This window comes from Canis lupus, chromosome 20, assembly GCF_011100685.1.
Source record: "Canis lupus familiaris isolate Mischka breed German Shepherd chromosome 20, alternate assembly UU_Cfam_GSD_1.0, whole genome shotgun sequence".
NCBI classification, from domain to species: domain Eukaryota; kingdom Metazoa; phylum Chordata; class Mammalia; order Carnivora; family Canidae; genus Canis; species Canis lupus.
This window is the reverse complement of record NC_049241.1, coordinates 22,193,368-22,256,774: the sequence shown is the minus strand read 5'-3', so window position 1 is coordinate 22,256,774 and position 63,407 is coordinate 22,193,368. Positions and strand designations below refer to the sequence as shown.

The following is a 63,407-nucleotide window of genomic DNA, read 5'->3' as shown; positions in this document are numbered from 1 at the left end:
GAAGGAATCTTTCTAGATTGATTTGTGAAATATGCTTGTTTTAGGTGGGATGTGATGTAGTGAATTCAATACTAGAAACTTGAAGATCGTCAATCTCAGGATGATAGTAATGATGTGTTTATTGAACAGTGCCAAACACTATACTCAATGCTTTATGTACACCCTTACTACTGGGCTCAGCTGCTTCAGGTGAGGGAAAGAAGTCACCGACAGTATGCTCAGGCATTGTGTGTCTTAATATATCAGTTTCCCTCCCCAAATACTTTATTCGTGTCACACATGACCCACAAAAACATTATGACAACCCCAAGGTATATAATGTGAAACAAGACAAGACAAAGCCCTTTTTTCCCATATCAACCAACGCGAGAGCCCATATATATTCTTCCACAATTAAAAAGTAATTATATCTGATGCTGTCCATAGTATTTGAACACTGTAAATTTTTACTAAACTGTGTAAAATAACATAATATGAAAATGGTGTCTCTTCTACTCTCAACCATGTGGTAGGAATTGCCAATTACATATTTGAAGGGTTTGTTTCTGGCAGTTACCATTATCCCTTTAGATAATACATTTATGCTACTAGTTCCTGATGAAGCAACTCCAGAGCAATGCTTTTGCCTCCTTGCTAGCTCATTATTACCCAAGAAACTACAGATTTTTGTTAAGTACTTTTTCAGTTCTTCTCTACTGGTTAAGTCTGGTGATTTGAATGATATGTTTTTATTTTTATTTTAAAGATTTTATTTAGTTATTTATTCATGAGACACACACACACACACAGAGAGGCAGAGACACAGGCAGAGGGAGAAGCAGGCTCCATGCAGGGAGCCTGAGGTGGGACTCAATCCGGGGTCTCCAGGATCACACCTTCAGCCGAAGGCTGCACTAAACAGCTGAGCCACCCAGGCTGCCCTGTTTGTATTTTTAATACATAAAACTTAAAACACGACTGTTAACTTTTTTATACTGAAACCCCCCCCCCCCCTGAAAATTGGTGAACTTATATTTATTCCATGTCTGGTGGGCTAAGCTTTCTCCTGGCACTCACCACTCACGGGTCAAAAGTTTGCCCTGTGGGAATAAATTCGCCCAATGTTAGCAATATTACCCCCACTCTGGGGGAAGCCAGAACATTTACCATTTTGGAGAGTGGTGGCAAGAGCCAGAAATAGGAGGAGTAACTGGTTAGCCTCTGTTCCTGTTATGTTAGGGGGGCTGAGGCTCAAGACACCACTGTATGTCTGTGACATTGGTGAGGTTCAGAATCTGAGGTTGTACGTTAGTTGTATTAGCTGTATCTGATACTGTCTCTTTGCCCTCTTTTTATGCATTAATTTCTTGTTTTATGTACATAGTATTTTCTTGAATATAATTAAGGTTATTTATTAAAATGTGTTAATCTCCTCTATTCCCCAAATAATTCTCAAAATATTTCCTGGAAGTGTTGTACTCTTCAGTTTGTCCCTTTCATTGATTAGTCTTCATCAGATGACTAAGATTTAGGCACTTATTTATCTTAATAATTGTAAAATGATTATGACAACAAATACTCCCTGAATGAGTGCTTACTATATGCCAGCTACTATCATTTTATGTTTTAGCATCATTTCCTTTAATTGCTATCTCACATAAGGAAATGGAGTTATTAAGTGGATACTACAGGATTCAACCCCCAGCCTCTGACCCTAGAGATTGAGCTCTTAGCCACCACATTACACATGGTTTGCATTTAGGTTTTATTTGATTTATTTTTTTTTAAATTTATTTATGATAGTCACAGAGAGAGAGATTGAGAGAGAGAGAGAGAGAGAGAGAGAGACATAGGCAGAGGGAGAAGCAGGCTCCATGCACTGGGAGCCCGACGTGGGATTCGATCCCGGGTCTCCAGGATCGTGCCCTGGGCCAAAGGCAGGTGCCAAACCGCTGGGCCACCCAGGGATCCCAGGTTTTATTTGATTTAAAGCATCTGAACCTTAAAGTAGCCCAAAAGTCAAAGAAGACTATTGATCCTATATCCAATCTCCTGTTCTTCTAAGGTAGGAAATCTGTTAGCTGGACTTATGGCTATAGACTTTGACCTGAACAAGGAATAAGCTTCCTCACATTTAAGCAATTTTTATTTGTCTACATGTTACTGCTCTTGTTCCTTGCAGCCTGATATAATCCTAAATAATGCAATACTAAAAGAAAAAAAATAGCAGTTGCCTATCTCTTGTCCAGCCCCCCACTGTGTGCAATATTTTTCACTGTATCTTCCCATATTTGCACCCATATTTCTGAATGATATATTTTTGCTGTGTTTTCTTGATTAATCAATTTTGACAATATTTATTGACTGCCTTTTATGGTTGATGTGAGCTTCACTCTCTTAAATCTTTTCTTCCTCTTCCCTCACAACATAGATCTATTACAACATATTCAGTTAAATTGATATCCTCTAATTACATTGATATGGTTTTCTTTAAAGATTTTATTTATTCATGAGAGGCAGAGGGGGAGAGGCAGAGAGGGAGAGGCAGAGAGGGAAAGGCAGGCTCCATGTAGGAAGCCTGGTGCAGGACTCGATCCCAGGACTCCAGGACTCCAGGACCATGCCCTGGGCTGAAGGCAGGCTTTAAACCGCTGAGCCACCCAGGGGATCCCCCATTGATATGATTAAATGAACATTAATCACTCATGAGGCAACTTGTCAATTTTGCTTACATTTCTTCTTTTACTTTTCCTTTGGTGTAATTTTCTTTTTATAAGTGAGTTTTTTCTGCAGTTGTGAGGTTTTCCTTTAATCCTTCTTATTGGACAGGCTTTAATTTCCATTTTATAGTTGTAGACTTTGAGGCCCTTCCTCTCACTATAGCAATAATAATATATTTTTTTAAGATTTTATTTATTTATTCATGAAAGACAGAGAGAGAGGCAGAGACACAGGCAGAGGACGAAGCAGGTTCCCTGCAGGAGCCCAATGCGGGACTCAATCCCCGGACCCAGGATCACGCCCTGGGCCGAAGGCAGATGCTCAACACCTGAGCCATTCATTCATTCATTAGGCATCCTAATAATATATTATTGCAATAATAATATTATTAGGTGTTACATTATGTTAAGCACCGAGCTTGATGCTCAGGGAGTGCCCTCTCTATAGTGCCTGCTGGTGTCCCCACTTACAGAGCACAATGTTAAGGCAAGATCGAAGTATCTAGCCCATGATCACACACAGCTGATGGGGGTAGAGTCGGGACTTGGACCCAGGTCTTTCTGACCCCAGAGGTTAACCCTCTTAATTAGAGATGGAAAGAGGAGGAGAGGGACATCACCAAAATGCTGAGGATGACCAGACGGAATACGTGCTAGCCTGACAAGAGAGGAAGTACATACCAGATAAACATCAGCCTCGTCTTAACAAAGAACTCCTGACTCAGCCTAGCATGGAAACAACAGCATTTTGTTTTTGTTTTTTACTACTTGTCTATGGAAGAACCTGGACATTTTGCTTTAAAGTAGAAGAAGGGCAATAAGCAGGGGCCAACAGATCCTTCGTTTTCTGAATATGAATGGAGCAAGCTTTCCTATGGTCCCACAGCTAACCGGCAAAGGGACAATGTCACCCCAGGGCCTCAGCTGACGGGACCCAGACTCTGCACACGGAGACCTGTTTCGTGGTTATGCTCTTAAATTCACTGCTTCGACCTTCTGGGGGGCTCGGCGAGGATGTTTTCCAAATCGAAATACACACACACAGTGAAAAGGTGACCCTGCTACTTGTGTGTGCCAGGGCCACCCTGAGAGGTGAGGTGGGATGCTCTGATGCTGGCACTTCCTCGAGAGATATTTGGATGATTTGAGGGAGAACTCAAGAGGATCTTTAAAATTGGAGTCACCTGAGAAAACCTGGGGGGACCAGAGTAGAGATATTGGAAGTAATAAGATCAATAATGAGACGTTAATGAAGTAACGGCTTACTCCTGCCTGTTGAGTCAACGCCTTCCTGGGTGTAAATAAATCGTGAATTACAGGAACAACATTACCTGAGATTTACAGAATATCTCTCAGCTGTTTGAAAAATCTATCTCTCCCTGAGGATCAGAGGAAGATTTTTTTTTAATTATCCTGAATTACTAAGATTACCGTTTACTGGTGAAATATCATTTCCAACTGGACTCTCAAAAGTGCTTAATTATATGTAGTGAATAATTGCTCCAGCTTTAAAAATAAACTGGGATATGGCCTAAGTCTCATGTTTTAAAAACCCTTATGGGAATGTGCTACTAATATAAGTGAAATCAGTGTCTGCACAATTCCCAGAGTAGCAGTGTATCCTTACCCTGGTCTATAAAATTAGTATTATAATGTGTACCTCTTGGGGCTGAGGCGAGGCTGAGTGATAGTAATCAGCAACTGGCTACATGTTAGGCTGTTCCGAGAGCTTTATATACATATACACATATATATTAACTCATTATTCTTGCAACAACCCTATGTGATGGGTACTATTGTTATCTTTAGAGATGGGGACACTGAGGCACAGAGAGGTTAAGTCACACAGCCAGTAAGGGATAGAACTGAGGTTTCAACTCAGACTGTCTGACTGCAGAGCTCACATTCTGAGAAACAAGGAGGTTGGATCAGTACACTGCGTGGTAAAAATCCCATAAGAGGCAAAAAGCAGGGTAGCCCAGGTGGCTCAGCGGTTTAGCGCCGCCTTGAGCCCAGGGCCTGATCCTGGAGACACGGGATCAAGTCCCATGTCGGGCTCCCTGCATGGAGCCTGCTTCTCCCTCTGCCTGTGTCTCTGCCTCTCTCTCTCTCTCTGTGTCTCTCATGAATAAATAAATAAAATCTTAAAAAAAAAAGAGGCAAAAAGCAGTTAGAGTGGGAGAGAAGAGTCAGGCTGCAGGCAGGTGATGATGTTAGGTGCTTGGAGTCCTTAAAAAGTGGAAAGTGAGAAGGAACAGTATTCTCAACATTAGGAAAGGACTAGAGATCTGTGTGTCCTACCAACACCTCGAGGACCCATCCCCACTGGCTGGCTTGTGCCCTAGTGGGAAGTATGGGGCTGGCAAGACCTCAGGAAGGAATGGCTTTAAGGGGCACCAGGAAGGCTGCACCCCAAACTTGGCCCTGGAGCTCTGGCCACAGCATTGAATCTTCTGCTCTGCAATCTGGCAGAAAAGCAGAAAGACTCCAACTCTATTTCATTTTTGTCAGTGGGAAGCTCTGTAGTGACCAGGGGGGAACAAACAAACATGGAGGGTGCCTCCTCAAATGTTTCAAGACTCCAAGGACCTTTGAACAACCCAAGGAAAGGAAATGAACTTCATGCAGTCTCACCTGAGGGGGGTTAGCGGTTGAATTTACCTGATTTTTTGAAGGAAGAAATGAACCGTTTCGGTTGGGAGTATGACCAGAACATGACTGACAATCAGATGACAATTTCTGAAGCTAGGGGAGGAGTATATGGGGGTTTACGATGCTGTTTCGTCTACATTTGTTTCAGTTTTAAATTCTCTCCATATAAAGGCTGAAAAGGATAAACGTGTTATTTCTTGCACACCTGAGACTGTGGCTGCACATTCTCACCTGCTACTCTTAGATAAACCCAAACAAAAAGGACTCTGTAATCTGAGAGTCTTGTGTGTCTGATTCTGACAGATACAGACATCCACAACTCTGAATTACAAGGGCACCACATTGTAGGGCTTGACGTGACTTTTGTGGTGTTTGAAGGAGACCTAAGACCAGCACTACTTTACTTCACCATCGCACCACCCCACAATTCATCACCAAATGAATGAAGCAGAAGACCAAAGCACAGGTGTTTTGTTGGTAAAGTCAATTGAAGAAAATAACGTGGCCCGCAGCTACTTCTGGACCTCGTCAGTATTTGATGCAAGTCTAGATCTTGGCACATGGCACCGGAGCAAGAATTCCTATTCATGGAATCCCTGTTGCACATGCCGCCTTGGACACAAGAAGAAGGATGAACATCTGAACCTGATTCTGGAAGCAAGTCTTGGGCTCAACTGTTATATTCTATCCAGTTCATAAAACATCCATATCATCTGAAGTCCAGGCAGACCCAGACCAGAAGGAAAAAGAAGGTCAAGCAACATGTTTCTCTCTTCCTTCTTCCAACAATTATTGCTTTCTGTCTGCTGGCGACCCTTCCCAAGACTTAATGAGACTTAATTCATTGAATCTTTGTAACGACTGACGAGGACAGGTACAGTTATCCCTATCTCTCTATTCCTGCAGCAGAGGGAAGTAAGCACAGTGAGATAATATATTTTACTAGCAGGTGGTGAACTTGAACTTTAAGGCCAGGCTGGCTTCAGGGCCCTCACACTTAACTATTCCCCAAGCTGCTTCAGGAATGGTACCTGTTTTTCGGGAAGGAGGGAAGAAGGGTGAGGGAGGAAGGACTGGACAGGTTACTTCAATAATGTTGCTAATAAACATGGGGGGGCAGGGTTAAAGTAATCATTACTGATTAATTGTGGGCCAAGAAAGATTTAGTTACTTTTTAGCCTCCTTCTCAATTTCCTCATTTGTAAAGCGAAGAGGTTGGATTCTCACAAGAATATGCAGCTGCTCTATCCCCTCCTGCCATGGAACAACACCGATGCTCCATTCACAGTCACGGTATATGGGATCTGAAATGTGTATAGTTCTGGTGACTCTTTTAAGAAAAAGTATACAAGATCACAAATACAAAATTTTGGTGTGAAACATGGAATGAGAAAGGAGGAGCTGGGGACTCAAATTAGAATCTTTCTTTTGGGGTACTGTGGACTTCTCTGGATGTTCTTTCTGTCATAATTTGTTTTGTTCTCCTGCAGGCAGACTAGGCTTTGGGGACCAATTCCCATTTGGTCAGTTAGCATCTAACTTGCACTTACTTATTAGGTAAGGTGGGTCCCTCGCCTCCCGCCCCCCCTCCACACAGCCTCCACCTGTTATGGATCAGAGTTCAAGACAAATTCTGTGGTTTAAGGAATTGCTTTTGTTGGAGAAAGGGGAAATTTACATAAGCCAAGATCAACAAGAGAAGGCATGAGCCTGCCTTGGTCTTGTTATTACACAAAAGTCCACACCAGATCAGGGTATTCTGCTGTATTTCCTCCTGTGGGAAATCATCAGCTTCTTGCTTCCAGGTGGTCTGGATTTGAGAATCAACTATTCCGAATTTTTCTGACAATGATAGCTGCCTAGCATCTGGAGACTCTGGAGCCTATGGGATGTTGCAATTTCTCTCATAGGGGAAAGGGAATCCTTGGTGCCATGGGAAGCTGAGCATGACCTTTCTTGTAGAAGAAAGGTGCACCTCTGACCTGATCCCAGCCAGCCTGCTGTCCACTTCACCTGGAGTAGATACACAGGATCTCCCACAGAAATTTTTGCTCATTGAACCACATGTCTAGACTCACGTCAATTGTTGCTTTAAAATGGTTCACTATATAATGTACTATTTATTGAGCACTTGCTGTATTACTGAGTACTTACTAACTCCTATGGAATAGGTTCTATTATTACAACCATTTTGTAGAGTGAGGAACAGAGGCCTAGAAAAATAGTATAATCCACTATTGTCACACCTGGCCCATGGAATATATGCAAATCTCTGATCTCACAGTATCCTAAAACCTTTCTTCTATAAGGCCTCCTGGCATCCAGAGAGGGAAAACCAGGATTTAGGAAATCAAAATTTTAATTCTGGGATTATCTGGACAGGCTTCAGTGAGCACTCGAGGGCAGGTCACTTGCAGCCTTAAAGGTAGCCCTCTCCATGGGATAAGAACGAGGCCCCCACTCCAGCATTGGGGAATGGGCTAAAGGACAATTCTCTAAATGGTAGCACTATAATAACGTTAGTAAAACAGCATCTGTCTCTTCTTGGTTTTGGATATTTGGTGTTTGCTGGGTGCCCAATGAATTTTAGAAGAATGAATGAAATGAGAATTCCTTTTGGCTTGAGAAGTAGAATTTTGGCACAAGTTGGAAAGCAAGAGGCATAAAGAAACAAAGTAAACTCAGTAATATCCTATTTCAGTTCACACATCTTTGATAATAAGTCATTGAAGAGAACGCACACATACACACACCCAGACATTACACCATACATACCACACATTGCAAATAATTCTTGAAGCTAAGTGTGACTAGATTACCTGGCAAAGCTCTCAATGAGACTCATGGGCTTCCTTTCAAATTGCCACTGACATCATACCATCACATTAATTTTTTAAATTGATCTGTCCCGGGTGTATTGTGGAGGTAAAACTGAAGGACTATATTTCTCCCTTTCTCACCTTTCTAGTGTAACTCTCAGGTACGAATATAGATTGAAGTGTTGCTGTTGTTAAAATGACACAGTTTTTCACATAGGCTAAGATTAGTTTCAGAAGAGAAATTCACAAGCCGTGGTCCAGCTTAGGAGCCCGTCGTTGTTGACTTCCCAAACCGGCAAGAAATCAGTCTGGTCCCCTGACTTCATTGAACACCTACTATGTGCCATAGATGAGTCAAACAGATGTTGTAAAAATGTTCTTGCAATGTGGTTGAAGAAGCAGGGCATAGATATAGACAATTTTCCTAATGGTGTAGTTAGGACATAAGAATTAGCATTCATAATTAATATTAAAACTAAGAGAGGCTTAAGTAGTAAGCCAGTGCAGTTAACTACATACTAAGATGTCTTGGGACTAACAGTCTTAGGGTTGATTGAGTGGTTTAACCATCACAGGGCTCTGCATAGCTGTCTCTGAGATAGTCGTATTTCCCTCATGGGCATAAAATGGCTGCCACACATTTAGGTAAGACATTCTCATATGGCTATGCCTGAAGGCAAGGGGGTATCTAGTAAGAGAAATCTCAGTGCACACTTCTCTCTCTCTCTCTCTCTTTTTTTACTTTTCTCTTTTTTCATATAAAACTATTTTTGCCCAAAAATTTCCAACAAGGGCAGCCCCAGTGGCTTAGCAGTTTAGCATTGCCTTCAGCCCAGGGTGTGATCCTGGAGACCCAGGATCAAGTCCCATGTCAGGCTCCCTGCATGGAGCCTACTTCTCCCTCTGCCTGTGTCTCTGGCAATCTCTCTCTCTCTCTCTATCTCTCATGAATAAATAAATAAATAAATAAATAAAATCTTTTAAAAAAATTTCCAACAAGCATACTCATATTGCATTGACCAGATCTGGGCCACAAGGACAAGCCTACCTGCAAGAAAGTCTAGAAACAGAAGTATCTGGGATTCTCAGGTTCTATAACAGGAAGCAACAAAGAAGTAAGAGATGACAATTGGTCATTGAAAATCCAATCCAAAGTCAGAAATAATGATAAGCTGCCAACAATGTGGCATAGACTGAGCTTTCCAATAGAATGTTCTTCAGTGATGGAAATGCTCTGTATCTGTGCTATCCAATATGGGAGTCACTAGTCTTTGTGGCACCTGACCATTAGAAATGGAGCTAGTGTGACTGAGAAACTGAATTTCAGTTTTATTTAAATTTAAATAGCCATGTAAGGCTAGTCACTACTATATTGAACAATGGAGAATTATAAACAATATCTTCTTAGAGGTCAGAGGCAAAACAGAGATCTCACTTTGAACCAAAATAATGTGGTAGCCTTAATGGAAGACGAAGAACTCAAAATGGATTCAGAAGACATTTGGGGTTTGGAAGTTTTCTAAGAGGGTAGACTTGTCCTATGGCAGGGATACAGAAAATAAGAAGGCATTCTTAGGAGATGCTAAGCAGATCAGTTTGATGGAAGTTGTTTTGTTTTGTTTTGTTTTGTTTTGTTTTGTTTTAGTGAAGGAGTGGGAAAAACTGAAAAACAGGTTCAAGTCAGATGGCAGAAAATTTTTGGATGCCAGCTTTGACTGTGTGTAATAGGCAAGTTATGTTGTTGAGAGAAGAGTAAAATATGAAGTGGTTTCATAAGCCATTAAACCTGTTATAGTACAAAAGATTAACCTGGTGATGGTAGGAAGGATGGACAGAAGATAGGAGATTCAGTTATGACAGTGCTGCCTAAATTTTTTATATGAAAAATGATGTTTGTATTGCTCACTGTGGCAAATGGATAAGGCTGCTCCTGGTCAGGAGTGACCAGCCCCAAGACTCCAGCTGCCCAAGCCATTCACCCCCAAATACTCAAATGACAAACATCATGTCCTCATACCTGTACTCTTTTTATAGCATGGTAGTGAGCACCAGCACACAGCTGGCATCCTCTAAGTTAGTAGCCTGTTTTGAATTAAATAGGTAGTGATGTATATGAAAAAGAAAGAAAAGAATGTGAAACAATTTACAGAATAAATTGAAAAGAATTGGGAACTAATTACATGTGGCTAGGATAGATTTTGCAGTCAACAGTAACTCCTAAATTTTAAGAATGATACCAGAAATAGGGGATCCCTGGGTGGCTCAGCGGTTTAGCCCCTGCCTTTGGCCCAGGGCGCCATCCTGGAGTCCCGGGATCGAGTCCCGTGTTGGGCTCCTGGCATGGAGCCTGCTTCTCCCTCTGCCTGTGTCTCTGCCTCTCTCTCTCTCTCTCTCTCTCTCTTTCTGTGTGTGTGTGTGTGTGTCTATCATGAATAAATGAATAAATCTTTAAAAAAAAGAATGATACCAGAAATAAAAACAACTTGAGAGATTATGAGATTGTTTTGAAGGCATATGGTGATTTTAGTTTAAGATATGGAGGCAAAAACTAGACCCCTATGGTGAACATCTCATTGGTAGCTCCCTAGTGATCCATGGCTCCAGTAGTCATGCTCGTCCTAGCTGCCTCCGATATTGACTCTGTGTTTGGCCATGTGACTTGTTTGGCCAATGGGACATTAACATGATACAGACAGAGACTTGACCTCTTGGAACCAGTCACCATGACATAAGGAAGCTCAGGCTAGACCACTGAATGATGACAGGTCATGGGGAGAGAGATGCGGAGCTATGTGAGTACGTCTCACATATTCCAGCCCTAGTCAAACTCCTAGTTGAGTGCCAGCATGGCAGTTGACTTTCAGCAGAAGAACCACTCAGCAGAGCTCAGCCATTTCAAAAATTGATGAGAAATAATAAATCATTGTTTTAAGCCACTATGCTTTGGTTGATTTGTTAGTTAGGCACCAATAAATAATGAAAATAATATTCAAATGAAAGTGTTCAGTGGGCCCTTGGTGATATGGGCATAGATCTCAGGCAAGAGATCTGAGCCTTAGATGTAACTTTGGAATGTATTCATGTTTCTGTTGTAGCTCTTACATTGTAATTAAATTGATTGCTTGTCTTCCCCACTAGACTGTGAACACTTTGAAGATAGGGACTAGGTCTTTTGTAATTTCTAGTACACTATTGTCTGTTTCAAGGAGCCATAAAACAATAGAGCAAGGTATTGTGAAAAGGGAATCAGATAGACCAGGCCTGAACTCCAAGCCTCCCAATTTCTAGCTATGTGACCTTTAGTAAGCTACCAGTCCTTACTGTGAAATGTGAGTAATGTCAACTGCCTCTCAAAGCCATTGAGAAGAGCCAGAGCCAGATGCAGTAGACACTCAATGAACAAAATGGAATCAATTGAGGGGACACTCAATGAACACAAATGGAATCAATTGAGGGGAAGTGCAGAAAAAGAAGAGCTGTGAGACTAGGGAATAACAAGGAGGCAGGTGAAGGAAAAAGTGATTCAGAGAGAGCTAGAGCAAGAGCAGGGGTATGAGAGAAAGATCCAGACCAATTGGAATGTAAGGAAAAGAACTGAGATTGGGTGGATTTTACTGACTATAAAAGGACAGAGATTTTTCTAAGATTTCATTTATTTATAGAGAGTGTGGGGGTGATCAGGGGTAGAAGGGGAAGGAGAGAAAGAGAGAAAGAGTGAGAGAGAATCCCAAGCAGAGTCACTGAAAGAGGCACGGGGCTCTATCTCACACCCCTGAGTTCATGACCTGAGCTGATATCAAGAGTTGGATGCTGAACCAACTGAAACATCCAGGTGCCCCTGGGGCAGAGATTTTTAATAAGAAAGTTTAAACTTTGGTTGGGCTTTCAGTATCCAGTAGAATTACCAGAGGGTAGGAATTTGTGGAGAATAAAGAAATGGTACAAGAAAGAGGAGTATTATTCGCACGACACCTTTTGAAAGATTCAATCTCAGGAATCGAAGTCTCTGAAGTCATTTCTCTCAATGTAGAGACTGGAAAGATTCGTGTCTTTGAAACACACACTAAAACCAATAGCTGCAAAACAGAACCATCAGTTATGCAAATATCCCTCATTACATTGATCTAGATGTGGAAAGAAATAAGGGCAGACACTTTGGGTTTTTGGTTTTGGTTTTGGTTTTGATTTTAGTATAGTTGACACACAATGTTACACTAGCTTCAGGTGTACAACATAGTGATTCCACAAGTTTATACATTATGCTTTGGTCACCACAAGTGTAGCTGCCATCTGTCACCATACAACATGACCACAATATCACTGACTATATTCCCCATGCTGTGCCTTGTATTCTTATTTTTTTAAGATTTTATTTATTTACTCATGAGAGACACAAAGAGAGAAAGAGACAGAGACACAGGCAGAGGGAAAAGCAGGCTCCACACAGGGAGCCCGATGCCCTTGTATTCCTATTACTTCATTCCATAACTGGAAGCCTGTATTCCCCACTCCCCTTCCTCCATTCTGCCCATGACCCCACCTCTTCCCTCCAGCAGCTGTCAGTTTGCTCTCCTTATTTATAGGTCTGATTCTAACTTTTTGTTTGTTTATTCATTTGGTTTTTTGTGTGTTTTTGGTTTTTTGGTGTTTTTTTTTTTTTTTTTTTTAGAATCCACTTATGAGTGGAATCATATGCCATTTGTCTTTCTCAGCCTGACTTATTTCACTTAGTATAATACCATCTAGATTGTTCCATGTTGTCTCAAATGGTACAATCTGTTATGGCTGTGTAATATTCCAATGCGCATACATATATGTGCATTATGTGCATGATTTTATATGTGTGTGTGTGTGTATATCACATCTTCCTTATTCATTTGTCTATCAATGGACACTTAGGCTGCCTCCATATCTTAGCTGTTATAAATAATGCTGCAATAAATGTAGGGGGGCATATATGTTTTCAAATTAGTGTTTTCATTTTCTTCACGTACTTACTAGTGGAATTATTGGATTTTTTTTTAATTTTTTTTTAATTTTTATTTATTTATGATAGTCATCAGAGAGAGAGAGAGAGGCAGAGACACAGGCAGAGGGAGAAGCAGGCTCCATGCACCGGGAGCCCGACGTGGGATTCGATCCTGGGTCTCCAGGATCGTGCCCCTGGGCCAAAGGCAAGCGCCAAACCGCTGTGCCACCCAGGGATCCCGAATTATTGGATTATATGATATTTCTGTTTTTAATTTTTTGAGGAACCTCCATATTGTTTTCCACAGTGGCTGTGCCGATTTACATTCCCACCAAGTGTCCCAGGGTTCCTTTTTCTCCACATTTTTGTCAAAACTTTTATTTCTTCTCTTTTTTTATTTTAGCCATTCTAACTAGTGTAAGATGGTTTTGGGTTTGCATTCCCTGATTATTAGGGATTTTGAGCATCTTTTCATGTGTCTACTGGCCATCTATATGCCTTCTTTAGAAAAAATGTCTGTGCAAGTCCTCTGCCCATTTTCTAATTGGGTTGTTTGCTTTTTTGGGGTGTTGAGTTGTATACATTCTTTATGTATTTTGAATATTAATCAAAATAAGGGCAGCCCAGGGTGGCTCAGTGGTTTAGCACCGCCTTCAGCCCAGGGCGTGATCATGGAGACCCAGGATCGAGTCCCACCTCAGGCTCCCTGCATGGAGCCTGCTTCTCCCTCTGCGTGTGTCTCTACCTATGTCTCTGCCTCTCTCTTTGTCTGTTGCTCTCATGAATAAATAAATAAAATCTTTAAAAGAACAAACAAAAAAATAAGAGAAAACTTCTAATGAAATCAGATTTTGTGGGTAAGATCTCTGGAGTTTACATTTTGAGTTTTGCTGCCCACCATCCTTCCTTTATCAGATAACAGCAACCTGATTTTGCTCTGGGAACCATCTTTCTTCCAATCTTCTTTTTTTTTTTTTTTTTTTAAGATTTTATTTATTTATTCATGACAGAGAGAGAGAGAGGCAGAGACACAGGCAGAGGGAGAAGCAGGCTCCAAGCAGGGAGCCCAACGTGGGACTCAATCCCAGGTATCCAGGATCAGGCCCCGGGCTGAAGGCAGCACTAAACCGCTGGGCCACCAGGGCTGCCCTCTTTCTTCTAATCTTAGTTCATATCTTTAGATGGGGCGGATTTCTCCTCTCTTCCACCTTCTGCTCCAGAAGTAGATCTATGACAAAGATCTAGTTAATAGAATATCATATCCATGCAACTACGGTGATGGGTTAGGGATGAATATTTATCCTAAATCAAGCCAATCCAGTCCAATCAGAGCTAGTTCTCATGTTTTGCTTGAGCACCTGAAAGAGATATGCCCCTTTTCTTTTGAACAGAAGCTTGGGATAATATAAACCTGGAGCTGCTAGCCATCAACACTGGAAGGAGCTGTTGTCTGAGAATATAGTCAACAAGGTGGAAAGCAGTATGGGAGAATGGAGAGAGATCTCTTCCTAATGACATTGACTAAATCTCTGGATGCAGCTATACCTGAGCTTTTTGGCTGTATAAACTAACAAATATCCTTTATTGTTGAAGCCAGTATGAATTGGTATTTTCATTAGTTGCAGTTGAAAAAATTCTGACTAACAAAACTCTAACAAAATGTAAATGTATTCGTGTATGGAGAAGGAAGAGTATCAGATGTATGTCTTTCAACATAATCTTCAAACAGTCTGTTGTATTGGACCCACTAACCACTCAGTTTTAAAGATGAGAACTCTGAAGCTAAGAGAGATGAACCAGTTTGTCCAATATCATAGAGGAGAAAAAAATGTCATTTAAATTAGATGATAGGGAAGCAGCTGACAAGTTACTGCTGTGAACTTGCCAAACCCAGCCCACCACTCATTTTTATATGTCACATGAGTTAGGAATGGTTTTTTATATTTTAAATGATAGAAAAGAAATGAAAAGATGAATTTCATGACAAGTGAAAATTATATGAAGTTACCATTTTGGAAGATAGTTTGGCGGTTTCTTACAACACTAAACATACTCTTATGATACAATCTAGCAATAGCACTCCTTGGTATTTGCCCAAAGGAGTTGAAACCATATGTCCACACAAAAAAACCTGCACATAGATGTTTATGGTAGCTTTATTCATAATTGCCAAAATTTGGAAGTACCTAAGATGTCCTTTATAGTAGGTGGATGGATAAACTGGGGTATAGCTAGACAATAGAATATTATTCAGTGCTAAGAAGAAATGAGATTTCAAACCATAACAAGATATGGAGTAACCTTAAATGCATATTACTAAACAAAAGACTTCAATCCAAAAAGGCGACATATCGTATGATTCTAATTCTATGACATTCTGGAAAAGGAAAGATTATCAAGACATAACACGATTAATGAATGTCATTTTATTTATTGTTTTTTTTACTATTTTTATAGTTTCTCTGTTCCTTTCCTCTTATCTGATCTCCTCATTTGTGGTTTGGTGACTTTCTTCAGTGGTATGCTTATATTCCTTTATCTTTATCTTTTGTGTATTTACTACAAGTTTTTGCTTTGTGGTTACCATGAGGCCTACATATAACAACCTATTATCTATAACAGTCTATTTGAAGTTGCCAGCAACTTACATTTGATCTCATTTTAAAACTTAACATTTGAAGCTTTTAATATTTAACTTTTTTTCACTTAACAATATTTGAGATTATAGCACATTTGAACATATACAACTACTTCATAAGCTTTATTTTCTGCATAGTATTATTCCTTCACTATATTCCTTCGTACTATTATTTGTACTGATGAATGGTCAGCTTACTTACTAAATGTAACATGATCTGTATGTATGTATGTGCGTCACACACCCTTGGATGGAAGTGTTTGCTCATGTATGCAAATGTAGCTGAGAGATGGATTTTATAGATCTTTAAATTCATTTCTTTTGATCGTGATGGAAAATTGAATTAAGCATTTTCTTTAGCATTTTCCCCCAGGTTTATTTGTCTGGATTTGGAATGGCAACAAGGCAGAGGAAAAAAAATACCTGAAAATTAAAAAAAAATATATATATATACATACATCTAATAAGAAGAGTTCAACCTTTTTAATATCAAGAAAAAAATTACTACTATGGGGAGCCATTATGCTTGTGGTTTTATTTAACTGACCTGATTTAAACCTCTGTGAAGTAGATATCCTTTTCCTTTTGTATAGGAAGAAACTGGGTGTCTGAGTGATGACTAAAGTCCTCACATTCCCACATATTATAAATAGTGGGATTGGATTTTAAATTTCGTCTTCTGTTTTAAAAATCCCAAGTTGATTTCACAATACATGGTATTGAACCTTAAAAGAGAATCTAGAGAGATGTTATCAATATAATTTCAGGTTTTGATTTTTAAAACCCTCCAGTGAAGATTAGGACTAGCAGTCCACAGAATTCTCTTCTTACCAGTACACCATTGAAGTAGAGGGAGGAAGGACAAAACCCCCTTTATTCCTACACATGAACACAGAGATGGAAGATTTATTATGTAAGAGGGCTATGGACAGAAACAATAAAAAATAGTCATCCTGAATTCAATATCTGCTTATTATCTAGGTCTTTCTAAATTTCTCTCCTTGACAGGAGCAATTAGCTACATCTCATGAAGAGATTTATAATCTGACAAGCCTGAAACCCTGGTAATTAGGAAACTCTTCATTATCACTCATCTTTTGAAGAGTGCAGAGTGGCAGGCAATTGTCAGCTTTAAAGTGGTCAAGCTTTAAATTGGCCGAGGATTCCTGAAGCCTCTCCCTCATGTCAGGAGGAAAAGAGAAAAAAGCTGCTGAATTTGGGACCTCTGTCTCTTGAACCCATTGAAATAGGGGATTCAAGCCAAATAAGGGAGTCATCTTCTGAGTTGGGGCTAAAAATCTACTCTGACCTTTGACATCCATGGGTTTTTAATTGGTTGTCTCCATATAACGTATATAAGTCTAGATTTCCCAGTTTACATCTTAATACCTGAGGTAGGTTCTTATAACTATTCCCCTTTTACAGATGAGAAAGCTAAATCACAGAAAATCAAATAGTTAATCCAAGGACACATTGTTTAGAAGTGACCCAGCTGGAATTTGAATCCAATACTGATTGGCTTCAGTCATTCGTTGTAAACATTAAGCTTCTAGTACACAAAAAACATATCATGTAATTCCACATCTTCTAAATGGAGCAATTTTCTATAAGCAGGAGACAGATACTTGAAGTTACTTTGAGGCTAAATGTCCTTGGTTAGGGGAAAGCATTGATTATACCCATGTGATGGAAGACCCTCTTCTGGAGAAAATGTAGTTTGAGGAATTATACATGCAGGAGGATGTATAAGACTACTTTATTCAATGTAAATCTTTGTCTCTGCAGAGTGTGATTCCTATGATGTCTATACATTATTGTTTGGTTTTAGAGGGGGATGGGTGTACATGCCTCTGTGTACATGTGTATGTGCGTGTTTTATCATTCAAACAATTGCCTGATGGAGAAAGAGAGCCAAGAACATAAAATAACAGGAGAGATGTGTAGACTTGATTGTCAAAATGAACCAGAGGAATCCCTGGTCTAAACTGCTGATGTCTGACAGGACTTCTATGGAAGACTTTCTGAGATCACCCTTGGGGAAAAACATGACCCTGTCAAAGGCCTTAGAGCTACAGAGATAATGGAAATTCCTACCATCAGTCATCATGGAAAGAGACCAATCCTGGGTTAAAAATAAGAACTGTGCTGGAAAGCCTTTAGGGGTAAGATGACCTTTTTCATCTCTTTGGTTTTGGTAGACACAAGCAGAAGAGATGAGATGTACTCAAGGACCCTTAAAGAGAAGATGTGACCCATTTCCCAAAATGTGGGGCAAGGTGAGGATTACTTAAACACTCACCTGATGCATTTGAAATGAATTGGATTCATGAACTCCGAGTGAAGCCAAATTTAACACCCAACTTGAAATGTCTCTGTGTGGTAGTGCGTTTCAATTTCTCTGAGATCTTTGGTAAGGTTTCACTGAACATTATAGCCTGGTGTCAGCTTTCACTTTGAGTTGAGTAGATTCTCTTTGATTACATTTGAAGAGGAACAACAGCAGACTGAATAGAGAGTTTGTAGTTGATGTTTCCTTGTTCATAATTGCAGATAGACCACCTGTATTTTTATATTCTTCCTCCCCAAGTTCTGCAAAATGACATGAAAGACATAAGATTATTAATTCACATAGTAGTTATTGTTGTGCCTCACTCATATCTCTCATACTCACCAGGTCATTAGATAACTGTAGCCAGTGTATTGGAAAAGAAAGCTGAAGAAATCTCTCCGGATATAAGTAGAAAAGATCAAGAGATGGTCAATAGAAGAAAGATAAGGTCTGAAGGTCAATCCTGTAGAAACAGAATATAACTCATGGGGGAGAAAAAAAAAGAGGGTAACAGGGAAGGGAAGAGAGAAAATTATCACAGAGCAAACATAAGAAAATTTCCCCAAACTGAAGGACACAGATCTTTAGACTAAGAGCATGCTGGCAAAAGCTCAGCATGATTATGGAAATAAGATGAATGTTATAGTGAGTCCTGCTGCATGCCCCCCAGATATCCCTACAGAACTGAGTCCTGGGTGCATTGGTGGCTGAGGGTTCTCAGAGGATTCCTCCTTGGGCAATTAACATTAGCTCAAGAGTACTGTCTCACTCAAGGTCAGTCCCTTCTCGGGATGGCTCGCGTCTATGACTGGCCTGCAGGAGAAAAGCACATAAGGGCCCAGCCTACCTGCCTGAGGTGGGACAATTCGGAAGTGCTATTCCAACTCCAGACCTCTCCACAGGCTTAGCTGAAGCCTCTGATCAGATGCATCGCTGTTCAATGTCTTCTTCTGCCTAGTGCTGCTCCCCTGATCCCTCACACATGCTGTTTTCAAGAGCAGTCTTCAATATTTGCACAGTATTTTCTGCCTCTGAACCCAGGCTAAGATCACATCAAGGCATATTGTGGTGGGGCACCTGGTGGGGTTCAGTGGTTAAGTGTCTGCCTTTGGCTCTGGGCATGATCTCTGAGTCCTGGGATCTAGTCCCACATCGGACTCGGCTCAGGGAGCCTGCTTCTCCCTCTGCCTATGTCTCTGCCTCTCTCTGTGTGTCTCTCATGAATAAATAAATAAAATATTTTTTTAAAGGCATATTGTGATAAAATTTCAGAGCTCAAGGTATAAAAGGAAGATCCTAAAAGCTTCAGTGGGGGAGGGGGAGGGACACAAAAGATCAACTGTAAAGGAACTGGGAACAGAATGGCTTTAGATTTCTCAACAGCAACATTGAAATCTATAAAAATGCCTTTTAAATAATGAGGGGATGGGCACATGGATGGCTCCTTTGAGTGACTGATTCTTGGTTTTGGCTCAGGTTCCTAGGACAGAACCTCCCCAAGGGCTCCATGCTTAGCAGGGAGTCTGCTAAAGAGTTTCTCTCCCTCTGCCCCTGCCCCCATTTGTGCATGCTCTCTCTCTTTCAAAGTAAATAAATAAATCTTAAAAAACAAACAAACAATGAGGTGAGAATATTTTCATTCTATGTTTAGATTTACTATTAGACTATAGATTCTATCCTATGAATATATAACTAAGTGAAAGAAGGGCATAAAGACATTCTCATATGAGCAAGTACTCAATAAATCTACATCTTTCTTTGGAAAATACTAGAGTGAAATGATAGAAAAACGGAAGAGCAACAAACTAAGTATAGACAGTCTATCAAAATGAAAGAGTAAACCAAGAAAGCGAAAGACACAAGAGATAGGAAAATATGGGATGTTATCCAGAAGACTGGCAAAGATACAGTCTTAGGAATGCAGACTTGCAGCAAGCTAAGAGAAAAATTGGCCCAGATAGAATCAGGAGAACAGCGGGCTTTAGAAAGGAAGGCTCTAGGAACCAAGAAAATTTATAATAATAATAATATTAACTCTAGCAGAAATATATGTTTGAACCCAATTCTAATGAATTGAATATTTGCATAATAAAAATAATATAAACATTGATTATTTTTTAGTAAAACATGTGACTATGTTGAGTATTGAGAAAAAGGAAAATGGTGGGATATGGTGATGACCTAAGTACTTACGTAAATGTAGTTAAGTCAGTGGATACCTTCTTATGTTGATGAACCAAGAAATAGTAGTATATGCAAAATTTTATAAATATGGAAGTAAATGCTAGAGGATGTAGCTAGGAAAGTGACAGAAGGATTGCTTCTCTAGGGGAGAAGTGAAAGACCGTGCAAGGAATGACTTCTTAAACTATAAACCCTTAAATATTGCCTGTGTTAGACTTTTATTTTAAAGATTCTATTTATTTATTCATAAAGAGAGAGAGAGAGAGAGGCGGAGACACAGGCAGAGAGAGAAGCAGGCTCCATGCAGGGAGCTTGACATGGGACTCGATCCCGGGTCTCCAGGATCACACCCCGGGCTGCAGGCAGTGCTAAACCGCTGTGCCACCGGGGCTGCCCTGTGTTAGACTTTTAAAGGAATGTGTACACATTTGTTTCATAAAAAAGAATGATAGAAAATGCTCTGCTGTGTAGTGATTGTGACAAATGGGAAGGGCAAAGATGAAGGAGATGGCATGCTCAACCAACAAAAACTCATGGAACGTGAGAGCATTTCCTAGGAGTCAGTAGAAAAACTTGACAAAGGGATCCTGGTAAAGGACTGAACTTCCTAAAATCAAATCATCTTGATATACCAGTTTCACATTTAGGTTCTGCTGATAGGTTTGAAATGTAATTACGAGTGCTTGGCAACCATTCTACCATATGTACTGAGACCTACGGTGGATATCACTACTTCAGCACTGCTCTATTTTATACATAGGCATGATCAATTAGCAATGTGCACCATGAACACAGAAGGAAGGAGTGACAGCACATTTCCCAAAGCCCTGCAGCTTCAGAATCCTTCTCAACACAAAACTCCAAGGACCATATCATTGGGACAATGGAATGACTCTGAAGGGCTGTTTCAATTCCAGAACTCCTCATAGGATTGGTATCCCTATAGACAATTTACCATCCTGAGTATAAAAGCCGACCTCCCACATGTTATTTTGGGTCCTTTCAGAAACAGATGCTAATACAGGATTAAATGTATCAGTGGTTACGGGGGAAAAGGCTGTGAGAGAATATGGAGATGCTGGGAACCATCAGACCACATTACAAATCTGTGCCCAATAAAGGAAAAGAAGGAAGTTTGAAGTGCAGTACTATGGAATGTTTGGTAAGACCATAGGGACATCCTCAAGTCAAAATCACCCATTATAAGAGTCCTGTGCCTTCCAGAAATGGGTGTGCCTTAGTATCCTTGCCATGTTCAGTCATTGGCTCTGGGAAGCATGGCCTCAGACCAAGCACAGTGATGTACTTCAGAGCATAGCAACTGGGTTTAGTCAATAATTCTCCCTGCAGTTGGAGGTCTATGGCTCACATTCCCATGTTGCCACATTTCACCTTGGGAAATCAAGAGCACTAAGCAAGTTTCAGACTGGCCTATGGAACTAGGTACCTGAAACACAAGTGTGACCATAGAGTAACAAGGGAACGTTGAGGAATTGGAACTTGAGCAAGGCAAGGCTTTAGGAAGTAGCAGATAGACTGGGTTGTTGATATCTGCCTCCCAAATAGGTTCATAAGGTCCACTGGCCAGATGTGGATAGGAAGAGAAGAATAATCTTGTTAGCCTGAATTTGGGCAATGAGATTGAGGAGAAGAAATCAGAATCAAGAGTTAGGAAGACCCTCATTGGAATCCTCCCATGTGTTTGTCAGGTACTCCAGAGCACTGACCCAACACATTTCTATTCTCTTCAATGACCGAGACAAAGCTATTTTAATCAGTAATTACATTAGAAGCTACAATTAGTCACAGCACTAACAACAAAAACCATTAGTAAGCACCAACTAAGTACTTATTCCTATGAAGTAGGTACTGAAAACACAATTATTGACTTCTGGGTACTTATAGTGTAGCAGCATAAACAAATCCAACCAGTGTGTGCTGCAGACACACACACTGACACACACAGACACACAGACACACAGAACAGGGCTGCTCAAAACAGGCAGCCCTGTTTACTTCAAAGAGAGACATTTGTACAAAGTAGCCCCTAAAAGTTGGTTACTTTGTCTGCTGTGCCATCAAAAAACCCAGAGATTTGTTTCCAATGTTAGATAATATATTTTTAGACTCTAGTTACTGTTTTCCCCAAACTCATGACATAAAAAGCTTCTCTTTGAATTCATTTGTGTCATCATGTCTATAGAACTATACAAGCCTAACCACTTAGGTTATTGAAAACCATCGTTTTTTCCACTTAGGCCAAACATCAGTCATTTAGATATATCTTGTAGTTGATTCCATTAAAAGCTAGTCATTGACACAACTGTCAAAACACAGACTATATTGTGAACAGCCATCTTTGTTTGAGGTACTTACCAAATGCTGAAGATTCCCCATCCTCTAACTCAGTATGTGGTGAGTTGTAACTTTCTTTGCTTCCATCTCTGAGTGTTTGAGTAATAAACAGCACCAAAACAAATCCAGATTTGGTTTATGCATACTGTTTAAGTTTCAATATTCTGTGAAGTATGAATTTGTTACCCATCGAACAGCTAGGGAAGCTATTTAGAGAAGTTATTCGAGGTTGCACCATGAGTCATGAGGTCATATCAGAACAATAACACTTGGCCTAATCTGTACTCTAGTGTCCCATTGAATGTTTTATCTAGCCCAACCTCATATTTCCAGCAGCAGTCTCCACCAAATCTAGACTATAGTGGTCAAAATACTTGGTGGAAGAATCATCTTTGTCATTAAATTTCTTCTTCTTCTTCTTTTTTTTTATTTATGATAGTCACACACAGAGAGAGAGAGAGGCAGAGACACAGGCAGAGGGAGAAGCAGGCTCCATGCACCGGGAGCCCGACGTGGGATTCGATCCCGGGTCTCCAGGATCGCGCCCTGGGCCAAAGGCAGGCGCTAAACTGCTGCGCCACCCAGGGATCCCTGTCACTAAATTTCTAAAGCAAAATCCAGATGGCCCTGCCATTGGTTATTTAATGATACCACATGTTTTGTTTTGTTTTTCAAACTCACTTTCTGAATTGAAAAAGAATAAGAAAAATATTTGAGGACTTTCTAGTTCTTTCTGCTAGCCTGGTAATAATAGTAAGATCATCTACCATTTTATCTATCTGTAGAGAAATACTACCTTTCAAAAAGGTGGTGTGATGACCAACTAAAAAAGACAGAAAGACACTATCTGAAAAAGAAGAGGTCCCAAAATGACAAATACTGAAAGTGTTGATCTCTCAGATGCTAACTGGACTCCCTGAATAATCTAACACTTCAAAAGCTGCACACTGATTATGTGCCTTGACCACGTCCGTCCCATTAGAGTTAATGAACATCTCAGGGACCTGCTGGGCCACATTCCCATTTTAAGTACTGAGCTCAGGACATATACCACATTGGAAACTCAAAGATTTTCCCTTCCCTGAGAGTAGTTTCATCATGTTTTGTTTGGAATGTATTCCTAACTCTATTGTAATAAAAAACAATTGAGTTAATAACATGCTACATTTGTCAAGATTTGTCTGAGAAGTGGTAGTGCTTTGGGTTTTTTGTTTAAAGCCTAAAAATAAGAAGGAACATTTGGCAGAAATCCAGGTCCCAAAGATACTGTATGATTCTAACCATTAAATATAAGGAAGTTTAATATATGTTTCTTTTCTTAATTACTATTTTTGTCAAATGTGTAACTCCTGGAATGTCCCCCATTAGCCTTAACTATATTAATTTTACCATAGCTACAAAAGCAGAAGAAAATCATGCCACAACTCTTATTTTCCCCAAGCAGTTGTTCTTTGGTTCATCTTTAGAGTTAAGAAAAAAATATTTTAAAAATTTAAAAGTATTCATCTGAAGAATGTAATTTTCATGAGGAAATAAAGGAGTCAAATAACAATTTACCTTAGAGACTATCATGAGGAAAAAACAACACATTTCAATTTGCTTTTCAAAAATTCTGTTGACAATTTCCAGGATATATGCACTCTCTCACTCTCACGCACAACCCTCACACTCACACATGCTCTCAGATAAACATATACCCCCTCATACATATATTCATTCATTTGGACTACCTTGCCATGTTATCTAGTAGAGATTCTACTCTAAGTAGTGATTTTCTTTTGGATCTGTTCCCAAAAAAGTGTTTTTTAAACAAGTGTTTTCAGGGGGACTAATTCTGTGGGATTTGAATAGGTGGTCCCAGGTGTGTGTGTGTGTGTGTGTGTGCATGCGTGTGTGTGTGTGTGTGTGTGTGTGTGTGATCAAATGGGCTTAAGAAATTCTGAGGCGGGGCACCTGGGTGGCTCAGTGGTTGAATGTCTGCCTTTGGCTCGGACGTGATCCCGGGGTCCTGAGATCAAGTACTGCATCAGGATCCTCACAGGAAGCCTGCTTCTCTTTCTGCCTATGTCTCTGCCTCTCTCTGTGTCTCTCATGAATAAATAAATAAAATCTTAAAAAGAAAAAAAAGAAATTCGGAGGTAGAGAAAACTAAGCGGGTCTTCTTAGTGTAGAATCTTAGGACAGAATTACTCAGAGCCTTTAGTGAACTAATATGTTGTGTCTCCATTAGAAACATACTGAAAATGGTCTGTGATGTTTGATTGGTAGCAACTTGTCACATGGCTATTGAGCCCTTGCTATGTGGCTTATCTGAGCTGAGATATACTGCAAGTACAAAATACACAATGTAGTAGAGAAGAAAGGGTAATATATCTCATTAATAAATGTTTTCTATTGACCATATCTTGAGATGATGATACTTTAGATATTTTGGATTAAATAATTATTAATATTAATCTCACCTGTTCCTTTTCACCTTTTGTAATGCGACTACCAGAAACCTTAAAATTACATATGTGGCTTGCATTATATTTCCATTGGACCATGCTGGTATGGAGCATTTTCCAAATGTCGTTGACCGTGAGAATTAGTTTTTATATACCATCTTACCGATGTTGTTTGGTAGGCTTTGAATTCTGAGATTATGCTGTTTACCAATCAGGTGGAGGGTGGTCAGCCTTTGCAACAGAAGGGTTGTTTTGCATTCTCTGGGAACACTGGCCAGAATGAGGATAAATGTTGTGTCTAAAGGTATGTTCCTGAGATCCTACTATGTGCCAGGCTCTGCACTAGACACAGAGCACAGGTCAGTGAATCCTACAGACAGGGCCGGAAATATAACAATAGAAACCAGCAAGTAACTGCATTGTGCTTTACACTGCTTACTCAAATGCAGATTCCTGGGCACCACGTCAGACCTACTGAATGAGCTCTCTGGGAATGGAGCATTTCTAACAAGCACTTACAAGGATTGTGGAACACATTAAAACTTGCAAACAACTGTGCTAGCTGGGTCGGTAAACATGAATAAAACATCTTCATCTGTCAGCCTCTTGGTTGCAAGCAACAGACATGGTCACTAGCCATCTTAAGTAAAGAGGGAATCAACTGGAAGGATATCAGGAGCTTGAAAGAAAGCCAGAAAAATGGGCTTCAAAAACAGAAAACAAGGAAATCTCAGAGGCTTAGCAGCAGGAACTGTAGAGCTTAGGTGTGGTCAAGATATCACCAAACTTCCAGCCTCTGACGTTTTCCTCCATCTTTGTATCACACACGTGAGATTCAAGGTGTGGAATTGGCCTCGTGGTCATGTGTATATAAGGGTAAGGGAAAGACTTGGTCTTCTGTTTTTGTTATAGGAAACAGCAGCGAGGGCTAGCTTTTGGGAATAGCCATCCTTCTCTGCCACTCCCAAGATTACAAATAATGGAAAATTCCTCTAAAAGGAAGGCCAAAATACTACCCAGAAAATGTGTGATGAAGTGGGAGAAGTAGAGATTGAATGCTCGACTGCTCCCAAATAACCACTGCCCACCATGAGAACCTACAGTAAAATAATTTCCAAAGTGTAGAATCTAGTGCAGAGGTGCTAGTGGGGAGGGGGAGGATCAATGTATGTTATTTTGAAATTCCTCTGTAGAGAAGATGTGCTTCCTCTCCCCATCCATAAAATAAATATTTTTATTTTATTCTTTAAATTATAATCCAATAGTACCATTATTAATTTTCTTGCTCAGATTGTTTCACTTTGATTTTTCGGAGCTCTCACAGATTAGTTCCTGTGTCCTCTCTCCAATCTAGTCTCTGGACTGGGCTAGGCTTCTTGAAGGCAAGGACTCTGTCTTATTTGACTTTGCAGAATGGAAAATGCCTTATGCATGGATGTCACTGGGCTCGAAGTTGAAGATCCAAATTATTCTTCTGACTCAGCAAATACTGTTTTGTGTGAGGTTACACAAGAAGCAGCTTCTGTCTAGGTCAGTAACCAACAAGTTGTTAAAGAGTTTTACAACTTGCAAGCATGCCCCATTGCGTGATGCCATCTCCACAACCAACGTATAAAGCTGATATTGGAGAACAGAACTTACATTGGCATTGATATTTAAGCAGAGTTTTAGTGTCCTTCTGCAGGGTCAAGTTTCAGCTCCTTAGTGGGTGGAGAGGTCTAGGTCCAGGGGATTCTAAGATATGAGCCAAGATGGCTAGGGCAGAGGATAGTCATCAAACACGTCAAAGGATTCAGTTTAACAGCTGCATAAATATCTATATTTTTTAACACTTGGTAGAGCCATATTAGCACATACCAGTACAAACTGACTATTTTCTCTGTACACAAGCAACAATTTCCCTGCTTATGGGCACTTTTATACCCATTTTATAAACTGAGATCAAGTAATGTGCTAAGGCTGCAGAGCTAGAGATAAGCGTAGATTTCTCAGTAGAGTTCTGTTCGTGACAACATGAATTTTGGAAATTAAGGAAATTAACTTGAATTTTGAAATTAACCAGATTCAGATGCACCTTCTACCTTTTCTCAGAATTCCTCCTCATAACATGAAATGGCATATTATTGCATTCCAGTTCTAAAGCATGGGTGCTCAAATGCCCCCTGACTCTGTGATAAGACTTCTGGCCTATAAGGTGAAGAAAAGACACATTTTCTTGTGTTTTTTGATATACATCAAATTTGAAAATGAGATTTTTCTATTTTCCAACTTGAGACCCCATCCTTCTACAAAAATGCTCTGCTCCAAGGTGCTAGTGTTCATTATCAGCAGTAGCCTGGACATGTAGCTTCCTCCTCCTTAATCCACTTCACTGGACTGCGGTGGTTCTGCACAGCTGGGGTTGATAAGAGGCTCCCGTGCTCGCTGGGCAGTATTTTTAAAGTTCTTACTTCCCTCCTTTATTCTCCAGGACATTCCTGGGTAGAGATGCAGGTTTGCATTTTCTGCCTTCCAACAAGGGAGTCAAATTGAGGCATACACCTGTGTAAGTGTGTGTGTGCGTGTGTATGTGTGTGTGTGTGTGTGTGTGAATTGTGGACTGTGAGCTCCATTTTGCTTTTTGCTGACTCATTCAAAACCTCAGAAGTCCTTATTTTGAACAGGTGCAATTAAAAACAGACCAAAAACCCAAATTCTCCACTGTACTCAGTATCTACTAGAACCTTTGATTCCTGGGTCTTCTAGGAAGAAAGGGGCTACTGAAGATGCAGTCCTCATGGAAGATGCAGCAGCAGCAGCAGGCAACCATGTTTAAAGACAGAATTTGTAATTTCTAAGCCTTAAATTCCTAAGTAGCCTAACTTATGATGTTGTCTTGTAAAGTGAATGAGACAACTGTTTGAAGATTCCCGGCCACAGAGTTAATGCTCAGTTAAAGTCAGCTATCATTGTTGTTATATTCAGTCCTTTTGGGGCCAGGGCTGACTGGACTCTAAGGAAGAGAAATCAGTGAATAGACTAACCAGCACCCTATGCCAGGAATGACACAACTGAATAAGTCTTCAGAAATGTGACTTGATAATACTCAGAGGAAAAGGTTATTACGGATAGAAACTGAAGCTGAAAAGTCAAGATGTGCCCATCCAAGCACCCAAAGATCTTGTTCCAAGGCAGTTCTACAGAGTCTTGATGCAAACATTTTTCACCATCTAATTGGCTGGAAGGCAATATTGTTGTCAGAGATAAAATAACTGTCAACAGAGAAATGAAACCAAACTATGTTCTCATTTTTTTGTTCCCATTTTTATATTACATGAATCTTCGTCCTCTTAAGAGTTTATGACCAGTGTACATGGTGGTTTTAAAATAGTGGTTGATAACTCCATATTATCAACTTGATAGAAAATACAATAACTAACTAGAAGTGTGAAATAAGAGTATAGGGCCAGATTGCATACCATACTATAATACAGAGTAGTAGTTTATCAATTGTAATAACTCAGAAATGCATTACAGCTTTTCTTTGGCATGTTCTGGAGAACTTTTGAATGTCTATGGACAGATATGCATCTTTATGCTAAAGAAGGAACAGCAATGTAGAAGGCTTTCATAATAAAATACAAAGCTCAGTTAAAGTTGCATCCCAGTATTTGGAAAACTGACACTTCTCTTAAAAAGGATATTTGAAGGTCATACTGGGAACCATGATGAACCAGAGGAAAGCTCAATTTCTAGGGTTTTGTAATCTTTGCCCCCTTTTTTTGATGCTTATTGAGCTATTCAGTATACTTGTTTAATCATATAATTTTGTTGCTTTTGAGTTTTGAATGCATGTGTGTTGGTTTGGCGTCCTTATACCATTTAAGATCCAGACAAGAGGGCAGCCCGGGTGGCTCAGTGGTTTAGCACTGCCTTCAGCCCAGGGCCTGATCCTGGAGACCCAGGATCAAGTCCCATGTCAGGCTCCCAGCATGGAGCCTACTTCTCCCTCTGCCTGTGTCTCTGCCTCTCTCTCTCTCTCTCTCATGAATAAATAAATATATATAAAGATCCAGACAAGAAAACTGTAATTACTCTAGGGATCTCAAGCAGAGAGGATTTAATAGAGGGAATTGGTTATATAGCCACTGGGAAGAACTGAGAAGTGAAACCGGTAATGTGAGGTTAGCAATGGCAGGAAGCTTAGTACCTTTGTACCAGGTCTAGGACTGGAGAGAGAAAGGATATAAGTTACCAAACCCAGGATTTGGGGCCATGCTGGAAACTGGAATCCTACTAGGCTGGCAGGTGGCAATCAGGTAGGACTTTCCTACAGAAAGGGAGCTACAAAGGAAATACAGCCATGTCACGAACACCCTGTGAAAGAGTTGAGGAGTATTTCTGCTCTCCTCCTCTTGGCCTTCAATGCCTCCCACTGGCCAAACCACCTGAAAGGCAAGGAGCAACAGAACCCAGGGAATGCAGTTCCCTAGGGAACAGAGCCCAGAGCAAAAGAGGTACTGACCAGCAAGGGTCCAGCCATATAAGCCGCTCAGTGTCATCTATGGCATCTCCAGGGTGCTTCTTTTCCATAGACGGTCCATTCTTGGGGTAGACATGTGTGATTGCCTCCATTTGGGGTGTGATGCTCTCTTAAAGGTAGGAGCTATAAGAAGAGAAGCACTGAAATCCCATAGTCAAATTCAAGAGAATAGGCTTACAAGTAAAAAGGATATTTTTAAACTCATAGAACTCTGCAGCTCATGTCTAATGTGTTCCAGCTACAACCTGATGACTCAGAAGATTTTTTGGGGGTTTTGTTTTAGCAAATCTTGATTATCAATGTGATCAGCCCTCTCCCAGATCTGGAGGGAATGATTAGCAGGATGCTAGCTGTGAACTGAACTAGATAACGTTGCACTTGAAAAGGACACATCTTGCATCCTTAATCTCAAGGATATTTTAAATAGAATTGAAATAGATGTTTGCCCATGACCTCTGGTAGTAATGGGTTCTGAATTTTGGATAATATTTTATGTTATTTGCTTTATTACCTTCCTAATCACTCTGACATATGTGTGTGTGTGTGTTTTGTTTTTGTATTTGTTTAATTCATGAGAGACACAGAGAGAGGCAGAGACATAGAGAGAGGGAGAGACAGGCTCCCTGTGGGGAGCATGATCCTGTGGGGCTTGATCCTGGGACCCCGGGACCACGACCTGAGCCAAAGGCAGTCACTCAACCACTGAGTCACCCAAGTGCCCCGTGAGTGTGTTTTAATTGCACTTGGATTGAATTATCAAAGCAATTGAAAATCCTAGGCAGTTCTTACATTGTAAAAGCTGATTTAGCTCATCTATGCAGTGTCAGAAATTGTATCCACTTGTAAAGTGTTACTGTGTGACACAGGTTTTGTCATTTCCATTGCCTCATGGCAGAGAGGTAGATTTCAACAAGACTGGCCATTAATATCCTGCAACTGCTGGACACCAACTAGTGAAGTGGGCTAGACTTCTTCAACATCTGGAAACCCTAAGAGAACTCCTTCTGAGCTTAGTTATTAACTCACCCTGACACTTGTTCTTTTGTTCATGCTTTGCCTCAAGGAGTTCACCCACAGTGTATTTATTTTAAGAGCAATCCTTGCAAGAACTATCCCCTTACCAAGAAATACATCAGAGACTTCCTGGTTCTTGGGCTGCAGATATCCCTCTATGTCCATGGAGACTGGGATTACACAGCCATGAACTCCATTGTTTGTAACATAATTTCTGGCATTTCACACATTTGTCTTTGTGTAAGACATTTATTTGTAAAAATAGTATCCTTTCTGCCATTTATAGGTGGATTCAATCCAGCCTATGGATGCAGATGGAAGACCCTGAGGAAGTCCTCCAAGTTGACACAATTCCCATTTCACCATTAGTTCCAGTGGGATCCAGTAGGAAACTCATGTCTCATTTTTCATTCCTTTGAGGGTGTCAGGCATGTAGAGCTGGATACTGGTGGGGTGTCTGCCAGGCCCATATTAAGTAACCCCCTTTCTCTGAGAATTACTTCTCTCCATAGACACAGGGGATTGGGCCCCAGATAGCCACACTTATACAACTTGACTTCATTCGCATTAATTGGACCTGAGTGGTCCAATGGGTCAATGGTCATGACCCATTCAGGGCCAGTTTCTCTATCCCTAGAATTTACAATAGAGAGAACGCTATTCAGGGTGGTCTGGTGTCTTGAACCAAAGAGATGTTACATGGGAAGAAGTAAGTAGCCGTTTCACCCAAGGGCATGAATTCAGTTCAAGAGAATTACCTGCAAAGAGAGAAAAGACAAAGAGGTTAAAGTATTGCCTAGTGAATTCATTACCTATTACTGTACCACAAATTGCTTTCAAAATAGCAGCTTAAAACCACCAAAATTTATTAGCTTATACGGTTTCTGAGGATCAGGAATCTGGGATCAGCCTAGCTGGGTATTTGTGGCCCAGAGTTTCTCATGAGTGTTCTGACAAGATGTTGGTTGGGGCTAGAGAATGCACTTCCAGAGTCACTCATCCACTCATGTGGCTGCTGGCAGGAGGGTTCTGTTTCTTGCCAGATGACTTTCTCAATTGTTTTGCTTACATGACAGCTGACTTTCATCACAGCTGAGAGAAAGAGAGAAGGCAACCCACATGGTAGAGGAGCTTAATTCTCCTCTTCTTGAGTGTGTACTGGACTTAGTGACTCTTCCAAAGACAAAATTATGGAAAGGGAAAGGTATTGACCATAAAGTGAAGAAATATGGCAGATATCAGCTTAATCAAGGTTAACATCACCAGTGATAAGTCATGTTGATATTATATACTCCTGATATGATGTAACGAGAAGGTTATCTCATCTTGTGGTATTCTTCTCTCAAATCTGTAATCCTAGACTAGTTCTGAGAAAACAGGAGTCAAATCCAAACTGAAGGGCATTCTACAAAATATGACCAGTACTCTTCAAAAGTTTAAAGCTTATTAAAAAACACAAGACTGAGAAATTGTTACAGACCTTAGGAGATTAAGGATACTTGGTGAATAAATGCCATGAGGTGTCCTGGATTAGAACCTAATACACAAAAAGGACATAAGTAGGAAAATTTGTGAAATTTGAATAAAGTCTATGGTTTAATTAATAGTATCAGTATTAATTTCTTAGTTTTGACAAATGTACCATGGCTATGTTAACATAAGGGGTAAGCTGGGTGAATAAGATTTGGAAACGCTTTGCACTATCCTTGCAACTTTTCTATAAATCTATAAGTATCACCCCTCCAAAAATATTTTAACAACCATGCCCCTTCTATTAAACAAATAAAACCAACAACAATATGCAAAGTGACAAGCCCCAGGTGGGACCATACCTCTTATGAAGGAGATCTAGCTTCAACCTGTATGTGGGTGGGTTGGTGGGATAGTCTGAGAAGACTTTGCAGAGAGAATAAAGTCCAGTGCATGCAGAAGAGAGTGAAACTTATAGCTGTAGCATCATGAAATATTCAAATAATTTATAGGATTGTACAGGCTCAACAAATGGCATGGGGATGGGGGTGGTGCCTGGGGTGAAAGAGAGAGTAGCATGAACAATGCTAGAGAAACAGTTCTGGGCTCTTGGGATGAAACTGACACAGCATTGACTTTCTTTTTCTTTTCTTTTCTTTTTTTAAGCATTGACTTTCTGTAGGAAATTGTATTAGTCTGCTCTGGCTGACATAGTAAAATACCATAGACTGGGTAGCTTAAAACAACAGAAATTTATTTCTTATGGTTCTGAAGCCTGGAACATCCAAGACTGGGAGCCAACATGGTTGTGTTCTGACGAAGACTCTCTTCCTAGCTTCTTTCTAGGTTGCCATCTTACTGAGTTTTTATATGGTAGAGAGAGATGGTGTCTCTTCTTGTGAGGACAGTAATTCAGATCTCCAACTTCATAGACTCATTTAAACCTAATTACCTTCCAAAGACCCCATCTCTAGAGATGTATCCATGGAGTTAGGGCATCAATGTAGGAATTTCCGGAGGGGGAACACAAATAGTCCATAATAGAGATCTTATAAGACAATACTCTATTCTCCATCCCTGGGATAGATAGATTCCATGATACACTTGATATGCTGAGGTTATAAAAATAAATATCCCTAAATCTCAGTGACTTAAATAAATGTTTATTCCTCCCTTATGCTCTCTGTCCAACACAGGTTGTCAGGGACTATGTTCCTATTATCGCCACTCAGGAACCCAGGGCATAAGGAGTCTTTACTATCAGTTATTACTATAGACAAGGGAAGAGAATATGATAAATGACACACCGACTTATTTTTTTGTTTTTATTTAAATCCAAGTGACTTGGGGATCCCTGGGTGGCTCAGTGGTTTATTGCCTGCCTTTGGACCAGGGCGTGATCCTGGAGTCCCAGGATCAAGTCCCACATCAGGCTCCCTGCATGGAGCCTGCTTCTCCTTCTGCCTGTGTCTCTGCCTCTCTCTCTCTGTGTCTCTCATGAATAAATAAATAAAATCTTAAAAAAAAATAAAATAAAGAAGCTATCTTGCCAACAGGAGTTTCTCAGTTTAAAAATAAAATCCTAGTCACTTAACATACAGTATAACATTAGTTTCAGGTGTGCAATATAGTGATTCAACACTTCCATACATCACCCAGTGCTCTTCACACGTGTGTTCCTTAATCCTTATCATCTGTTTAACCCATCCCCCCATTTAACTCCCCTCTGTAACCATCACTTTGTTCTCTATAGTTAAGAGTCTGTTTCTTGGTTTGTCTCTCTCTCTTTTTCCCTTTGTTCATTTGTTTTGTTTCTTAAATTTCACACGAGTGAAATCATATGATATTTGTCTTTCTCTGACTGACATTTCACTTAGCATCATACTCTGTAGCTCTATCCATGTTGTTGCAAATGGCAAGATTTTGTTCTTTTTTGTGGCTGAGTAATATTCCATTATATATACCACATCTTCTTTATCCATTCATCCTTCGATGGACGCTTGGGCTATTTCCATAGTTTGGCTACTGTTGATAATGCTGCTATACACATCGGGGTGCATGTATCCCTTTGAATTAGTATTTTCGTATTCTTTGGGTAAATACCTAGTAGTGTAATTGTTGACACACACTGACTTTGAGAGGCTTCTGCCTGGATGTGACATGCATTGTTTCCATTCACATTTTGTTGTAAAAGCAAGACAAATGGCCAGTTACAACTTCAAGGGTGTGGTAAGTTCAATCTTACCATGCATCTGGAAGGAAGAAAATGGAATGCTGGTGAACAGCCCTAAGGATCAGTATAATAAGGAGTCTGTGACAATGTCACCTGGGAGTGTCGCGGCCCTTTTGCCTCTTCATCCCTTTTACCATTTCCTTCTTTTTACTCCCTTCCTTCTTTATATCATTTCGGGGCACTTTTTTTCTCTTTTTTCTTTTTCTCTTCTTCTCTTTCCTTAAATAATCATTTTCTAATCATAGAAATGATATATTTAAATTGCAAAAAATCAAATAATACTGGAACATAAAACAATTAGCCCATTTATTTTCTTTTGCTGGAGATAACAACTCTCAACAGGTAGAGCGGACAACACAATTCAAGATCATTTTTTGCAACTTGCTTTTTTATTTAACGATGTATCTTGGATATCTCTTCTTGTTTTTATTTTTTTTTTTATTTTTTTTATTTTTTTTTCTTCTTCTTGTTTTTAAATCAGGAAACAATAACTACCACTACTACTACAAAACATTAACAATAATCATTTGTTTAACACCTCGGTTGTGCCACCACTGTTTTTGGGATGGGGTACTCACCACTAAATAGGATGTTGTCTCTGTCCTATATTCTACTCAGGAAAGATCTGTACTTGGTCCTGCCTCTGACACTAACAGTTGTGAGACCTTAGCTGAATATCTTGACATCACTGTATGTTTTTGTCTTTTTTTCAACAACAAAAATCAAGCGGCAAGCCATATGTTTTCGCTGGACCTATGGGTCTATTTCTAATTATATTAGGATTTGTGGGGTTGTTGCTGTAAACAACAGACACTGACTTTTACTAACTAAAGCAAGAAGAAAGAATCAATTGGAAGAATATTGTATAGCTCAGAGACCAGAAGGAAGAGTTGAAAAATCATGTCTGTGGAAGGGCAGAAACCAGGAGTCCTTGGGGGATCTCCACAGCAGGAACTCATGGGCTGGTTTCAAAGGTTTCTGCCATTGGATGACTCCGCTCCAACAGCCTTCCCTCCTGGAGTTTCTCTGTAGAAGACTCAGCTTTCTGGAAGAAAGAAGCTTGTTTTAGTAGTTCACTCCTCTGACCAGAGGGAGTTGGGTACTGCTGATTGATAGTTCTACCGATACCACCTGTGATGGAGGTTGGGCAGTTCCCCAAGGGCAAAGGAAGGTGCTCTTAGGAAAATAAGTAAAGAAGTAAGGAAGGCAGACACAATCAAAACAAATGTTCACTGCACGAATTTCCTTTTCCCTCATGTGTCTATTTTTCTCTTACTTTGTATTACGAATTTTCCCAACTTTCTGCTATCTTTTGCCAATCAGGGTCTTAGGTTTGGCAGCCAATGCTAGGCTTTATTTAATTGAGCTGATGGGGTTTTGGTGTCTGCAAGTCTCTGGCCTCTTCTTTGATGACTAAGCAAATGCCTTCTGGATAGATATTTGAACTGCAGCACATATACCTGTTATTCAAGATATGGAGTCTCAATGATTTCACTACTTTGTGCGTTTCTTGTTTTCCTGAACAGTAAAATTGAAAATTCCTAAATTTACTTGTGGCACAGTTTATGACAGTGAAAACTGGAAGAGTTTCACTCTTCATGATGGAGAAGAGGTTGGTTGGATAAGGCAAGCCCTCTCTTCCACAGGTGTATCAGCCAGTGACTCATTTTTTTTTTCTCCTTTAACTATGGAATCCTCAGAAATCTGAGTAGAGATACAAGGTCTCTCTCTAGAAAAATGCATATATATTTTGCATGCATCCTAGATACTTGGGATTTTTGCAAACCCAGTACAAGTTTACACATAAATCCAGAGGCATTTCATAACTATCTTATATACTTTGGATGTAATGGAACAATAAGTAGGTTTAATCATTACAATATGAGTATGGTTTTAATATGAAAGGTTGTTCAAAATATATTATGTAAAGAAAATGGGTTGCAAAACAATGCAGAGCATTATCTGTTACTTTGAAAAGAAAATTGCGGGCAGCCTTGGGTGGCTCAGCGGTTTAGTGCCACCTTCAGCCCAAGGCCTGATCCTGGAGACCTGGGATCGAGTCCTACGTCGGGCTCCTGGCATGGAGCCTGCTTCTCCCTCTGCCTGTGTCTCTGCCTCTCTCTCTCTCTCTCTCTCTGTGTGTGTGTCTCTCATAAATAAATAAAATATTAAAAAAAAAGAATAGGAAAAGAAAATTGCATGTGTGTGTGTGTGTATCTTGCATGTATGTGTGTGTCTATGTCCGATAGCATTTGAAATAAATTTGGACAGTAGTTAAGAACATACTAAAAATATTTCTCTCTGGTGGATCGATGACATAATTTTTTCCTTTTTTGTTTCCTGTGGCATTTTCCTATCCTTCTAAAATGAACACAAATTATTTGTGAAATTTTATTTAGTTTTAAAGATTTTATTTATTTATTTGACAGAGAGAGAGCACAAGCAGAGGGAGCGGAAGAGGGAGAAGCAAGCTCTCTGGTCAGCAGGGAGCCAAATGTGGGGCTCCATCCTTTGACCCTGAGATCGAGACCCGACTGAGCCACCCAGGTGCCCTTATTTGTGAAATTTTATTTTATTTTATTTTTAAAAAGATTTTATTTATTTTTTCATGAGAGATTCTAAGAGAGAGGCAGAGACATAGGCAAAGGGAGAAGCAGGCTCCCTGTGAGGAGCCTGATGTGGGACTCGATCCCAGGACCCCAGGATCACGACCTGAGCCAAAGACAGATGCTCAACCACTGAGTCACCCAGGCATCCCTATTTGTGAAATTTTAAAAATAGAACGATGATAAAGAAAATACATGCTGTAGTCACTTATGGTGCAGTCTTTTTGTGCTATGTGCTCTTCTTCTTCCCCTTTTCCTCCTCCTCCTCCTCCTCCTCCTCCTCCTCCTCCTCCTCCCCCCCTCCTCCTCCTCCTCCTCCTTCTTTTCTTCTTCTTCTTTTTCTTCTTCTTCTTCTTCTTCTTCTTCTTCTTCTTCTTCTCTTCTCCTTCCTTCCTTCCTTCCTTCCTTCCTTCCTTCCTTCCTTCCTTCCTTCCTTCCTTCCTTTTCTTCTTTCTTAAAAAGAGGGAGCAAGAGACCTCAAGGTGTGGTGGGGAGAGGGGCAGAGGGAGAGAGAGAATCTCAGAGTCTCCTCACCTAGCATGGAGCCTGATGTGGGGTTTGATCTCACAACCTTGAGATCATGATCTGAGCTGAAATCAAGAGTCAGGTACTTAACCATTTGAGTCACAGGCACTCCTTGCGGTGTGGTTTTCAAAGCTCTTTGATGTAGAAATAATTGGGAAGAAGAGATAAAAGGAGGTTCTAGATCAGGCACTAAAGAGAATCCAAAGAATTAAATCTCATCATAATCATTGCTGTTATTACTGACGCAAATGGCATATTAAAAATTTACTATTTCTCTCCCCACTTTCAAAAGCAGTATGTATATGTTGTAACAAAATAAAACATTACAAGAATGTGTGATTTTGAAAATGAATTTCTTTGTAATTTCTTAGCCCCTGTAACAGCTGTTAATGATTTAATCTATGGAGAACATTACACATATACACAGTTTGTTTCTTAAATGAAAATAGAATTGACATACTACTGTTTGCAATATGCTCCTCTTTCCCTACAAGATTTATTTTGTGCACCTTTCTGTGTGTGCTCACTGAGCTCAGTTTCATTGTTTTTTTTTTTTTAACATCTCTATAGTGTTTTTAACACTCCTATAGAATTCAACTGTGAGGATACAGCCTAATTTATCTACAGCCCTTGTGCAGTGAATCCGGTTTTTCAATGGAATGAAAATTCTTGCATTTACATCTTTGCAGCTTTGTGAGTATATTTTTGTAGTCTAAATTTCAAGAAATGGAATTCTTAGTCTTAATTTTTTATCAGGTACCTGTCATGCCATCCCCATTTCTACGTTAATCTGTGGGTCCTACTGAAACAGTGGCAGAGGGCGAGGAGCTGAGTTGTCCTGCTGGCTGTGGATTGGAAGTGCTCAAGATTCCTGCTTGACCAAACAGCTTCAATGTTAAGAAAATATGACTTTCTCAGTCTGCAGCAGCCAACATGTTTGCTTTGGTTTAATTGCTGGTCAGAGGAAAATACATCCCAGGAGAGAGTGTGTGTCTCTACCTCATCCTCTTTTCTCATGTTTATCTGAGAAGCAGAGAAGTCCAGTGATTACTTGAGGCATTATGAGGGATACTACAGTTGTTATGCAGGATGCCAACTGACTTTTTTAACAGTGGAAAGAAGTATGGATCATTCTAAGAAGTTTGACCTCAACAGTGTCAAATGCTACTTATCTTTCCCTCCTGAATCTGCAGAGATCCACCCCCCCCACACACAAATCCAAAAGTACCTTTTCTCTAGATCTACAGGTTCAGAATTTCCCCCACAGACAGAAATGTTCATGAAAATCAAATCAAAACACATCCTCAGTGGTTGAGCATCTACCTTTGGCTCAGGCCATGATCCCAGGCTCCTAGGATTAAGTCCCTCATCAAGCTCTCTGCAGGGAGTCTGCTTCTTGCTCTGCCTATGTCTCTGCCTCTCTCCATGTGTCTCTCATGAATAAAAAATAAAATCTTTGAAAAAAATAAAACAAAACAAATCACATCCATACAGTGGAATTCTATACAGTAATAAAAACAAACTACACTCAGTATCATGGATAAATCTTTAAAAATGTTGAGTGAAAATCAAGATACAAAGGAATTCATACCGTATAATCCCTGAGTACCTATTGTTGTGTAACGAGTTACTCCAAAGGTTCTTTGTTTAATGTGACAGAAATCACTTATTATTGCTCACGTTTTCTGTGGGACAGATATTTGGAAGTGGCTGGAGCAATTCTGCCTAAGAGTTGCTGTTGAGGTTGAGGTTGTAGTCAAATGGTTTTTGGGGGTACAATTATCTGAAGGCTTGACTTGGGTTGGTGGTCCACTTCTGAGGTGGCTCAATCACAAGGCTGGCAAGTTGGTGCAGGCTGCTGGTGGGAGGTCTCAGGTCCTGTCCATGAGGGCCTCTTCAAATGACCACTTGAATCCCCTCATGTTCCCCTCAAAGTGAACAATCTGAGAGAACTAGGTGAAAACCATAGTAAACTTTTATGACAGGCTTAGAAGTTAGTTACAACAGACGAGTCCTAATTCAATGTAGGAAGGGACTACCAGGAGACCTGCATCATTGGAGGCCATCTTGGAAGCTGGCAACCATAATTTCGTTTAACTGAAGTCCAAAAATGGGTAGAAAAAACCTATATTGCTTAGAGAGACATGCTTAGGTGTTAAAATTATAGGAGCAAAAAGCAATGATTACCATAAAAGAAGTTGTGAGTGAATAAGGATCATTTGTAGAAGAATACATTTGTTTTATGCTCTTTTCCAAAGTGTAACATGTTTCATAATTGCAAGAAAATACTCTTAAAAAAATTAAACCGAAAGAGAATTGACATGAGAAACAGAAAGTGTGGGACATGTGGGTGGGCTCAGTCAGGAAAGCATCTGACTTCGGCTCAAGTCATGATCTCAGGGTCCTGGGATTGAGCTCCGGGTTGGGTCAGACTCTGGGAGTCAACTTATCTCTCTGCCCTTCCCCTCTGCTAGTGCTCTCTCTCTCTCAAATAAATAAAATCTTAAAAAAAAAAAAAATCCAAACCAAAATGTGTTCTTTTGTCTTTGAGGTCTCAAACATAGATGAATAGATTTCCAAAGGTAAATTTAAAGTATGATCAAAAGAAAGTAACAATAGCAACAATTAACACTGATAATAATATATAATTTTCCAACAGTTCTTACGAGTTCCAGAAAATAAAACTCAAAGTGCTATTCCTTGTTTAATCCTCAGGACAACTAGTTTGTTTCTAGTATCTCCTGTTTATAAATAAGGAAACTGAGAATTAGGGTGATTTAGGTATCTTGCCCAAAGTCACACAAGCAGTAAGTGGTGCAGCTAGCATTTGAAGCCAACCAGTGTGTCTTCCTGGTACGGAAAAGATGGTCAGACTACTGGTATACATTTTCACTCTCTATTTTTGCCTAAATTGAACAAACTTTGGACATCCTTTGCTAGATCAGTTTACTAGTCTTTCCCAGTAAGGGACTGGCACCAAGTTAAGTACTGTCAACTAGACTTCAATAAAAAAAAAACCGAGAGAAAAGAAAATGAAAATAAAGGTTTAGGTGTTTTCTGAATGACTAAAGAAATAAAGTAATTAATTTTATTTATTTTGTAAATACCTTCTATGGTGTGTATCATGTGGCAAGCACTGGTTTGTGGTCTATGTGTCCTACAAGTATTAATTCTCGTAGAGTCCTGTGACTGTCCCCTGAGGTCCACTCTCATTCATCCCTAAGAGGAAGTCCCTGGGGATCTCCCTTCCTTCACTTGCCCTGAGACAGGCTGGAAGTTTTCTGTTTTTCTACTTACTTGACTTTTGAGCCCTGGGGCCTGATATTTTAGCATCTTACTTTTGCAAATCAATTCAACAGCAGTACTGTTGAACCTTGACTCCTACTGGATTTTACAGGGAAACAAAGACGAATGTATTTTCTTCTGTAAACCGACAAATGAGTCTTTGTTTTGTCAAACTTTCTGACAAGTTTTTGGGCTAACATAGATGAGGATATCAAACCCTTGAGATTTACCCTTGTAACCTTCACGACAGGAAATGTGCATGCATCTTGGTTTATTTCAGTTTCTGATTTTAGTTCCTTTAATAAGTGCTAAATATGATTCATTCAGTTATTTTCCAGCATGATATTTCTCCAAATCACCCATCAGCAAGTCTGAACGTGTCCGCTTGTTGTTCTAATGAAGAGATCTCAGCCTCCTTATCAGCAATGCCTCTGGGACACAGGCTAAATTCTACTGTGATAAATCAATTTAGATTAGGAGACAGCCCTAGTGATGGAAAGTTATTTCATTTAATCAATATTTGCCTGATGTACAAATGGACACTGTGGAAAACCTAAGTTAAAATCCCATTTTTATTTGCATTATCATTGCTATCATTACAAAAAGTAATGATGTAAATTTGTCAGAAAACATATTTTCTTTTACTCAATGGCTAATCCATTTGTTTATTCAGCAGACAGTTATTAGATGTCTATTATGGACATGATCCCCGCCCTAAAGGGGCTCAGAGTCTGGGCAAGGGTAGGGGTATGTTGGGTTTCTGTGCGTTGTGATGGTGGCAGTGGGGCAGTGGGGTAGTGGGGGTGAATTTGCATAGAAAGTTAAATAAATATAATGTAGTATGTTGCACATAGTGTATTTGGAGAACTTAGAGATGGGGGCTCTAAATCAGTCTGGGGACCTGGTGAAAGTTGACAGGGTACAGCAAGACTTCTTGATGAAGGTAACACCTGAGCTGTTTCTTAAAGAAGAAAGAAGTGTGTTAGACCAAAGAGGAAGAGAAGGGGACTCCAGGCTAGAGAGAAAGAGTGTGACATATTCCGGGAGCTTCAGGCAGTTTGGGGTTACTGCAGCTGCTTAGTATGGAAGTCAGGGAGTGATCTGAGAGGAGGGAGGGAGGGATGGAAGAATCCAGGACAAGGAGAGCTTGGTATCCAATATTAAAGAGCCCAGTCTTTATTCTATAGCAGTGAAAATCCTAAAAGGCTTAAAATAGGGAAAAGACAAGATGAGATTTGTGTTCTAGAATGATCTCTCCGGCAAATTTTGAAAACATGTGTGCTTCGTGGTCTAGCAGTTCAACTTCCAGACAGTGAGTGTGAATGGGAACAAAGATTTAGTAACTAAGATAGAAGCAAAGTTACCTTTATCTATAACAGTGAAAAATTGAAAACAATCAAAAGGTCCAACAATGTAGAAATTAGAAAAAAATTTAGTAAATATATAACATATTTAATATTTTATATTATATTTATATTGTATAGAAGTAAATTATATGGGATCCCTGGGTGGTGCAGCGGTTTGGCGCCTGCCTTTGGCCTAGGGCGCGATCCTGGAGACCCAGGATCGATTCCCACGTCGGGCTCCCGGTGCATGGAGCCTGCTTCTCTCTGCCTGTGTCTCTGCCTCTCTTTCTCTCTCTGTGACTATCATAAATAAAAAAAAAAAAAAGAAGTAAATTATATTTATATATAACCTATTTAATATTATAATATATTAAATAAATAAAATATTTTAAATGAGGTTGTAGGTAAGGAAACTACTCATGATACATGAAAGGGAAAAGTGTCAAGGTGACATATTCAGTATGACCTTTTGAATATTTATTGAGACTGTACATACATATATGTGTGTGTAATGAATATATTGAATATTGAACAACTTATACCTAACTATAGACATCACTGGATACTGGTATTATGGATGCTCAATTTTTTTTCTTTTACTTATCAACATTTTGTAATTTTTAAGTCATAAATATTTTTACGACTTCTCTGATAAGAATATAAATTTATTTAAAATATTTTACATGGAAGCCAGTAAACTCTGGCTACTTTGGTAGCTATTTAGAGGAAGACAAAAACCAGAAATGCCCATTTTGGAGTATATATTCCATCTTTTGCTGTATTATCTCATGGAGCATTTTGTGTTGCACTTCTGATTCTAATTCCTGTGGCCTTAGATAGCTTGGAACAAGAATGAAAGGCATGAGTTTTGTTGATTTTTCTGCATTGAGTTTGGAGTCACAAAGTTCACACCAGTATCAAATCACTCTTCCAGCATTGCTTTTGTAACTATGGGGTGACAGCCACCTGCTGCCATTGGCCTGGCTGCAAAAGGCACTTCTTTGCTTGGAGTCTCTCCTTGACCAGGTTTTAGTCAGTCTTCTCTGAATCCTCTTCCTAAATAGGCCTTGACTTTTAGGTTTCCAGATACACTGACCGATTTTAGCAAAAGTCCTGTCAAGATGGTTTAGCCACCATTCACATCCTTGATATCTGGTCACCTTCCTCATCTCCCACCAGCCCCCTTGTCTGCCTTAAGTAAGAATCCTGTAATGGGGCGCCTGGATGGCTCATTCGGGTAAGAGTCTGCCTTCAGCTCAGGTCATGATCCTATGGTTTTAGGATTGAGCCCACATTGGACTCAGTGGGGAGTCTGCTTCTCCCTCTCCCTCCGCCCGCCCCCCCCCTCCTGCTGTCTCTCTCTCTCTCTCTCAAATAAAATCCTTAAAAAAAAAATCCTGTTAAGTCAGTTTAGTAAAGAATTACACTACTCATTTCATACTTTTCTACCATTGACCACCTTCCACCCCCACCCCATCCACATTCTGCTTCTTGGTTATAAATACCCAACTTTTCCCAGTTGTATTTGGAGTTGAGTCTAATCTTTTTCTCCAAGACTAAAGCCCCATTGCAATGGTCCCTATAGATATCACAATAATCCCCCTAATAAACTTGGCCTTACAGTTCTTGAGTAAGTGTCAGGATAACTTTTTCTTTAACAGCTTTTAACAAGGTAATTCTATCCTTAACCCCGCTGCTCGGCTCATAACCCTGGTGACTCTTCAATTGCTCTGCTGCAATCAGCTTTTCTTGAGACCTATCAGATTTCCATTCCTGAAGTCATTTAAATCACCCTCCAGATCCCAGCTAGCTCTTTCTTAACCCATTTATGTTGCCATTTACAATCAGATCTAAATTTCACAAATTTTACATTGGATTATTTTTTAAAAGATTTTATTTATTTATTTATTTATTTATTTATTTATTTATTTATTTAAGAGAAAGTAAGAGATTGTATGAGTGTGAGTGGGGGAAGAGAGGCAGAGGAAGAGGGAGAGGCAGATTCTCCGCTGAGCAGGGAACCCTATGGGGGGGTTAGATCCCAGGACCCAGGGATCATGATCTGAGCTGAAGGCAGACGCTCAACTGACTGAGCCACCCGGGCACCCCTTTGCATTGGATTATTACTTATTTTTCTTATTTATTACAACTATTATTTGTTGTTATCTTTTTTTCTAGCCCCATTTTTATTCTTTCATCCTGGCCTTATGACACCCCTTAAAGCAATGGTTCTAAAATTTTTATGTGCCTAAGAACTAGCGGAGGACCTTGCTAAAAATGTAGAATCTCAGTCCCCACTCCTTCAAGAGCCTGATTTACCTGGTTTGCTTCTGGGCTTGGAAATCCGGATTGCAATTCACACCCCAAGTAATTCTGATGGACATAGTTCATGAACAACAAACACTTTGAGCATGGCACACCACTTTCCTCTCCTGGTCTACACAGCATAGCACTCTTCCCTTTCCCTTGGCCCTTATTCAATGGCTTTAGAAAACTGCATTAGACACCTCTTGCAAGAATAATATATTTAGAAGACCACAGACCCTGGAGGAGCAATAAATGACCACAGAGTGGTCCATGATGTTTCTGAAGTTGCAGTGATGTTTGAGCATGTCCTCTTTTCTGGTGAGAAGATCTATAGCTTTCACCAGATTCTCAAAGAAATCCACTATCCACAAGGTTAACCCGACAAAGCCACAAAGCAGACTTATGCCTTGACAATTAATTATCTTCCCATTTGATATGTTTCATGTCTGAATTTTGTGTAGCTTAGATTGTTTTCTTGGAGCAGGTCCATGTTTGGGCACATATTCCACTGCCTTGGCACATGTAGAAGAACATACACTATAGGGGTGATGCAGAAGCCTTGCCTGTTGACCACCTCGTTCTCCCTTCCCCATCATCCTTTTCCTTAGCATTAAAAAAAATTTACATTGTTCTTCCTCTGAGCCTATCTCACCTTCTTTTGAAGTAACTGTATAGCCTTATTACTGTTCAATGCTGTGCTCATTAGAAATGCTTCAAATAAGAGAAACAGAAGTTAAAAGGGGGAGGGGTAGCTTTATGTGTTTCTGTCTACATAACTGAATTGATTGCTCCCAGGGAGACTGCAAAATAGTTTTTTACTCTAAGTCTCTAAAGCAGTAAGGGAAAGGGATATGGAAATGGCTTTGGGTATATATCCTTACAGTCAGAGTTCGGGCACAAAACCTAGGTCTGCCAATTGCATCAAGTCTTGAACTTGGACGGGACAACAAATAGGCAAAGCAGCCAGGAGTCAGGCTAATCCATTCTGGTGGTGGGTGGTTGGGGCTCTGTGCAGGTCCCAGAGGCAGCATATTGTCAGCATGCCATGTTCAGTGGCAAAGAAGCAAGCTGTGATGTTTAGCCAATGACCTGGAGGTGGTGTTGGTGGTGGCTTCACTAGCTCAGTTCTATGGCTCATATTTTGGAGTTGCTGCTGGTCACACAGCTTCTGTGCCAGGTCCTGCTGCCCTTCTTGAGAGTCTTGAGTCCTCAGGCCACTTCCAATGAATTGCTTTCTGCTGAAATTAGCCACATCCTGCTGCTCTTGGCTGTTTCCTGCAAACATACCATGAGCAACCTTGTTTCCATCCACATCTTCCTATGTCCATTCTCTCTTTTTGAATGACATACCTTTTAATTTAATTTTATCAGAAATTGTACCCCATTTAAAAAATCATTCTGACAGTTCCCTCTTTTTCTCTCTTTTTTGTTTATTTTTTATCATGGAAAATTTCAAATATACAAAAATAGAGGGAGTAGAATAGTAAACTTTCATAGCACATTACCTAGTTTCAACATCTTATTCACATTTCATCTTTCCTTTCCCCACTCTATGGGTGGGGGGATAGAAGGAGAAGATGTGGGGTATTTTATGGCAATTCCCAGACATCATATTGTCTCACCCATTAATACTTTATATGTGTCTCTATCAGATAAGAACTTCAAAAATAAAATAAGCACAATGTCAGTATCATACTTAATAAAATTGCCAATAATTTTTAATATCATCCAATTCCAGTCTATGTTCATACTCTCCTAGTGTTCTCTGAAATGAGTTTTGGCAATTGTTTTGTTTAAATAAGGCTCCAGATAAAGTCTACACAATGTATTTGAGTGATATTTCTCTTTTCCCAATTTATTTTTAAAATTTAGATATAATTCACATAGATGACAGTCTCTTACATCCTTAAAAATCTATAGCAGTTCCTCTTTCCTCTTTATGTCATACTATTTGTTTGTTGAAGAATTTCTCAACATCTTGTAGAATTTCTCAATTTCTGGGTTTGTCTGACTGCATCCTCATGACATTATTAATATGTTCTCTCTCCTTTTCCCCCCTGTAAATTGGTGATTAGATCTAGGGGCTTGATTAGATTCAGTTTTCATGTTTTATGTCCTAGATTTTTCTTTTGTTTTTCATTTTTCTTTAAGATTTAGCTTAGTTACATCTCCTCCAAGAATTCTTCACTTTATCTCCATCCCTGCCTTTAGTGGTGGCTTCTTTCACAGACACTTGTAGCATTTACCTATCGATTTTTCCATCAGATAATTTTTGCTCCTATTCCTAAAAGAGTAAGATCTATGTCTTGAGTGCAGGGACCACACATGGTTCAAAACTGCTATTTTTCCTATATCTAGTGCATAATATGGCTGACACAGAGTAGCTTCTCCTTAAGTAGTTGTTGAGCTAAGTGGATATGAAAGTACAAATCATACACCAATTACTCGCTGCTTAGTACTTGCTGCCTTCTGTGTGGTTTCTCACTGGGTTACAAGCCTTGACCAACTCCTGGACTATGAGTCTCTTGAAGGCAGAGAAGAGGTCATCCATTCTTGTGGTCTGGCTACTTAACACAGGGCTCTGTCTATAACTAGTGCATGTTTGATGCATATTAAAGTGAAGACTCTTGCCCATCTATTCTTGCTGGATTTTTATGTGCTCAAATGAGGGGTGTATACATGTGTGACAAGCATGTACAAAAGAGTAAAGTATTAACATATACTAAGTGTGACAATTACTATAATCTTTTGTACTTTTTTTCCTTTTGTACTTTCAATAGACACAATCCCTGGTTGAAATGTAGGAAGATACTTTTATTGCCTTTTTAAAGAAGAGGTATCTACTACTAGCATTTAATTCATTAATGAAGAGAGCTACAGGGCCATCTATCAGGTGGTCAACTTTTTATAACGTGGATTAATGGTATGGCTATCCATAGGGAAGCGTCTATTTAAAGGAGTGAAAAGTTTTTAGGTGATTACTCAAAGCTCTTTTGGTGGCAAGTGACAAAAATCTAAACCATAATAGTTCCAGCAAAAAGAAAAGAAGTTTTGGTTCATATCTCTGGAAAATCTAAGGATATCTGTTTCTCTGATTGTTGATCTTATCTCACTGTCTCAGTTTTGGTCAGCTTTCCTATGTAGCCATAACTAATTAGCTCTAAGTTGTTTTTCTTTGAGCACCATACGTCCACACATCAGTCTTTCCTGGTTGCCCTACACAAAAGATCAAAGGAGAAATTTTGGTCATGCTAGTGTCCTCTATCCATCTCTAAAGCAATCAGTGTGGCTAAGGAAAAGGAGCCATTTGTTGGTCAGAATTAAGTAACATACCCACTCCCATTGGGTGGCAGATGGCACTCTATAATCGATCACTCTGTCACATGTGATAGAAGAGAAGGTTTCCCCAATGCAGAAAAGGATGAGGCCAGGAGAAAAGGTGTAGGAGAAAAAATAGTAGTTTATCTTTGTATACTTCAGAGCAATTTCATCTCAGAATTCTGTACTCTATGGATCTCTCTGGAAGGTATACTTTGTTGGAGGTAAGTTCAGGGCTGTTAGCTTTCTCCACAGTTTTTTTTTTTTTCCCCCTTCAGGTTTGGGTTCCTTTGATCTAACAGGTTCTATTTGATGTAATGAGTGACAATGGACTGATTCATTACAGTTTTAAAGAGGTTATACACGGCAGTTCTACCATGAAGTTCTTGATAGCCTTTGAGGGGTCAATGGAATCCTGGGAGATGCCCAATCATTAGCCCAGCCTCCTTAGAGTTTTATCCCAGGGCGGTCATTTAGTTTACTACTCCTAAAAGGACAAAGTCACAGATGAAATGTTAGTCTGAGAGGAGTATCTTCAAGATACGATAGATAAAAGAATGACCATTGAGCAGCACTTTTATAGGCTACAGATCACTTTCCCTTGGGTTTGATCTTGCAACTTCTTCTGAGACAGGTTTGCCAGTCTCCTCTGTTACAGATGAAGAAATTGAGGCTTTTAGGAATCAGTGACATGCCAAAGATTACACCGTCCTTTAGACAAGGATTTTGGGATTTCAGCTCTGACTCTTATAACTTTCAATGCCAGCCTCTAACTCTCTACTGCCTCCCTGATGCAAGACACTTTTAAAAGAAGGAACACATCCTACTAGTAGGAACTAATCAGAGGGAAGGTCTGGAAGTAGAATTGAGCCATGACTGCGTCAGTTATTCTGTTACCTCAAAGAGTGCCAGGAAGCTCAGGAGGGAGGATGACACCTGTACAGCTTATGCATCCCCCAAATTCACTCCTGAATTATCAGGAAAATCTCGTTTTTTTTTTTTTTTTTTCTTTTTACTCCCAGCCAACTGAGAAATTAAAGGCTGACGGTGACGACGCTGTTTCGTAACTCGGTGCCTTTTAAAATTAATGAAACTTTCAAGTGCTGCTTTAGATTAAAAGTGGCTAATTGGATAAAGGGAAAAGAGCCACTCAGCTGGATGAATGGGATCGTAAAAAGCCCAGACTGAGTTATAGGAAAGGAATGCAGGAGAAGAATTCTTGCAATAATGTTTTAATTATAAAGTGAAGGCGAATTCCTCCACTCTCTTCCAATCTGAGGACAAGCTGGTATGTCGCAGCAGCGCTGGGGAGCATACAGGCTGAGAGTAAGCCCTTTTATTTTTAAGGCAGGCTTGAAGGCTAAAACTTTCGAGTGCCCAAACGCTTCACAATGAAATAAAAAAATAATTAAAAAAAATTTTTTTTAAAAAAAATTTTATTTTATTAAGGACCTGGCGTGCCCTCGAAAATGTCCGAGCGGGGAGTAGAGGTGACGGTAGGAGAGCAAGGCTGAGTCCGTTCTTATTAATATTAAATAGCCAAGTCTGTACCCTTGAAGCAAGTGGGGAGAGAAGAGGGGAGAGGAGCTGCTGACATTGACAATGATTCCAAACAGGAGTTGCAATAGCGGTGTCCACCACGTTGCCTCTGCCCCCGCCTGGCCTTCTGGGAGTTGTAGTTTTCGCGGGAGCGGCTCCCCCGGCGAGCCGGGCACGCCCCGTCCGGGCCGAACTACAGATCCCAGGCAGCGCCCCGCCGCCCGCCCCTCCCGCCCGGGTGCGAGTGTAAACTCGCCGCGCCGGGGCGGGCGGCCGCGCGCGGGCGAGCGGGCTGAGCTGGGCGCTGCGCGGGGGCGCACGGCTCGGGCGGGGGGGGGAACCCAGGCCCCGCCACCTTCCCTCCGCCCCCCGCCCCGGGCTCTGTTCTCACTTTGCAGCCGTGGAAGGACTGGGAGCGGGAGCCATGCAGTCGGAATCGGGGATCGTGCCGGATTTCGAAGTCGGGGAGGAGTTTCACGAAGAGCCCAAAACCTATTACGAACTCAAAAGTCAACCTCTGAAGAGCAGGTGAGTGGTGATGACAGCCGGAGGGAGGCGCGGCGGGCGGCTGGGGGGCCCCACGCCCCGCAGCCTGGGGCGAGGACAGCCGGTCGCCCGGGCTCCGGGACAAGGACCCCGTGTCCTTGCCCGGGGGCAGAGGGCGACGTGCCCCCCGCAGGTGGGGGCCGCTCCCGCGCGGCCGGTGCGCCTCTGGGGAGCTCCGCCCAAGTGCACTTCGGGGCGCCGCGGGCAGGTGAGCGGGCGGTCCCTCGGCTGGGGAGGCTGGGGAGGCTGGGGAGGCTGGGGATGCCGGCCGCCGAGACCAGGTGGGGGCTGGGGAGCGCCCCGGCCCGCAGGTGCGGGAGGAGCAGCAGCAGCAGCAGCAGCAGCAGCAGCGCGCGGGACCCCAGCGCCCGCCCGGTGGGAAGGAGGTAAAGGGAGTTTCTGCTGCACCCCTCTTCTGCAGATCCTAGCGGGTTGAGGACTCGGAGAGGCAGTGCTTGGGGTGGATTGAGGCGCGACGCCGAGGGAAGCAATTAGTTGGTCTGGTGCCGGCTCCTCTGGGAAAGCCCGCCCCCCGCCGCCTCCAGGTGCTGTTTCCGCGAGCCCCGCCTCTCACCTCGCAGACGGCGGCCCCGGGCGCGCGGTCCCGTCGGGGGCCGCAGGTGGGCGTGTCTCCTCGTCCAGGTGAAACTCCCCCCTCCCCCCCTCCCCGCGCGCCGGCATCCCTCCACCCCCGCGGCTCTAGAGCTCCATTCAAATCCAGGCCTTTCCTGGAGGAGAGGACAGCCTTGGAACCGGAGGGTGTGGCGACACACCTGCTTGGCGGGTCCCCGGCTTGGCGGCCGCACGTGTTTAATATGCTGGGGACTTCAAAAACTTTTTGGAGAGAAGTGAAGACGCCCGCTGGTTTGGCGCCCCATCACCTGGAGTGCCCACTTCCTGTGCGACCTCCATGCCCACTCGTCTATCGGAATGGGTTGGGTATCTTCCTTTCTCTGTCCTGTGGCCCCCTCCGGGCGTGTCCAGCGTTTACCAAGAGGGAGACGGACCCTCGAGGTTGGGATGCTAGAGAAGGGTTTTCTGTCCATCCGCTCTGAGTTGTGGAAGACCATTGCAAGTCTGAGTGGAGGGTTCAGCGGCGCTTCTGCAGCCGTCTGCGACCTTCCTGCCTGCTCCTGGCAGTGGGCAGCGTCTGGGTGAATGGGCCTGGCTGGCTGGCAGAGGGCGAGAGGGTCCAGCAATCAGGGGGTGGGGGTGGGGGTGGGGAAGAGAAGGGCAACTGAAGCAGGAGCAAAGTATAGCACAGTCTTTGCTTCTGGGGTGCACGGGGCTCCTGTTTGCTCTAGTGGCAAGCAGAACCAGGTTTGTTTCCTTTAGGGCTGTGTCAAGACTCTGAATCCAAGTCAGGAAAGAAAATCTGGGAACGGCGTACCACTGACTGGGCTGCTGAAGCAGTGTCTTTGCAGATGCTTGAAGGGGATTGGAAGGAAACGCAGTTAGATGCCTAAAACCAGCCTTTAGTTGATGGTTTCTCTTCATAATGGCTGTTTTGTGTGTGAGCAGAGATTGTGTGTGTTGGGGGTGGGGGGTTTTGAGTAATATTGTGTAAAGGGTATTGTTGGTTATGCTCATTGGGGCTTTATGTGCATTCGGCTGAAGGGACCAGTGTTTTACCGAGCAGTCTCTGCTTTTGCTTCTATAAGCAAATGCTTACATGGCCAGAATGAGGGAGTGAGTGTTTGAGTGAGTGAGTGAGTGAGTGAGTGTGTGTGTGTGTGTGGTGTGTAGTCCCGAAAGAAATGAATTAACCGGACTGTTTGGAACATTTTTGATGGGAGCTGATACATAACATTAAATGAGTTTGAGAGAGTGAGGAAAATACCATCTGGAAAAACCCAAATGAGTGCCATGAAACTCATGTTGAAGGATTTGGGCCTGTTCTTTTTCAGAGTCGGCAAAAAATTACTTGCAAGGGTGAACGTCCTCGGTAGCTAGCTAGCATGTGTAAGGAAAAATGTGGGTACGTGGGAAGCAATGGCTTCACACGTTGAAGCTAGAAACAGGTGCGGGACAGAACCGGTATGGAGAGGAATGCTAAATTAAAAAAGTTGTTGTAAAACTTGTCTGTGGAGCAGACACATGCTCTTTGAAATAAACCAGTTAAATAAAATCTGTGAATAAATATATGGGGTTGGCAAAATTTCCCCATACTGTTTTCCACAGTTGTCTAACTTATTGTCATCGGCATCTGTTGTGTGACTTTAAAAGGGCTACATGTTGTTGGGGGCCTCCTCATGGCTTTTTGTCTGAAGTCTTTGCCAGGGCACCTCCCTTCTTGTAAGTTTTGGTTGGAAAAAAGCAGAAACGGAAAGGTTAAGACTGCTGTAGCCATTTCGTCTATCGGTTGTATTTTCTGGATTGTCTCTTGGAGTTGAAAATGTGTTCAGAGTCGGCCCACCTCTCAGCGACTCCTCTGTTCCCACTTTGGTCCAAGTCCTCACCAGCCTGTGCCAGGGTTATTGCAGTAGTCTCTTAACTGCTCTCTTGCCTTCTACTCTTACCCCTTCTGGTGGATTTTCTATGCGACTGCCACAGTGTTTCTGATAAAATCGCTTCTCAAGGGGGGCAGATTTTGCCCCCCAGGGGTCTTTTGACCATGCCGGGGGATATTTTTGGTTGCCCAAGTGGAAGGGGGTTGGTGCTGGTTGTTAGTCAATGGAGGCTGGAGATGCTGCTTGCACAGGATAGCTCCCTCAACAGAGAGTTATCTGGCCCTAAGTTGTCACTGCGGATGCCGAGAAATGGTGGGTTGAAATGTGCCATATCGTGTCATTTTATGCTTAAAATTCTCCAATGGCTCCTAGTTTCAGTAGCACTCGAGATCCTTTAACTGGCAAAAGGCAGCCTGTGTATGTGATGGTCAAGCTCCCTGTCGGCTCTGAGTTCATTTGCTGTCGCCGGGCTCGTTTCCTCGCTGTTTCCAGAACACTCCAGACCCCCTGCCATAGGGCCTTTGTATGTTGTACTTTCTGGTGCCTCTGGCTGGACCGTCCTTTGCCCAGAGAGCCATAGTGCTCATGACCTCACCAACTTCGGGTCTCCTTTTTAGTATTCCCACCAGGCCTACCTAGACTCCCTCTGTACACTTGCTGAACCTCCAAACTCTCATTCTCCTCGCCCTGCTCTGTTGTTTCCATAATATTTATATTATAACTGACTGTCATTTCTAATATGTTACGTTTATGTTTCTCCACACCGAGACTGCCAGCTTCAAGGGAGCAGGGATTTCTTTCTGTCTGTTCCTTGTTTACTGTTGTGTTCCTAGAATCTAGAGCCGAGTTTCTCAACCTCAGTGCAATGACATTTCGTGCTGGATAATTCTTTGTTGTGGGGACAGTCCTGGGTATTGCACCATGTTGAGCAGCATCCCTGGCCTCTGCCTGCTAGAGGTCAGGACCACCCTACCCCCAGTTGTGACCACCAGAAATGTCTCCAGACACTGCCAGATGTCCATGAGGGGCACAGTTAGCCCTATTTCAGGACAGTTGGCCTAGACCATGCCTGGCACAGGAATGATTTGTTGTTTGAACAGGTGTTGTTTTCTCCCTTAGGACTCTACTTAGGATGGGGTACTCGGTTCAGATTTTGCATTCAGCATTGTAGCCTCTTAAAATAGGCATCCAACCAGTCTCTCCAAAGGGAGGTTTCTGTATTCTTCATTTGGGCTAAGCTCAGGTGTGCAGGTGTTTCATGGGGAAAGACAGTTTCTTTCATTCCTAACCCAGGGCCCCTGGCCTTGGGGAATATGAAGCTGCTGGGTTTAGATCATGTGAACCCCTTTTTGGTCATATTCACTGGCAAATCTGTGTTATAGGAAGACACATGCTATGAGGAAAGGTTCTAATGAAGAATTGTTTGCAGTTTGGTTCCGCCAGCAAGGTTCTCTGAAGCCTTTGTGTGTTCTCTTGGGAATGAGCTCTGAGTGGTAGGTGGCAGGGGAAAGGTGCCAAATATCAAGGGTGAACCCAGAATTCACACGTTGGTACAGTCACATCAGGGAAACAGATGTGGAGCTGTTCAGTGCATTCCTAGCAGTGAAGGAACTCTCTAGGTCTTTGGGACCTGAAAACAATTTTAAAACATGGTAACACCTTTTGTCCAGTTTACTGGGTGTGAAATTCTGTGGCTTTGTACTTGCTCATGCCCTTTTCCTGGATAGACTTCAGAATTGACCTAATCTATTTCCAGTTTCTTCTCTTCTCAAAATCTTAGTTATGTTTTAGGTAACTGTTGTTGAACTTCCTACAAATTAGAAATGGGAATGAGAGTGAGTCTTAGGTTTTTATGGCAAGATAGGATACAGCGGTGGTTCCCAAATGCTGATTCATAGAGAGACGTGTGAGGTTTTCACAGGTTGTGGTGAAATGAGAAAGACAAAGACTGTTGTGTCACACGCACATGCACACTCACATGTTGCAGTATAAGGCCACTGCCACTTCTTGTATTTATTCTGAGATTTTCTCTCCAGTCTTCTTACTAAAAATACCCTTTCTGAACCTGCTTGTTCTCCACTTTGCATTTCCCTCTTACTGCAGGCTGGGACACAGACATGATGGTGGTAATCTTGCTTAACCATAAAGCCAAGGGCAATACTCTAGGGAACACTGAAAAGACAAGAGTAGAAGGAACATGGACATCTGAATGAATTTGTGGAACACGGCTAGCTATCCATCCAATCTATCAGCTCCAACTTCTACTTGAAAGAGAAATAAATTTCTCTGATTAAAAAAAAAATACACTTTCTTTTCTGAAATGATAATCCAGTCTTGGCAGAACACAACTGTCAATCTCTTACTGGTTTCTGAGAGTTTTCTTGATTTTTCTATCTGTCCAATCTTCAGGAAACTGCCAGCATTATTCTGGCATCACTGTCACTAACTAGCTGGGTGACCTTGGGCAGGCTGGGTAATGCCTAACTTCACTTTACTCATCTGACTAATGGAAGCCTGCATCATAGGGGTATTAAAAACATTAGCTGTGACGTTGACTGTGGAACAGAATTAGCAGGGTGACAGGCACATAGTAAGGGTTCAGTAAAATGTTAGCAAATAGTGTTCTGGTTATTAGTTATTATTTCTTTATTACTTAGCAGTGAGTCCTGACATTCCAGAAGGTGTTTGCATTTGGTTGTCTTTGGTTTTCTTCCCTAAGGCCAGAGTTGTTGGTTGAACAACAACCAATCTCCTAATGAATACCAGCACCTAATGAGGTATTCAGATACATTTTTTTTCACATTTTATATTTTTGATCCAACACATAAAAGTTTATTTATGTTAGTTTAAAAAAAAGCAGCTGTGGCCTTAGTGAATACATAAAACCTTATATTCAGTATGTGTCTACTGAGCCCTGATATGTGCAAATTAACACCAATGAACATAACTAAGATTCATGGAGCACTTACTGTGTGCCAGCCCCTGTTCTAAGTATTTTTTTTTAAAATATTTTATTTATTTATTCATGACACACACACACACACACACACACACAGAGGCAGAGACACAGGCAGAGGGAGAAGCAGGCTCCATGAAGGGAGCCCGATGTGGGACTCGATCCTGGGACTCCAGGATCAGGCCCTGGGCCAAAGACAGGCGCTAAACTGCTGAGCCATCCAGGGACTCCTCCGTTCTAAGTATTTTTATGTGTGTGCACTTAGTCTTTGGAAAACCTTCATGAGATGATAATAATAAATAAAAACAACCATGATATTAATTATAATATTTAAAACTGATAATTATTACACAGTGCTTACTACCTGCCGGGACTGTGTCTGTATATTTTACTTGTATTAATTCAATTAGTTTTCACTTCAACCTTGAATGTATGTACTTTTATTATTCTTCTTTTACAGTGAAAGAAACTGAGACATAGCAAGTGGATGGGCCTGGATACAACCTGAGACTCCCTGGCTTTAGCTCTTGTCACTAGCCTGTACTGCTGTGTAAAAAGGCACTGTGCATAGCAGTGGAAATGCAGAGTAGCATCATTCTGTGTGTGCTCTAGAACTCCCAGTGGGTAAAGGAAAGAACTCATGGACCCAGCTAAACATACAAGACAGAGTGTGATCTGGGCAGGGAGGTGGGCATCAGCAATGGGCATTTCATAGATGAAGGGAAATTGGAGGCCAGTTTTGTGAATAGGTAGGGACATTTAAGTTTGGCTTTGAAGGTCAAGCAATACCCAAGCATATTTCTCTACAGCATTAAATAAAATGTTAGACATCTTGGAGGACACATCCTAAAATAGACTTCTGGGGGTTTTTGTTGTCTGCTAAGTGTTTAAGCAGACTCCCAGACCTTCCTCATGATCTGTGAGCACCTGGTGGTGGCAGAGACTGGGTGTACATGGACAGGTTCAGAGGGAGCCATGCTGAAGTGCTGTGCTCAGCAGCTTTGCCACTTAACCGCTACATGTGTGTTCAAGACACTTAGCTTCTAGAAGCTTCAGTTTCTTTATCGGTGAAATGGGGTCAATTGAACCACTCTCTTACTGTTGGTAGAAGTTTTATTTTATTTTATTTTATTTTATTTTATTTTTTAAAAGATTTTATTATTTATGATAGTCACAGAGAGAGAGAGAGAGAGAGAGAGAGAGAGGGGCAGAGACACAGGCAGAGGGAGAAGCAGGCTCCATGCACCGGGAGCCCGACATGGAATTCGATCCCGGGTCTCCAGGATCACGCCCTGGGCCAAAGGCAGGCACCAAACCGCCGCGCCACCCAGGGATCCCCAAGAAGTTTTAAAATGGAAATAAAATCTACAAAATGCTTTGCAGAGTGCCTAGCACATGTTGGTAATATAATTCTTTCTTTTCTCTGTACCATGGTCATTTGTTCTTCATATATTCCTCAATAACTAAGACACTTATAGATTCGTGAATCTGAAGTAAAATAGACAAGATCGAGGTGCTTCACACTGGCAGATGTTCAAGTCTTATTATGCAAATTAGTTTTGTGGTATGATTAGATGGAAAATTTGATTAAAGTGGATTGTAAGTGTTGGTTCTGTATGTTATTAGAGATTTCCTTTTCCTGAGTACTGCTATTTATAGAATTTATTTAAGTGTACGTATGTGTGTGTGTTTTTAATTCCCTTTGAGTTCTGCACTGCAGTTTGCACAGGCTGATGTTTATATCTGCTCCAGTTGTGCAAGAAGTGGAAAATATCCTTTTTTTAGAACAGGTCACATGTGCTTACTGTCAGGAATAGGACCTCAGTGTAAAAAAATGTATCTTGGGACAAATCAAAGTTACTAAATTTCTCCTTCCAACTGCTTTGTTTCAGAACTGGCAGTATTAGGATAAATAATAGGGGAAAAAAAACACTAGGCTAATTTTTTTGGGGGGGCACTTTTCAAGGAGAGTAAGCAAGAGTTTTCATTTGTTCTGAGTGTGTTTGTATGTGTGTTTTAAGTATGAAATGTACTTTGCTGTTAGGTTTGTCTCATCAAAGTAAATTATAAAAATATGTTTGACTCCACTCCAAATATGCGTAATTTGGAGAAAATAATCAGGAAGATGGCTTGAAGATATTAAATGGAGTTACCACAAGCTTTTGGTATTATAAAGACAAGTTTGCAGTTTATAAGAAGGTTTTTGTGAGTCTAGCGAACATTGTGTACTCTAATGGCAAGGGATTTCACCCAGTTGTGAAGTCTGTAACTTTATGGAGCCAGATGTAGACAGAGGGCAAGAAGACCTGCAAGCAGGTCTGGATCTCTCTTGCAAACCCCTGTCCCTCCTGTTCTCTATTCCTGAGATCTCAGGGAGAGTACTAGGCTCCTCCTTTCTCTAGGCTGATTCTTAAACATGGCCACCTTATTTCTTCACCATGTCTTTCCCTCTTTTGGCCTTTCATGCATGCCACGAAGAATAAAGGGATACACCTTTGTGGTGCTCACGCGAGACATCTCCCCTGAGATTCAGAACCGTGAGGTTCTTGTCTTCCAGTGCCTAAATTTTCAGGGGCTTCGCAAGCAATGGGCACTGCCCCGAGTGTGTTGCAGATGATGACCTATTGGTTGTTTTCCATCTGAGTTAGAAGTTGAGCCGGGGGAAGAGTGGGGTAAAAGTGAGAGAAACCTACAGGGAAGGAAACGATATCTCAGAATCATGAAGACCCTAGTGTCCTCCCCAGGGTGCTTCTAAAACCTCCCTCAGTCACTTCAGGCAGAGGCAATATAACTTTGGGTCAGAAGGACCTGGGTTTATTGTTTTTCCTTCTCTCCCTTCTTACAGCAATTATTTATTAAGCACCTATGGTGTGTCAGGCTCTGTGCTGGCCAGAGGGAATCAAATGTAGAACCAGACAGGCAAGGTTCCTGCTACCATGGTGCTTCCCATTTTGGAGATGAGAACACAGTTAATAATGTACCAAATAAATGGAAAATAATAATTTTTGTTGCTCAATAGGGTATAATTGATACAGTGTGATTGGGAAAGAAGGGGCCTTTTTGATTGGGTCTGATATCAGGAATGACATCATGGAGGAGGTGATTTTGAAGCAAGACCTAATGTCTGAAAAAAGTCTGCAAATCTTGGTGCTACCACTCACTAGCTGTATGACTTTGGACAAGTTACCCAACCTCTTCAAATGTCAGTTCCCTAACCTCTTTGAATCTCAGTTCCTTCTTTTGTAAAATGGGGCAATAGCTACCTTGTAAGGCTGCTGTGAAGATAAAAGGTATTGTTTATAAAGCAGCTCACATTAGGCTTTACCTTACAGGTGCTCAGGAAGATACATAGGACTGGTTTAAGGTCATATGTGAATAGTGGAGAAAAATACAGACATTAGTCTTCCCTGTAACTGTTTATAACTTGGTTTTAAGTGTTTTCCTAATGTTGAGTGAGTCAGAGATTTATGCTTGTCTTTATAAGCCTAACCTCAGACTGAAAGTGGAGATGGGTCTTGTTATTTTTCTTGCCCTTTCTTTCCTCGAGGATCATCTTACCCGAGTTGTCCCCTTGTTCTTCTCACTGTTGTTGCATTGAGATCATTCATGTTTGACCATGCTTTGCCTAGGGATGGTTTCTGGCTGGATTTTGAGTTAAGTTTTAATATAAAGGAGGAATCCAAGTGCCCTAGGATTAGAATGTAGAGCTTAAGGTTCATTTAACAAAATATGCATGTACACCACACGAAGCCCTTATGGAACTCCTGATTTGCAATCCTGTGTTTCAGCCTCTAGATCACGCTTCCTGTCCACACTGATGTGAAAATGTCAGTGTTGGTGCAAAAATGGAAATTCAAGAAGAAGCCTCTCCTCCCACACAGCACCTCAAGCTTTCATCAGTGTTGACATCTACAGGCAATAGTGTGTTTTTAATTCAACAACTTAAAACAAAAATCTTCAAAGCGTTCGAATTCCAGTTGCTGTGTTCTTTGATTCAAGTACTCATGGAGTGGTGACTTTCAAAAGGGAAAAACCCCGGGTCATGTGAGAACGAATATTTTAAATCCAAATGCAGTGAGTTATAGATGTATGGAGTACACTGGTAGAGTCGTCCTGTCCTTCTATAAGACAATTGTGGGTTGTTGAGCAACTTCAGGAAGGCATCTGTGGCCTGCACCCTCTCCACCCCCCGCCCCTTCCCCAAAGTGGGATAACTTGCTGAATCATTCACACGCATTTGTCTGTTTTCCTATGTGATCAAAGGCAGAATGGGAAAAGTGGTTGCCTCTACTCTTGGGAATTTATAACTTATTTTTATAGAACACATTTTCCTTCTAGGAAGCTTAACTTCTGTGAGAAGATTTGAAGCAGGGTAGATTCATTTAGCTTGATGGCAGAGGTTGTATGTGAAATTACTAACTGGCAGATAGGAATGCTACATTTACTTTGGTACCTGTATTGTAAAATGTTAAATACTAACTAGTTTCAAGAAGTATGTTTTTTGGAACATATATTTTATTTCTATGACTGGAGATTTGAAACCTGGTGAAAGGAAAAGCATGTAGGAACCCTAAAGATCATTTTCCTAATTAACTTGGAACCTAGCACAATCCCAATAAAGCCTACTGGAGGACCTCACTGAGATATGGCCACACTGTTTGTCTTGCTTGCATCTGTCCCAAGCAGAGAGAGTACTCTAGAATTGAGTCTATGGACAGACACACAGATATCGTAACAGTCCCTTCTCCATGGAAAGGATTGAGTACATTTTTATTTTTTTGAGCATTTGAAGTTCTTAGCAAAAGGTACTATTTCAGGATTAGCTTTACTTTGGTGTATTACTGAGCCTGCATAACTGCACCATCTAAATTTAGAACCTTGGCACCTTGGCCAGTAGAACCCTTTGCAACTAATTTATAATGCTTTTGGCAGAGAATAACTATGAATAAACATTAAAATAGTATTGGCCAGTTAGGGTCATTTACTTTCAAGGGAGGATGATACCGACCGTGCAATCTTGAAAATCCTATTTATTTTTAAAGGAAAAGCTTGCAGTAACTTAGTGAAATGGTCCCTAAAAATATAAGCAACTAGCATGATTCCTGGTGACATTCCAAATAAACGTTTATTTGCTGCAAGGAAGTATGTTTGGTGGGTAACCTGTGAGAGATTGGCATGGCTCATGTATTGGAGAATTGGTCTGTACACTTTTTGGAACCATACCTTGCATCATCTCAGCAAGGTCATTTGTCCACTTGTCCTTAGGTAGATAAACACTAATAATGTTTTATCTAAGTAAATGCTGTATGTGTTCCTGCTAAACGATGGGATCTCAGAATGTAGTTTTAATGATACTGATTGCATATGGAAGCTTTAGGTCAGTTGATTCAGAAATGAACAAGAAGGTTTGATGGCACTTGCTTGGTCATAGCATCATGAAATCACTGAAAGGCATGATTTAGCAGCAGGGGGCTGAATGGCAAGGACAATTATCTGGGGTGTGTTTTTGGAGTCAGTGAGACTGACTAGAGTCAGTTCTGGTCTGATGTGTACCCCGTTTTCTCACTCTTGGCTTTGTATACATGACATCTTTCTAATCACTTCGCACCGACAGCCAACTTCCCTTTCTTTATGCGTTTTCCCTAGTGGACACTTTAGTTTACCTGCCCATAATCTCCTTTCCAAATTCTTGTAACAACCCCTTCCCAGATGTTCAGCCCATATGCTTCAGTTTTGTGGCTCCAGGAGTGGAGAATTTGACACAGATTTGACACAGGTCCTGCCACATTTCTTTTATCACAGAGATTGGTTTCAGAGAGGTTCATGTTGACTAGTGAAAATGAATCCCAGGATTTTAGGGTGTTAACAGAAAGAGATTTTCCTTTTCTTTCCATTGATCTTGAACTTGGGAAGATGTTGGGTTTAGGATAAAACCATACCTTGTAGGCAGAGAACAAGCAGGTTCTTAAATTAGGTTAATATTAGTTGCTGTATCAAAGTGGTGTGCAACAGTCCTATGTGTAAGTGGTTCCTGCGTGGTAGGTGGCTTTTCTCCATGTGGCCAATCAAGTACTCAGACTCATTCCATCTTCTGGTTCTCCCTTTGTGTAGGACCCTGAAGTCCTTCATGTCTGGTCGTAGAAAGGAAAAGAAGAGAAGGCATAACTAAGGTCCAAGTGACAGGCCTCACTTTTGTTCACATTCTGTTGGCAAGGACCAGGCTTGTGTCTGTATCTAGATGCAGGAGTGGGAGCTGGAAAATACAGACACCCACTGCGCAGTAACACCTCTGTGCTAGAATAGAAAAGAGCGTGCATTTTTGGTGGATGGCCAGCCGTCATTGCCATGATCCTAGTAGGAGAGTTTCACCTCTGGATCAAGTTGTGCCTTTCCTTGGTAGGCCTAGTTAGGCCTGTCCTTGGACCCTTCTGTTACTTAACCAATAAATTCCTCTTTTAAGTAAGCATAGTTAGTTTGGATTTTCTGCCACCTGCATGGAAACTGTCCAAGCTTATGTATTTTCTAAATCCCACCTTTCTGCAGTGCTTCCTCTTCCACCGTCATTGAACAATTACCACCTCATTTCCCTGCAACCCTAATACATCCACCACCACCACCACCTTAGTGCAGTGGTTTTCAAAATGTGGCCCTCAGGCTAGTTAGAAATGCAAGTTCTCAGATTCTACCACAGTTCAACTGAATCAGAAACTGGTGGTCAGTCCAGGAGTCTGTGTATTAATAAGTCCCCCAGAGTTGGTGATGCTCACTCATGTTTGAGAAAGAAGACTACCCCAATGCTTTCACCATAAATCCCGTGTCTCCATTTTGAGTTATGCTTACCCTGCTGTTTTGGGATGAAAAACTTCTTGGATTAGATAGCATACATTTAATAAAAAAAGGGGGTGCTGCTTGTTGTGGTCAGCCTAGAGATGGCCACTGGCAGTAACTATCCACTGATCAAAAGCCAAAAACCAAAAACTTCCCTTTTAGAAAGTTAGCTTTCAGACATACACTAGTGAAACCAGGTAGGATTCTTGGTTTTCTAAATATGATCTCTGGATGATTTGGAGTTAACCTAGCTTCACTGCCATAAGGAGTCCTGGCCCACATCTCAAAAGAGGGTTATAATCCAGACTCAATATGCAGTCACTTGACTGAATTAAGATTTGGTTGAGAAACAGGGTGATGATGATTTTGAGCATGCCCACATGACCAAATTGTTTTTCACAAAACTTCTGCTGAATAAAATTTGAAATACGGCTTTCAGCCTGTTTTCCTATCTTAATGAATTCCAGACAGTTTGCAGAGTGTAGGAGCTTCCAAAACAGAGGGACGGAATGGCTGGGACCCGCCAGCATGTGTCTTGTCATAGTAGGGGCATCTCGACTACAGTCATTCCCCTTGTTCTGGATCTCACTGGGCCATTTCACTTCTATGACGGAGAGGTATAGATGGTGACAGGAAAGGCCAAGGCCAAAGTTGTGTCAGACAAATAGAGCCTGTAGAAAATTATCAGACTTCTTTCTTTAGCAGGAAACTCAGCCTACCCCACATCTACTTAGACCCAAGCATTTTGCTTTTTGTTTTATTTTGTTTTGCTACATTTTGACCTTCTCCGGAGAAGAGGTCCTGGTGTCCTTGTCTCTTTTTGTAAACTGGTTAAAAGCACCAAGCAGTTGAAGTCTAAAGTTCTGGGTTTAATCTTCAGAATAAAACAGATTTTTAACTTAAATTTCAATTTGGCCACCTATTAGCTTTTTTTTTTAAATTTTAATTTTATTTAATTTATTTTTTAAAAGATTTTATTTATGTATTCATGAGAGACACACACACACACACAGAGAAAGGCAGAGGCACAGGCAGAGGGAGAAGCAGGCTCCATGCAGGGAGCCTGATGTGGGACTCGATCCCGGGTCTCAGGATCAGGCCCTGGGCTGCAGGCGGCACTAAACCACTGAGCCACCTGAGCTGCCCAGGTTTTTTTTAAAGTCAATTTTTAAAAACTACTTTTCTTGTAGCTTGTGTTTCTATAGCGGCTAAATGGGGCTCATGGGCATTAATATGATCTAGGCTATAGGGTAATCGTGTGAATTAAAAGAAATAGATGGGTAAGGTACTCAGCCCAAAGCCCAACTCTTGCTGCTAGGGTCTGTCTGGTTCCCACATTCTAGTATCCTTTGTATCCATCCACAGCATGA

The 63,407-nt window shown here is 41.1% G+C and overlaps 1 long non-coding RNA gene across 1 annotated transcript; it reads right to left on the bottom strand.

The window, feature by feature from the left end:
• Positions 1-16,069: 16,069 nt before the first annotated feature.
• Positions 16,070-22,827, bottom strand: LOC119864577. The gene is made up of 3 exons (XR_005374426.1): positions 22,667-22,827; positions 18,077-18,366; positions 16,070-16,200 (listed from the first exon to the last, which is right to left on the bottom strand). It is a non-coding gene; the product is annotated as an uncharacterized LOC119864577 (long non-coding RNA).
• Positions 22,828-63,407: the final 40,580 nt, after the last annotated feature.